At 40.6% G+C, this 72,089-nt stretch overlaps 3 protein-coding genes across 3 annotated transcripts; 2 read left to right on the top strand and 1 right to left on the bottom strand.

Moving 5' to 3' along the window:
* Positions 1–16,833: 16,833 nt before the first annotated feature.
* On the top strand, positions 16,834–19,809 carry LOC104246113 (putative late blight resistance protein homolog R1B-12). Its single transcript, XM_070160481.1, has 2 exons — positions 16,834–18,352; positions 18,443–19,809. Exons 1-2 carry the CDS (start codon positions 17,325–17,327, stop codon positions 19,719–19,721), a joined length of 2,307 nt encoding a protein of 768 aa, XP_070016582.1. The 5' UTR covers positions 16,834–17,324; the 3' UTR covers positions 19,722–19,809.
* An 8,514-nt stretch (positions 19,810–28,323) lies between these two features.
* Positions 28,324–31,072, top strand: LOC104246114 (ubiquinone biosynthesis protein COQ4 homolog, mitochondrial). Its single transcript, XM_009801867.2, has 3 exons — positions 28,324–28,402; positions 28,910–29,104; positions 30,240–31,072. Exons 2-3 carry the CDS (start codon positions 28,922–28,924, stop codon positions 30,759–30,761), a joined length of 705 nt encoding a protein of 234 aa, XP_009800169.1. The 5' UTR covers positions 28,324–28,402; positions 28,910–28,921; the 3' UTR covers positions 30,762–31,072.
* An 848-nt stretch (positions 31,073–31,920) lies between these two features.
* LOC104246115 (protein SPIRAL1-like 1) lies at positions 31,921–35,008 on the bottom strand. The gene is made up of 3 exons (XM_009801868.2): positions 34,879–35,008; positions 33,085–33,381; positions 31,921–32,213 (listed from the first exon to the last, which is right to left on the bottom strand). Exons 2-3 carry the CDS (start codon positions 33,340–33,342, stop codon positions 32,133–32,135), a joined length of 339 nt encoding a protein of 112 aa, XP_009800170.1. The 5' UTR covers positions 33,343–33,381; positions 34,879–35,008; the 3' UTR covers positions 31,921–32,132.
* Positions 35,009–72,089: the final 37,081 nt, after the last annotated feature.

Below are 72,089 nucleotides of genomic sequence, written 5' to 3'. Positions count from 1 at the left end.
TTTATTGTTGGTGTGACTGAACCTCAGGGAGAGGCTGCCTACGTATCCTTTCGGAATCAAGTCAAACGTAGTTCAGGCCTCAATCAATGTTTTGTTTTGTTTGTTTTTGTTTTGTTTTGCTTTTTTTTTTGTAACAGGCTCAAAGGCTTGTAGAGAGAGTTGATAGTGGGAATAAAACTTTCAGCATTTCAAATGTGTCGGGATCGCTGGGGCGTCACTCAGACATAGTACCTTTTTACTGCGTCCGCATTCACTGCTGTTTCGGGATCATTTCCTTCAATGTCACCTAGGTACAATGCTCCTCTTGGCAATATCTTCCTGATGATGTATGGGCCCTTCCAGTTTGGAGCAAATTTCCCTTTTGCTTCATGGTGATGGGGCAGAATGCGCCTCAGTACCAGTTGACCTACTTCGAAGTTCCTAGGTCTGACTTTCTTGTTGTAAGCACGGGCCATTCTTCGTTGGTACAACTGTCCGTGACAAACCGCGGCCATTCGTTTCTCATCAATCAAAGTCAACTGCTCCAATCGAGTCTTAACCCATTCGCTGTCCTCGATTTCTGCTTCAACAATGGTTCGAAGCGAAGGGATTTCTACTTCCGCTGGTATCACAGCCTCGGTCCCATAAACCAAAAGATAAGGAGTTGCTCCTACTGACGTGCGTACCGTAGTGCGATACCCCAATAATGCAAATGGTAACTGCTCATGCCACTGTCGGGAATTCTAGATCGTTTTCCTCAAAATCTTCTTGATGTTTTTGTTTGCCGCTTCTACAGCGCCATTGGCCTTTGGCCGATAAGGAGTAGAATTCCTATGCGTTATTTTGAATTGCTCGCATACATCTCCCATCAAGTGACTGTTCAAGTTTGCTGCGTTATCTGTAATGATAGTCGCAGGAATACCGAAACGACAGATAAGATTTGAGTGTACAAAATCCACTACAGCTTTTTTAGTGACCGACTTGAGAGTGACAGCCTCTACCCATTTTGTGAAGTAGTCTATGGCAACCAGTATAAACCTGTGTCCATTCGAAGCCTTTGGTTCGATTGGTCCAATGACGTCCATGCCCCAGGCGACAAATGGCCAAGGCGCAGACATGGGATGCAGTTCTGTGGGAGGTGCATGAATCAGATCACCGTGCACCTGACACTGATGACACTTCCGAACGAAGCTAAAGCAATCCTTTTCCATGGTTATCCAGTAATAACCTGCTCGAAGGATTTTCTTCGCTAAGACATACCCGTTCATGTGAGGTCCACACACACCTGCGTGTACTTCGTGCATGATCTTCCTCGCCTCCTCGGCGTCGACACATCTTAATAGGTTGAGGTCCGGGGTTCTCTTGTACAACAATTCACCGCTCAGAAAGAAACCACTTGCATGTCGCCTAACGGTCCTCTTTTGATCTCCAGTAGCATGCTCGGGGTATTCTTGCGTTTTCAAGAACCTCTTGATGTCATGGTACCAAGGCTGCGTATTTGATCTCGCCTCGATTACATTGCAGTAACCGTGTCTTTCCCTGATTTGGATTTCCAAAGGATCGACGTGGGCGTTGCCCGGGTAGGGTAGCATTGAAGCCAGAGTAGCGAGTGCGTCTGCCAGTTCATTGTGACACCTCGGGATATACCTGAACTCTATTGATGTAAAGCGCTTGCCGAGGTCCTCCACATGCTGTCGGTAAGGGATAAGTTTGACATCCCGAGTTTCCCATTCGCCTTGGGCTTACCGGATAATCAAGTCAGAATCTCCCATAATCAGTAAGTCTTCGACATCCTGATCGATTGCCTTATGCATGCCCATGATGCAGGCTTCATACTCAGCCGTATTATTCGTGCAAAAGAAACGAAGTCTAGCTGTGGCGGGATAATGCTGACCAGAAGGCGAGATCAAAATTGCCCCAATCCCTACACCTTTGGCATTCACGGCCCCATCAAAGAACATCTTCCAAACATGAGCGTCCTCCGAGACCACTTCTACGGTGTTTACTTCTTCATCTGGAAAGTAGGTACTCAATGGCTGGTATTCCTCATCGACCGGATTTTCGGCCAAATGATCTGCTAGCGCCTGGGCTTTCATTGCCGTGCGAGTGACATAGACTATGTCGAATTCAGTAAGCAAGATTTGCCACTTGGCCAGTCTTCCAGTAGGCATCGGTTTCTGAAATATATACTTTAAATGATCCAACCTGCTTATGAGGAACGTAGTGTGGGCTTGGAGATAATGTCTCAGCTTTTGAGCAACCCACGTGAGAGCGCAACATGTCCTTTCCAACAGTGTGTATTTGGCCTCGTAACCGGTGAATTTCTTGCTCAAGTAGTAGATTGCTTGCTCTTTCTTTCCGGTTATGTCGTGTTGCCCGAGGACGCAACCGAAAGAGTTCTCCAAGACTGTCAGATACAAGAAAAGTGGCCTCCCTGGTTCTGGAGGGACCAAGACTGGGGGATTCGAAAGGTATTCTTTGATTTTATCAAAGGCTTCTTGACACTCAGTAGGTGCCCCAAGGCGTGGTGAAGGCAGTTTTCTCGGCATCCTCTTCATCCATCAGTACCTGATGATACCCAGCGTAACAATCTACGAAAGACTGTATCTCGTGTTTGGCGCAATTATCAACGAGGATGTGGATGTTGGGCAGTGGGAAATTATCTTTGGGACTTGCTCTATTCAAATCTCGGTAATCTACACATACCCGAGTCTTCCCGTCCTTTTTCGGTACTGGAACCACATTTGCCAACCATGTTGTATATTGGACTACCCGAATCACTCCCGTTTTCAGTTGTTTAGTGATCTCCTCTTTAATCTTGTCACTGACCTCAGTTTTGAACTTTCGTTGCTTTTGTTGAACTGGAGGACAATCAGGATGAATCGGCAATTTATGAACCACTAGATCAACACCTAGACCCGGCATGTCATCATATGACCAAGCAAACACGTCTTTAAATTCAAAAAGAAGTTGAATTATCGCCTCTCGCGTTTTCTTGTCCGTGTGAATGCTTATTTTGGTCTCCCAGATTTCTTCAGGAGTTCCTAAATTAACCGGTTCGGTGTCATTCAGATTTGGCTTAGGTTTATTCTCAAAATATTCCAACTCTCGGTTTATTTCCCTAAAAGCTTCTTCCGCATCATATTCTGGTTCTGGGTTCATTAATTCGCAGTTAAATAGCTCATTGTGATCTGGGCGTGAAGTCCGCAAGCATGTCATATTTAAAGCCGCATTATTATAACTGAAAAGAAAGATAAAAGGAAAAATAACAAAAATCAGAACAAAAGAAAGAATGGGAAAGCAATGATGATTTTTTTTTATTTTCTTTGGAAAGTTGGAAGACAACAATGTTTACAACTTAGGAATTCAAAACAACAATTGAAAGGAAGAAAACGTTCAAGTTATGTCCTGGAGATAACTTGTGACACAGGAAAGGTGGCAGGACAGGTCTACCCGGACTTCCGTCTAGTCGGGAATGGCGTGGCCTCCCAGTTTTGAAGTTTGGCGTTCGGCCCCACGTACATCATCTAAGCAGTGCTTGTGCCTTCACCTGGTTGAACCATGTGGACCTCGTAGAGCATCTCTCTCATCGCCCCACATATCTCCTCGATTTCCTCAGCTGTGAAGACCTCATCATCTTCTTCTTCAGCGTACCTTGGCCTGATGAAAGTTGCATATAAATCCGGCAATGGTCGAGGTAACTTCCAACCCTCATTTTTCCTTTTCTTTGCCCACTCTTCGTCTGTTGGAGTAGGTTTGAAGCCTAGTCCAAAAGGTTTCTTGGTGACTGGCAAGGTAATGGGTTCTGTTATTCCCTGAAGGGTTCGTCCAAGCCCTTTCCCTGGCCTAAATCCGTGCCGGATCATCTCTTTGGCCACCATAACCGAGGCGTTAGACAAGAAAGGCTGGGGGCAGGGTATTCCCTCTTCGTGCTGCTCTGCCAGTACAATCTCGAAAGCTTGATAGACCGTATGTTCGCTCCCTTCTCTCGGTTCAAGATATGGGATGGATGGGTCCCGATAGATAGCATGCTCATCTTCTCCATGGAGCACGATCTCTCGGTCTTCGTACTCAAACTTCACCATCTGGTGAAGAGTGGAAGGCACAGCTCCTGCCGCATGGATCCAAGGTCTGCCGAGGAGGAAATTGTAGGATGTGTCCATGTCGAGCACTTGGAAGGTTATTTCAAACTCAACTGGTCCTATGACCAACAACAGGCCTATTTCCCCCATGGTATCTCTCTTGATGTCGTCGAAAGCTCTTACGCAGACATTGTTGGGTCGGATTCTTCCGGTCCCAATTTCCATTCTTTGCAGCGTGGAGAGCGAGCAAATGTCAACACCTGAACCCCTATCCAACATTACCCGCTTGACATAATAGTCTTCGCATTTAACTGTTAGATGCAAAGCCTTGTTGTGTGCCGCTCCTTCCGGGGGTAAATCATTCTTGTTGAAAGAGATTTGGTTGACGGCGAAGAATCTTTCTGTCATCCGCTCTAGTTGTTCAACCGAGGTTTCAACTGGCACATATGCTTCATTCAGGGTCTTCAGTAAGATCTTTTGATGCTCGGCCGACCTCATCAACAATGATAGCATGGACACTTGCTCGGGGTACTTGCGCAGTTGATCTATCACTTCGTAATCCGGCATTTTCATTTGTTGGAAGAACACTTCCGCTTCTTCAATACTTACGGGCTTCTTTGGCGGGAAGCGCCTTTGTGTGGCGTTGTTCAGTTCTTGGGTATTTGAATACCTTCCAATGAAAGTATTTTCTGGAAGTTCTCCCATGACCTCTTTACCTTTGTACATTACCAAAGTCTTTTGATAATTCCACGGCACTGTGGACGGGTTGGTCATTGGCTTTTGTGGCACGCGTCCGATAACCACTGGCTCATTCAGCCGAGGTGGTTGAATCGTCCCCCGGACCACATAGGCCCCTTTTGGCACGTACATAGGTTTTGCCTTTTTGATCCCGAAGTTCTGCGTCTTCTCAGCTCGACCTCGTGGTATGTAAAGAACTCCATCCTTTACCGGTACCACTTTCTTCTCCACCTTCTTTTCAGGCTCGCTCTTTATAGCCTTGGCCTCCTCCCCCTTTTCTGGTTTCTGGTCTGTTTTGGGCCTCTTCCCCGTGTCGACAATGGCAATTATGGCTTTCAGAGCAGGGTCGAACTCTTTGTCTTCACAAATCATTCCGATCAGCGGCCCAGTATTGTGAACAGGTAATGGATTGTTAGTTACATTCGGGATCTCCTCGTCCCTTAGCACTATTTTCCCTTGCTCTATCAAATTTTCGACCACTCTTTTCAACGACCAGCAGTCATTTGTATCATGTCCCTCGGCCCCTGAATGATAGGCGCATCTGACTCCAGCTTTGTAAGAAGGTGACGTCGGGTTTTGCCTTGTTTGAGGGATTGGTTGCAAGAAACTCAACTGGACTAGCTTCGGGAACAAAGTTGAGTATGGTTCACCGATGGGCGTGAAAGTCCGCCTTCGGGGTGGCTCCTGAGGGCGGAAGTTATTCTGCGGGGGTTGTGGGTTATAGTGGTTGCGGTAAGGAGGCTGATTTCTGGGAGGTGGAGCTGGGCCTCGGTTGGCTTGTTGTGGTGGATGGGCGTAAGGCTGGGCATTCATGACCATATAAGGTTGATGAGCGCATGCCAAATTTGAGTGGGGGTAGTAGTGTTGTGGGGTTCTTTCCGGAAAACGGGGCCTGGGATGACGATACTCCCTTGCTTCCGAGGCTGCCATGGTCGTTTCTTCCTTCTTCTTCCCTCTTGTCATTCCTCCGGACCCGCTTTGGACGGCTTGGGAGGTCGCCCTTATGGCTGCTTGACTTAGAATCCTACCTGTTTTCAGACCATTTTCCACCATCTCTCCAATCTTGATCGCTTCCGCGAATGGCTTACCCATGGCTGACATCATGTTTTGGAAATAGTCAGACTCTTGAGCCTGGAGAAAGGTAGTGACCATTTCCACTTCATCCATGGGAGGCTTCACTCTTGACGCCTGTTCACGCCACTTAATAGCATATTCTCTGAAGCTTTCTGAAGGTTTCTTCTTCAAATTCGACAGAGAATTTCGGTCTGGCGCAATGTCGATGTTATACTGGAATTGTTTCACAAAATCTCTGGCGAGATCATCCCATATATGCCATCGAGACATTTCCTGGTCCATATACCATTCTGAGGCTATCCCTACTAGACTTTCCCCAAAATATGCCATTAGCAGTTCTTCTTTTCCGCCGGCTCCCGCAATTGGTTGCAGTATTTCTTAAGATGTGCAATGGGGTCACCGTGCCCATCGTATTTCTCGAACTTTGGGGTCTTGAAACCCGCTGGCAGATGCACGTGAGGGAACATGCATAGGTCAGCGTAAGAGACGCTCTTCTGCCCGCTCAATCCTTGCATGTTTTTCAAACTTTGTTCAAGGCTTCTCATTCTCTTGGCAATCTCATTTTGTTCTGCAATTCTGGGGTTCTGATCCTGCCCGGGTGCAAGCTCGCACTGAGGCGGTGGAGGATTAGTGCTGGTAGCGAACCTAGTTGGTTCCATTGAGAACGATGGTGCTTGGAATGTAAAAGAGTATGAGTTAAAACTCGGCTTGTATGTGGCAGGCTGTGCCGTAATCGGGCAAGGCGGTGAAGTAAAGATGTTCATGCTTGCATCGGTGGCTGACATTCGGGGATGAGGCTCAGAAGACGATCCAGCAGAGAAGGCTGGGTACCCGAATGGGGTAGCAGGATAATTTATGGGGACATTAGAAGTCCCACTTGACCTGGAGAATAATTCAGGGAATCCGGGAATGACACTTGGCGGCTCTTTCCCATTATTCCAGTCGTCCAGCATTTCCAACATGCGGAGCCGTAGGATTCTATTTTCCTCCGCAGTTGCGGATTCAGGTCTGAGGACGGCTGAGATCGAGCTCTCCTCGGAAACAGGGATTGTTTGCAACGGAATTTCTGAAGACATTTCCACACTTCCTTTTGACCTGGTGAAGTAAGCGTGAGTACTGCTTCTGGTCCTAACAACAGGTAGTTGAACACTTCTCCTTGACCTCGTGAAATATGAGTGTGAGGCCAGACTTTCACCAAACCAACCGTCTTTTCCAAAAACCCTGAAAGCTCAACGACAAACGCACGGTTAATTTGAAACAAGATAACAGATAGGCAACCTCACGTTGAGCATGATGCACCTATACAGTTAAGTGAATTCTACATGGTTGCGACGAAAGCATGCGTCATTCCGGCATTCCTTTTTTAGGCTTCCCTTTTCTTATTATTTTCTTTTTTTTCTTTTATGTTTTTATTTTGCGGTAAAAATGCGACCGGATCCGATGAGGATTGCCTACGTATCATGATGCCTACGTGAATCAGATCATTACGTAGTTCGAAACACAAATGAAAGAAACACACCTTTTATTGTCGAAACAGTCTATTACAAAACTACATTTTGCAAAAGAAAGAGCAAACTTTAAAAATAAACCTAGACTCATCCTAGACTAAACAAACTGATGGGAAAAACAAGCAACAGATGCTAAGATACAGACTCGACTTATGAGTACATTATGGTTTTGACAATTTGTGTCCGCGGGGCATCGTTCGGCCTCGCCACGGTCCTAGGTGTGAGATCCTTCTCAAGTTGCTCCAGCTCATGCATGGTCTGCTTGACATAGCTCATTACTGCCGAGAGGACGGTAACGCTGGTCATGTTCTCACATCGTAGGCATCGTCGGGTGATGGCATGTGCAATGGCCTTGATCCTATCTCTGGTTTGCTTCTTCTCTATGAGTAGGCGTTTTATCTGATCGCTACATATCTTGAACACCTGAGCATCCTGTATATGCTGATGTTTTAGTTGCCATACTTCTAACTTCATCTGGGCCAACGAATCGTACCAGTATCTGCTCTCAATTTGGAAATCCTGGGCCTGATTAGCTGCTTTGATCTCAAGTGTAGCCATCTCTCTCTTTATTTTAGCAACAGTTTTCTCGTGATCGCCTTCCAATTGATTCAAGTGTCGGCGATGCTTATCTGCTCTTGTATCCCATTGTGCCCTAAGCTCTGCTATGATGTTTTTAGATTTCTCTAAATCCTCTTGCCATTCCCTGACTTTGCCTTTTAGCCTTTTTATCAACTGCTCATCTGCTCGACGCCTTGGCTGCTTGTCCGCATCTATCCTTGTCTGTTTGATCTGGGCTTTGAGCATTTCGTTTTCCTGAATCAACCTGTTTCGTTCTCCCAGATTGGTAGCAACTTGCACGTTGTGATCATATTTCAGGCTTTCCACTTGTCGCTTCAACCTGCTGATTTCGGCGCAATAGCCTCTTTCTTTTGCTAGCCAATCCCTTTGTTTTTGCGATGTTTCAGCGAAATTCAGGATGTGGGGTCTCTTAGCCGGCCTTTCATGCTCAAGTTCCCTTCTGTACCATGCCAGGTAAGCTGGCGCCGTCTCCCCTTTGGCTCGATCCCGCACACAAGTATCTGATTTCAAATATTGACACTCACTCCAGATTTGGCAAATTTTCGCTTCTGGAAACTGTCCGTTAGGACTAATCTCAACTGCTTGAGTGCTAAGATCTTCCTCATAAGGTACTGTCTGGCATCTTCCGAGCTGTCTCAAAACTCGGCAGGGTGCGTAAGGTTGAATGCTCTTAAGTCCCATCAGTAAGAAATGGGTTTTAGCCGCCGGCATATATATGACCTCGTCAACAGGCAACCATCCCAGTGTCCATTATATTTGGCTGGCAGTAAGAGCTTGAAAGAACGAGGTCCATGCCATGACTCCTTTGGGCAAACTAATCTCTTTGGTTCTCGTGTAAAATTCTTCTATGCGAGTCTTTTCCGGGGAACCATGGCTCAAAATCTCGGAACGATGGCAGAGGTGCTCGGTCATCCACATTTGTAGGAGCAAGTTACAACCTTCGAAGAAATTTCCTCCAGCTTTACAGGCTGTAAGAGCTCGAAAGATGTCAGATACCAACATAGGCACGAGAGTACTGTCACTTTGCGTGAGTAAAGTGCTGACGACCCCGGATATCTTCAAATCAATGTTTCCGTCTTTCCTTGGAAATACCAGAAGGCCCAGGAACATCATCATGAAGGCTACCCGTCTGTGTTTGTCCCACTTCTGACGAATACCTTTGCTGCACAGTTTGTTGATTGGATTATTGAATCCTCCCTCATGACCGTACCTATCATATATGAAGCATGGAGTACAAAAACCGGCAGCCAGATCCGGGTCGTGGACCGTTCTGGGTATCTTCAGTGAATCTAGGAACCGATGTACCGTGACAGTTCTTGGGGCGACCAAGTATTTTTGCCTCAACGGAAGTTCAACATTTTCGATGTACCCAGCCATTTCTTCCAAAGTCGGGGTGAGCTCAAAATCAGAGAAATGGAAAACATTGTGCGCCGGGTCCCAATAGGTAACCAAAGCTCTTATGATATCTCCCCGAGGCTGGATTTCCAACAGACCCACAAGACCTTTCAGATATTTCTTAACCTCATTTTGTCCTTCAACACCTAGATCATTCCACCATAGCCGTAACTTGACAGGGATTTTGGTCATTATTGAAAAATGTTCATTTTGCATCGTGCTCATCCTGCACATTTATTAAGGTGATTTTAACAAAATGACTTGACTCAAAAATATTTTACAAAGGGGATCAAGTTTTGAACACGGCCTTTAAGCACTTTGGGGACGAAGATTTTAAGGCTGTGTGGGTCAACTGGACAAAAATACTAAACAAGACCCAAAGGTGGCTGTTTATGCAAAGTCAGCCTTCCGGCGTCCCTTTCGGGAACATTCGGCTATTTATGACAAACCGCATCACCTGACTTATTTATGACTTTTTTTATAGTTTTTCAAATTAGAAAACTCAAATATTGCCAACACGGCCTTTCAACGCCTCAGTGACAAAGATTTTAAGGCTGTGTGAGTCAACTGGATCAAACCTTGAAAAATGACTCAAAGGTGACCGTTTATGCAAAGTCAGCCTTCCGGCGTCCCTTTCGGGAACATTCGGCTATTTATGACAAAACAGCATCACCTGACTTATTTATGATTTTTTTTTTTAAAATTTGACACGTCTTTTTTTATTTATTTATTTATTGATTTTGGCTATTTTAGCAAAAATGGGGTTGAACCCGACGAGGGTTGCCTACGTATCTCACATCCGGTGAGAATCAAACCGGCGTAGTTCGGCCCATCATGAATAGAGAAAATCAATTAAACCCAGAAAGCAAGAATATTTTTATTATTATTACTTTTTTTTTTTTGAAAAGAGGTAAAGACTAAAGAAAATATTTATTATATATATTATATATATATTTTTTTAAGGAAATATTTGGACTATTAGTCTGAATTTAGAAATGAGGTACTACGAAAGAAATAGCATTTTTTTTTTTTGAATTATGAATTTCCGTTTTTTTTTCTTTTGCTTTTAAATAAATACCCTTTTTTTATTTTGAAAGTGATAAAAAAGGAAAAAAAATTATATGTTTTTTTTAATAAATCAAACTAGAAGAAAATGTTTTTTTAGGAAAACTCCGGTGAGGTTTTGACACTACTTGGGCATTAGTTTTATTTTTCCAAAATAAGTAATTATCTCCCCACACTGCTATTTTCCCCTTTTTTTAGAAACCGGTCAGCATGCGGAATCGAAGCAAATAGATACGTAAAACAAATAGGATGCAGCAGAGTGGTCTTTTCACTTCAGGTTGCCTGTCCTAGACGGACCCAACCCCTGTGTTGAGCCCCCTAAGTCAAATGCAACGTGATGCAAATAAACGTTCCTACTAGGGATCCGGCATGAAGTTTCGTTATACTAGGTTTATACCCTGGGTATTTGTTCTAGACTGTATACCCGAGCGAACAACTCGAGTCGAGGAGAGGGCTACGTACCGGGGACCCGCGAGATCGTCCGGCTTTGTAACTTGTCCGACCTCTTTCTTATTTCAGGTATTGACACTAACAGAATAGGGAGTCTCGACCAGCGAGCTTCTCCCCGGAGGTAAGAAGAGAAAGGTTTCGGCACAGTTTATATACAGTTCAGATAATATCAAAGCGGTAAAAGACAAAATTTAGCACGTTATGCAAAAACATGTAATAAAGATCAGATAATAAAGCCAAATATAACAATTATTCTAAGCTCGAATTCTTGAACCCTGAACCAGTGGTTCTGGGTTAAACTCTCCCCAGCGGAGTCGCCAGGGCTGTCACACCTCCTTTTTGCGCGCCCGCCCCGAAGGATAAATGCGCGAGGGGAGTTTTTCCAATTTAAGTGACAATATTCGAAATGGGATTATTTATTTAATTCAGAGTCGCCACTTGGGAAAGGTTTGGCTTTTGGTGTCCCAAGTCACCGGTTTATCTTGAATCCCAAATCGAGGAAATTTTCGACTTTTCCAAATGAAGTCTGCGAACCAGAAATTCTAAGTAAGGAATTCTGTTGACCCGAGGGAAGGTGTTAGGCACCCTCGAATCCCGTGGTTCTAGCACGGTCGCTTAAATTGTTATAATGGCTAAATATCTGATTTAAATACATGTTGTGACTTATGTGCTTTTATTAAGTTTAAACCGCTTTTATTATTATCATTTATTTTTATAGAATTGCAACGTCGTGAAAATGCATCTCGAACCACGTCACAATCAATGCACCCGTGGTCGTCGACACATTTTGACTCCGTTGAGATTCGGATTTGGGTCACATCAATGTGCACCCGTGTTTAAGAAGGTTAAATTATTAAAGGTGCGCCTAAAGCAAACTAAACGGCCTGTCCTGAATTCTAAATATTTATTATGTTTAGTTGTTGAGGGCCCCGCAATTTCGCATTTTTTATTTGGCGAGGCTCGTCTCTATTTTAGAAAGGATATCCTACCGTGGCTACATTTCTAATGCATTTGTCTTTAAAATGAGAAGGAAAAAAGATACATGCTAATTTAATTATATGCTTTGGCCTAAAACGGATTCTTATTAATTTCTGTTTAATTGTTTACAAAGTGAAGAGGCGTCGTACCTTGTGAAACGTGCGAGATTGACAGAATGCTATACTTGTATCCAAACATTTCTCGAATCGAACTTAACTAGACTTATTTAGGCTAGATTAAGGAAATTGAACGCTAGGCATTATTACTAATGGGGATTCGAATGTGCTCCTATATATTGCCTAGCGGTCCTGATAAAAGAACTAAAATAACACAGAACATTATTGTGTAAGGTGGAAATATTCTATCCTATGCATGTCATTATAGTTAAACGGGAATCCAGTCGAAAATTCTATACCAATTATCCATACATTCTACGTATTGTACCATTACATCTTGTACTAACAAACAACTATAAACTAAGATGCAAGAGGCTAAAACTTGATTAAGTATTAACTAACTAATCTTTCGCTACTGAATTACGCACTAATCAATTTATACAAAAGAAGTCAATATACCATGAGCATTACAAAACAGACATCTAAATTTCTTCAAACTCCTTTCATTTCATGCTTTCGAACTGTTACAGTTAACACCAAAAATGGGACTCGAAATGTGTACCTGAATGCTGAAATGCAAAGAAGAAGTGAAGCAGAAGAGTCAGCGGCAGCAGATAGCAGAATAGCAGCAGCAGCAGCAACAAAACAAAATAATTGGAGTAGAACCAAAATCCCAGCTAGACCAAATCCCAGAGTGAACCAACAAACAACCAGCAAACTCAGTTGGATTTAGAAGAAATCATGTATTGGACAAACAGGTCAAGACCATTGAAATCAAGACAGCAAGAAGAATGCAATTTATAGTTTTGTCTGTCTGTGTTATCAAACAGAGTTCTTTCCAGTTTTCTGCTTTTCAGAACTACAACCCTCAATCTCCAAAACTAAATTTTTCTATGTGTATTCTCTCTTTCTCTGTCTGTGTGTGTGTATCTATGTCTATCTTAAAGTCTGTATGCCTGACTTATGTGTGTATGTGTATATATTTTTGCTCTCCTCCTCTTGGGTCTATCTCTCCCTCTCCCTAATCTTTTTTGTCCCCTCTTATATGCCTAAAATCAAACCCTTAACAGCCTCTTTGGACAATCAGAACACCCTCCCATGTGCTGCCTTTCTTTTCAGTTTCTACTTAATAAATAAAAACAAACCCCCATGATATTCCCTTGGCAGGCTTACCTTTTTAGTAATGTTTATTATTTCTGAAACTTAAAGTAGAATATGGGCAGCAGAATGTAATCTGACAGCATGTGCTGTCAAATTACTTTAGACTTAATAAAAACCTTTATGCAGGACACAGGTTGTGCACAATGCACATGTGGTGCATAAGTGCACATGTTGTGCACAAGTGCACATGCCCTCCAATTCAGAACTGTAACTAAACAAAACAATCCTTTTACATTTTTGATTCAAAATAACAACTATAAGTAAACAAACTCAGTTCCTAATTGATTCAAGCAAATGTGTCCAGAAGCAAATCGATTGGTTATTGTTTAGACAGTTAAAACTAATTGACGACACATGTCGACTCGACTATATTAATCATAACATGTACAATCGTAGCCAAAATCAGACATTTAACAGTATCAAGCATATGATTTGAATTGTACTGACTAAGCAGAATTGTACTCGAGGAATCAGTTAATCAGTTCAAATTTGAAATTCAGCTAATTGCACAACACATACATACATACACATTATCAGAACAAGCAGAAGAAGGACTCAATCAAACACCGAGGTTCAGGCAAGGTGGAAAGGACACAGTCGGCAAAATTCAAAAACACAAATTTCACAAAACATGAACAGCCTTTTAAACAACACATGGACTAAAAAAAAATAAAGAGAAAACAAAACTTACCTTAAAACTTTGAAAGAAGGAACAGAAAATCAGTTTGTGTTTGAACCGACCCTTTTTAAGGTTGAACGGACTTTAATCGAAGGGTTTCTCAGATGAGAAACACTTCGATTAAGGTCCATTAGACCCTAACCTCTTGGCTTAACCGGCACGGATCAGGCTTGGGATTTTTAGGTTTTGTGGAAGGTAGATTTGGAACTTGGGCTTCCATGGTTAGATTCGGACCAAACCAAGCATGGTTTGGTCACGAGGGGGTCCGGGGATTGTCTGGTATGAATCTAGGGCAGATCGGTGTAGATCGAGTTTTTGCTCGAATCTTCAAATGAAGATTCGAGGACCTGGAGGATGATTCGAACTAAACGGTCTACAGGTCCATGTTCAGGGGGGTGAGATGGTCCTATGGTGTTAAGGTGAAGGCCATTGGCATTCATGCCGCCGGATTTCATGGTGAAGAATACAGGGGCGGCTTAGGGTTTGGAGGGGAATGGGATGAGGACGAAGGCGGGGTCTTGGATAGAGGGGCAAGGTATGGTAGGGGGCTTATATATGGAATGGGTGGGTTGATCTCAGCCGTCGGATCAATCAAAATCAATGCCTTGGATCTGAAGGCTTAGGAGAAACGGTGTCGTTTCATCTAAAGGGGGTTTGGGTTGGTCCGGGTGGAAATGGGTCGGGTTCATCATGGGTTATGAGGAAGTGATCTTGGCCGTTGATCAATCTGAGATCAACGGCCCAGATCAGGCAAGGTTAAAATGGCGTCGTTTGGACATTTTTGAAGTAGGCTGGTCTGGACCGGGGCAAGCACAGGTTTTGGGTTGGGTTGTGGGGTTTGGGCCTCAGATTTTGCAATGGGAATTGGCCCAAACTTAACTAGAAACAAGTTTCAAACCCCTCTTTTTTATTTCTAATTTTTTTTTAAACATACAACCTAATTAAACTAAAAACTAAACAACATTAATCAACACTTAATGTATTTATTACACGCATACATAAAAAAAATGTTAAAAGTAGGTAAAATTAAACAAGGCAAACAAATCAGGACAAAAAATGCGTATTTCTATGATTTTCTATTTAACAAACCGGATTACGGTTCAAATTACGCATGACATCTATATTTTTTGTATTTTGTTTTGATAAAAAATAAAAATGGGCAAAAATCATAAATAATTAACAAAGTGTCATGTAAAATCCAAAAATTGCACAGCAGGGCCGTTTGTTATTATTTTATTTCTTTTGGAGCGATTGTCTCGTAAAACAAAAATCACGTGCTCACAAAACTAAAAGAATTTTTTTTATTGCATGTAATACAAAAAATAAATATAAAAAACTTAATAGATTTGGAATATAATAATCAAGGAACTTATATATTAATATTTTATACTAATCAAAGTTTACAACTTAAAGTCAAATATGATATTATTTTGATTACAGGTAAAATATTAGTTAAAAATTTCTTAGTAGGGAAGAGACGGTATAAAGAAAAAAAATAGATATAATGTGAGAATATATTAAATTAATTTAAAATAAAATAAATTAAATAATTGAATAATATTTCAAAATATTATTTATAGATTTAAATAGTAAAATAGTTTCGAGTAAGAGCATAAAAGCGTAAAATATATTAAATTTCAAGAATAAAAAATAATATTTATCGATAATTATTAAAAGGATAATAAGCAAAATATTAAGTCAATTAGTAAACCGAAAAACTCACATGAAAGTATAATAATATTAAATAATAAATAATTTAATAATTATAAGCAAAGAACAAAAAAATTGTGTAAAATTTAAAAGAATAAGACTTATTTAAGCTTTAGACAAAAAAAACTAATACTGAGAATTTTATTAAAATAATATAATTTAATATGTTTAAATGAGACAAATCACCACATGACATAGTTGGTAATTTTTAATATTGATAACGAAACGAAATTCAAGTACTAAAATTAACCTATTGGATTATATAAATATAGAAAAAGAAAACATGTTATCCAATATGAGATTTACGAAATGGTTTCATGTCTTGATTCTTAATTAATATCTAATGATTATCTATAAATTTTATCTGGAAGGTTTATATTTTAAAGTTATTTATACATAATTCAAATAATCTAAATCACAATCCGACATGATTTGAGTTAGCGCATCGCACGGATACTAATACTAGTTTAAACTTTAAAATAGAATATTATGAGTATTATTTTATGAAAGTAAAATGTTTGTATTGTTTCCTAGAACAAATTGATTTCCATCTCCCTTTAACGTGCCATGTGAATATTTAGTCAGTGTGGGCTAGTTGTGGCAAGTAGGAATTTTATTAAAGTTGGTTTTGTAACATCAACAACGGCAGATTCAAAATTTTAAGTTTGTGAGTTTTGCCGCAACCCTTTTTTTGCTTACTAGGTTCTGAGTAAATTAGTTATATATATTAAGCGAATTTCTTAACAAATTCAAGGTGTAAGCCAAATTCTGTTGAACTCATAACAGTCAATTGGACTTATTTGTTGTGCTTGGTAGTTGATGACATGCCAGGACAAGTCAATCCTTTTGTGAGGAAATTTAAAAGAAGTGTATAGATCTAAAGTGCGAAATACTTACCTAATTCTTTATTTTATTTTATTTAAAAAAAAAAAAAGCTTACCTAATTCTTTGTCCCCTTTCAATAATTTACTTATTCTTCCCTAACCTTTACTATTATTTTTCTTCCACTTGTGTCATAGTAACCACAGAGAAAGAGATACATATTGACAACCATCTCAAATTTGTCTCCCCCATTTTGTTGACCAACTTAATGTACATGATTTTTTGTAAACTAATCATATTTTATTGTTTGTGATAGAACAGATCTATATCAATAATTAGCTATGTTACGCTGTTAATCAACATAGTTATTCCACGCTACTTATGTCAACAAAAATAATAAATTGGGATGTAGGACCACGCATAGCATGTGTTTCTTAACTAGTACTCCTATAAAAGGAGCTGTCTTCTGTGAATATACGTTCTTCTTATTCGGGTGTGAACTCTCTCCTTATTAATAATTTTATCTATTGCGTGTGTAGTAAAAGTTTCACCAAACCCTATTTCCAAGTGTGTGTTCACGATGGAATGCATCATCCATAACATAGTTATTCCACGCTACTAATGTCAACAAAAATAATAAATTGGTATGTAGGACCACGCATAGCGTGTGTTTCTTAACTGGTACTCCTATAAAGGAGTTGTCTTCTATGAATACACATACCTCCATAGCAAAAGCAATTCAAAGATATCTCAATCATTTGATTCCCCACAAAATAACTCTAGGTTAGGTACAGATTGAGCCTTTTGTGGGAATAATTTGCTCACTTCATATCTTACATTTTTCTCTCCAACTTTATTATATACCCTCGTTTAACAACCATATATATCGAGCACCACCTGTGCAAGAAGTCTGCAACATTAGCTTCCACACAATCAAGTCAACGTCCAGTTAATTGTGCCAAGAAGAAGCACAGTTTCTGAATCAAGTATGACCACAACTTCAGAAGCAGTTATGGGATTTGAGGATGAGACAGCAGAGCTGATACAACGACTTGTTCGGGGCCCGAAACATTTAGATGTGGTCTCCCTTGTCGGAATGCCTGGAATAGGTAAGACAACTTTGGCGAAGAGATTGTATACTCATAATGATATAATCGATCGCTTTGATGTTTGTTCGTGGTGCACTATTTCTCAAGTATATAATAAGAGAAAGACATTGCTTGAATTATTGGGTAATTTGGTTCCTCCGAATGACAACACAAGGAGCAATAATGAACTAGCAGTTGAGCTGCGAAGACATTTGCTAAGAAAGAAATACTTCATTGTCATTGACGATTTATGGAGCGCTGAAGTATGGGATGACTTAAAAAGTTGTTTTCCAGATGATTACAGCTGCAGTAGAATTATTTTGACAACTAGACTAGACAAAGTGGCTTCTTATACTGAAGTTTTTAGTGCTCCTCATCACGTTCGTTTATTCACAGGTGAAGAAAGTTGGTGCTTATTGCAAAAGAAGGTGTTTGGAGAAGAAAGTTGCGCTCCACAACTTGAGAAGATAGGAGTGAAAATAGCACAAAGCTGCGGAGGGCTTCCACTTGCAATTATTTTGGTAGCTGGTGTTCTTGCAAAACTGAACAACGAAGAAATTCGTTGGGAAGAAGTTGCCAATGGTGTAAGGTCATGTACTGCTGGTGATACACAAAAGTACATGGACATAATTGACTTGAGTTTCAGATATTTACCTTCTCAATTGAAGCGTTGTTTTCTTCACTTTGGAAGATTTTGTGGAGATGAATTCTTGGTCCGAGAGTTGATACAACTTTGGGTTGCTGAAGAATATGCAGTAGGTAATGAATTAAAGAGCGCAGAGGATGAAGCAAAGGGCTACGTGATGGAGTTAATAGAGAATAACCTTGTAATGATTGTCCAAAGGAGCTTCTTTGGTGAGGTGAAAGCAATTCGCATGCATGATCTATTACGTGAGTTTTGCTTGTCTAGAGTTGATTTTCTAAGGAGGTGAGATTTAAATCAAACCAACACAGACTTTATCACTTAAGACTATTAACTCTACTGGTTCTTACTATTTTCTCCCTTTTTTGTACTTAGTTTTCTTACCAGGTCAGATGATTCAAGTTCTGGTGACTCACCATATTACCTTCAAATGAATTATCTCCTTCATCCTGAAAGAGGATCAGATTCCTTACGCTCTGGTAGCCCGCCAGGTCCCCATTCTGCTCATTTACTCCCTTCTGATAATATACTTAACCAGAATATTATTCTCGTCTATGACTGCAACCACCTTTCTCATGATGACTATTATAAATCATTGAGAATATTGGATTTATCATGCATCACATTAAGAAGTACGTCCCCTATTCAAGCTTTGATTAATTTAAGATACCTGGCCCTAAAGGGGAACTTTGAGGCGGATCCTTCATGGTTATCTGAGCTCAAGAGCTTAGAAACAGTGATACTTAAGGAATCACGCAGATTAAATCTATCACATGCAATATGGGGTATGGTAAGCTTAAAACATTTGGAAGTGACTGGTAAACCAGCTGTCATTAGGTGCAATGTCGCAGAGTTTGAGACATACCCACCTTTAAAGAAATTACAATGGCTTTCCTTTGCACACTTACCTGGAGGTGAAGAGTTCCAACAGTTTGTGTCAAAAGTACCCAATTTAGTAAAGCTGAGGTGTTTGGTTGAGGAGCCACAAGGTGATCGGACATGCATTTGGCTTCCAGGTTTAGAATCTCTGAATAAACTTGAATCTCTAAAAGTCTATTTTCTTAAACGTAGTGTAAGGCGATTTGAGGTCAACTTCCCCATGAATCTCAAGAAGTTGACCTTGTCATCATGTCAATTACCATGGAGTGAAATTTCAATCATAGGAAATTTGGAAAATTTGGAGGTGCTCAAGTTGGAGTCTAATGCTTTTGAGGGAGAGCAATGGGATGTTAAAGACGAGGAGTTTCAGAATCTCAAGCTCTTGACATTCTACAACATGAATGTTCCTTCTTGGAACTTTTCTGATATGTCCTTTCCTAATCTCCAGCGTGTGATTTTCAAAAACAGTCGACTGAAAACAAATATTCCGCGCAGCTTTGGAGACTTACTTTTGCTGCAGATGATTGAGCTGTCTTGGTGCAAATGCAGTCGCCGTACCATAAACTCTGCTGAGGAGATTAAGAAAGCTCAAATTGAGGATATGGGAAATCATGAATTCAAGCTCATTATCAAGTCTAGAGAGGAGGATGAAGAAGAACTTAGACTGATGTGGCAAGTTGACTCGGATCTGCGAAATTGGAAATTTCATTTCTGTTTTCTTCTACTTCTTTTCTTGATCATTTTCCAACAATTTTTCGAGTTTCTGAAGAAATGAAGGCAGCTAAATGTTGTGCTCACCCAACTTTAAGGCAAAACCCCTTTTCCTCTGTACTTAATAAGACAACTTGATTATTGATTGCCAACTTTAGTATTTCAATTTGCAATTGTTAATTCACTTTCACTAAAATAACACTAATTCTTAAACAAACACCGCCTAGACGACATGATTATAGTTCAATATATTTGGTGTTTCAAAATTGCTGATTCACATTTGTTAAAGTAATATTAATTCAAAACCAACAACTATTTTGGATCTTTCATTGTTGTTTTTAATTTCTTGATATTAAATTATCCAGAATAGTTGAATTTTTCGTATCTTATAGCTGATCCAAACACCCTTCTTACAGACTCTTCCTTTTCTACTCTTTCTTCATCTCTCTCTATATATATATGCTCAACTTCTCATCGAAACTTAGATGCTTATTTAGATGCTTTAACCCTCACCATCCCAAACAATGATCTTTCCTTTAGAGAGGGAGTACAACTATTAGCACTATTGTTAAATTTTTGTTTGGTATTAGCTTCATTTGTTGAACTAATATTGTTTTGTCCAAATTGAGCAGAATGGATAGTGAATAGTCATATACCTGTCCTCATCTAGCTTTAAATTGAGGTATTGTTGTTAATGTTGTTGTTGTTGTTTGTTTGTTTGTTGTTGTTGTTGTTATTGTTATTTAAGTTATTACTGCCTAATGCAATCATGTTTGTACCGGCTTTTTTGTATTGTAGGTTTCTGTTAGCATCCTTCTTCTGGTACTAGTTACGGGCAGCCCGTGCCCCGTGCTAAAGGCCAACCTAGGTAATTTTCTTTTCCAAGTTGGGTGTAGGCAAACTCCATATATGATTTTTAAAATCAATTTATTCTTGCAATATGAATAATCAGCATATCTGCATTGCGTACAATGGAATAATAGTAATCACAAAACATAGTATGCACCACACTATTCAAATGCAGCTTATTCCTAAATTAATTTGCATATACTTTAATTTATTACATAATATGTTTGTCACCTTGACCACAAGAAAAGATATAAATACAACAAGAAGTAAAATGAGAAACATAAATTGGGAAATTTTTTCTTCTTCAGCCGATTCACAGCCATCTGTGTAAGCATAGTCCCACAGAGAGATTTTTGGGAAAACTGGTTTCATGTTTTCATTGTGTGATCACCTAAGTTGCTCGGACATGGGTGCGGATCTACAGGTCGGATCCTTTGAAATGTATATTCTAAGATTCGAGGATACGGATACAGGTGCGGGGATCCGGCTAAAAATAATTCAAAAAAGAATCATCCGTCGTGTCAAAGTACCCAAAATTATTTGACCAGATCCGGTACGGATCCCATATCCACACCCATACTAGTGTTGTGTCGACACGGGTGCGGTACCTAAACTGATGTGTCAGAGCAACTTAGGTGATCATTTGTTTGCACCCTTCTGATGATGTAATTAACCAGAAAATTTTGTTCTTCGACGGCAATATCTTTTTTCATGAGGTATTCACATCATTGAGAGTGGTGGATTTGGTTTGTGTCACAATAAGTGGTACATTCTGTTGAAGTTTGGCAAAATGCCAAAGTCCCACATTGGTTGGGAGTTAAGTTTGGGGGGATTTTTCCCCTATAAAAGAAGGCCTAATGTTTAGGATTGAAACACACCTCTCATTTGCCTTCTCATCTGTTTAAGGCATTTGTATCTTCTCTCTTTAGTATTATTTCACTTGTATTTTTGGAGTGGAATAAAATATTTGGTTGTGTCCGAGGAGTAGGCAAAATTAGCCGAACCTCGTAAATTCTGGTGTTCCCTTTATTATTGCTTTATTGTCTTATTTATTATTTGGTGGTTGTCATAATTTTTGGTATAGTAGTTGTGACTTATTCACACTCTATACATTTGGCTTCCGCAACAATTGGTATCAGAGCCAAGGTACTGTCTAAGTATGCTCTGTGGTTGCAGCATAGTCTGATCTTCCACATCAGAAAAGATTTATCTTGGTAACTGAGTCAAGGTTCTGTCTGAGTATGCTCTGTGGTTGCAGCTTAGTCTGATCTTCCACACCAGAAAGGAAATAATCTTGATTTGTGTCGTCAGCTATTAAATAATATTTGTGTCAAAGATGGGAGACAATAAACAAGAAGAATCTACATCAAGTGTCAACAATACGTCATCATTGGCATCTTCGCTTATGACAAGAATTGTGTCAAATGCGAAATTTGCGGTCGAAATATTTGACGGGTCCGGACATTTTGGGATGTGGCAAGGCGAGGTTCTAGATGTCCTTTTTCAACAAGGGCTAGATCTGGCCATTGAAGAAAAGAAACCAGATGTTATTGGAGAAGAAGATTGGAGAATTATCAACCGTGTTGCTTGCGGTACCATTCGATCCTACCTTGCTAGAGAGCAGAAATATCCATACACAAAGGAAACTTCTGCAAGTAAATTATGGAAAGCACTGGAGGATAAATTTTTGAAGAAAAACAGTCAAAATAAATTGTACATGAAGAAGAGACTGTTTCACTTCACCTATGTTCCTGGTACCACGATGAATGAACATATCACCAGTTTCAATAAGTTGGTTACAGATTTGCAAAATATGGATACAACTTATGATGATGGTGACTTGGCCTTGATGTTGTTGGCGTCACTTCCTGATGAGTACGAGCACCTTGAAACTACTCTACTCCATGGAAATGACGAAGTTTCTCTCAGAGAAGTTTGTTCGGCTTTGTACAGCTATGAACAAAGAAAGCGAGAAAAACAGAAGGGCGGAGAAGGAGAAGCACTATTTGTGAGGGGTCGTCCTCAAAATCAAACGAGGACAAAGAAGGGAAGATCCAAGTCAAGATCCAGACCCAGCAAAGATGAATGTGCCTTTTGTCGAGAAAAAGGGCACTGGAAGAAAGACTGTCCGAAGTTGAAGAATAAGGCCAAACATAACAATGGAAAGGCCATTATGGATTCAAATGTAGCTGATTGTGATGATTCAGACTTCTCATTAGTTACAACAGAGTCATCAACATCATCAGACATATGGTTGATGGACTCGGCTTGTAGCTATCATATGTGTCCCAACAGGGACTGGTTCATGGAATTTCAAGAAGGAGAATATGGAGTCATCCACACAGCGGATAACAGCCCTCTTACCTCATATGGCATTGGTTCAATACGATTAAGGAACCATGATGGAATGATCAGAACATTGATAGATGTTCGATATGTACCGGATTTGAAGAAGAATCTCATCTCTGTGGGAGCCCTAGAATCAAAAGGGTTCAAAATCATTGCAGAAAATGGAGTGATGAGAGTATGCTCCGGTGCACTAGTGGTAATGAAGGCTAATCGGAAGAATAATAATATGTACCGCTATCGTGGCAGTACAGTTATTGGGACAGCGACAGTAACATCCAGTGACGACAAAGAGGCAGAAGCAACCAAGCTATGGCACATGCGCTTGGGACATGCTGGAGGAAAATCCTTGAAAACTCTATCAGATCAAGGATTGTTAAAAGGAGTAAAGGCTTGCAACTTGGAGTTTTGTGAGCATTGTGTCAAAGGGAAACAGACAAGGGTTAAATTTGGTACAGCGATCCATAATACTAAAGGCATTTTGGATTATGTACACTCTGATGTTTGGGGTCCTTCCAAAACACCTTCATTGGGTGGGAAGCACTATTTTGTAACCTTTGTTGATGATTTTTCTCGAAGAGTGTGGGTGTATACAATGAAAAACAAAGATGAAGTGCTGGGAATTTTTCTCAAATGGAAGACGATGGTGGAGAATCAAACAGGCAGGAGGATCAAGTGTATTCGCACAGACAATGGAGGTGAATACAAAAATGATCATTTCAATAAGGTCTGTGAAAATGATGGCATCGTCCGACACTTCACTGTTAGACATACACCACAACAGAATGGAGTGGCAGAACGTATGAACCGGACCTTGCTGGAGAAGGTACGGTGTATGTTGTCCAATGCTGGCTTGGGCAAAGAATTTTGGGCTGAGGCAATTACATATGCATGTCACCTCATTAATCGTCTACCATCTGCTGCTATTGATGGCAAAACACCATTTGAAAAATGGTACGGAAAACCTGCTGTAGATTATAACTCTTTGCACGTGTTTGGCTCAACTGCATATTATCATGTGACGGAGTCAAAATTGGATCCAAGGGCAAAGAAGGCTATTTTTATGGGAATTACTTCTGGAGTCAAAGGATATCGCTTATGGTGCCCTATGACAAAGAAAGTAATATTCAGCAGAGATGTTACCTTTGATGAATTTGCTATGGTAAATAAGGTAACAGAAGATACCAAACAAAATGAAGGTGCTTCTAAGCAGGTGGAGTTTGAGGGAAAATTTATTTTTCCTACACAAGAAGCAGAGGAGGAAACAAATGAAGATTACCCTCTGGAAGGAGAGCCAGTAGAGGAGATTCCAACTCAGGAATCTCAACAACAACTTGAATCAATAGCAACCAGCAGGCCAAAAAGAACAATAACGAAACCTGTTCGTCTCATAGAGACGGTTGCTTGTGCAACCTCAATTGTAGCTGATGATGTTCCTACTACTTATAAAGACGCTGTCCAAAGTTCAGAAGAAGATAAGTGGAGGATTGCCATGAATGATGAAATACAGTCCCTTCATCAGAATCATACATGGAGATTGGCCAATCTCCCGAAGGGAAAGAAAGCAATTGGGTGCAAATGGGTATTTGCAAAGAAGGAAGGATTTCCTAACCAAGTAGATGTTCGCTACAAAGCAAGATTGGTGGCCAAAGGATATGCTCAAAAGGAGGGAATTGATTACAATGAAGTGTTTTCTCCAGTTGTAAAACATTCCTCCATTAGAATTATGTTGGCTTTGGTAGCACAATTGGATTTGGAACTAGTTCAGATGGATGTAAAAACTGCGTTTTTACATGGAAACTTGGAGGAGGAAATCTACATGACTCAGCCAGAAGGATTCAAAGTTGCTGGAAAAGAAAATATGGTGTGCAAACTTGAAAAATCGTTGTACGGATTGAAACAATCTTCTAGACAATGGTACAAGCGATTTGACGAGTTTATGTTGCGGCAAGGGTACAAGAGAAGCAAATACGATCATTGTGTGTATTTGCACAAGCTTAAAGATGGTTCCTTTGTATATCTTCTCCTATATGTTGATGATATGTTGATAGCTTCCAAGAATTCGGAAGAAATTGATAAGTTGAAGATTCAACTGAAGAAGGAGTTCGAGATGAAGGATTTGGGTGAGGCAAAGAAAATTCTTGGCATGGAGATAATTAGAGATAGACGTTCAAAGAAACTCTGTTTATCTCAAAAGGAATATTTGAAGAGAGTACTTCAACGTTTTGGCATAGATGACAAGACTAAGCCAGTTAGTACTCCACTTGCTTCCCATTTTAAGCTAAGTACTACTATGTCGCCAATGGATGAAGCTGAACGAGAGTATATGTCAAAGGTACCATACGCAAATGTTGTTGGTAGCTTGATGTATGCAATGGTTTGCACAAGGCCTGACATTTCACAAGCTGTTGGAGTTATTAGCAGATATATGCACAATCCAGGGAAGGAGCATTGGCAAGCTGTGAAGTGGATTCTACGGTATATTCATAATACTGTAGATGTCGGGTTAGTTTTTGAGCAGGAAGACAATCAGTTTGTAGTTGGATATTGTGACTCAGATTTTGCGGGTGATATGGACAAACGAAGATCAACTACTGGTTATGTGTTTACTTTTGCAAAGGCACCAGTTAGTTGGAAGTCTACTTTGCAGTCAACAGTTGCTTTGTCTACAACAGAGGCAGAGTACATGGCTATTACAGATGCTGTGAAAGAGGCAATTTGGCTTCAAGGATTGCTAAAGGAGCTTGGTGTTGAACAAAAAGGTATCACAATTTTTTGTGATAGTCAAAGTGCTATTCAATTAGCGAAGAACCAAGTTTATCATGCAAGGACGAAGCACATTGATGTTCGGTATCATTTCGTACGAGAAATCATAGAAGAAGGTGGAGTCACGGTGAAGAAAATTCATACTACAGAGAATCCTGCTGATATGCTGACAAAGGTGGTGACTGCGGTCAAGTTTCAACATTGTTTGGATTTGATCAACATTGTTGAACACTGAAGATTGAAGATGAAGACACAACCAAAATTTGTTATTGAGAGAGAATTGAAAATGTGGAATTTTGCCAAGGTGGAGATTTGTTGAAGTTTGGCAAAATGCCAAAGTCCCACATTGGTTGGGAGTTAAGTTTGGGGGGATTTTTCCCCTATAAAAGAAGGCCTAATGTTTAGGATTGAAACACACCTCTCATTTGCCTTCTCATCTGTTTAAGGCATTTGTATCTTCTCTCTTTAGTATTATTTCACTTGTATTTTTGGAGTGGAATAAAATATTTGGTTGTGTCCGAGGAGTAGGCAAAATTAGCCGAACCTCGTAAATTCTGGTGTTCCCTTTATTATTGCTTTATTGTCTTATTTATTATTTGGTGGTTGTCATAATTTTTGGTATAGTAGTTGTGACTTATTCATACTCTATACATTTGGCTTCCGCAACACATTCCCTATTGCATTTCAATCTCTGTTTCATTTAAGGTACTTAGCCCTTGAAGAGGAATTTTGAAGAATAGCACACTCGTGATTAGTTGAATTTTGATACTTGAGCAATCACGTGATAGTATTGATCCATCAAGTGGAATCTGGGGGATGCTAAGCTTAAAATATCTGCAAGTGACTGGTAAACCAGCTATCATCAGGTGCATGTCCCAGAATTCAAGATGTTCAGCCGTTTAACGAAATTGCAATGTCTTTCTTTTGTTCACTTACCTGGAGGTGAAGAGTTCCAGACGTTTGTGTCAAAAGTATCCAATTTAGTAAAGCTGAGGTGCTTGGTTGATGAGCCACAAGGTGATCATCAGCTATGTTGCTCGAATTCTCCGAAAATGTCGTTAGGTGGTCGAATCCTTCAAAATTAGTGCATTTTTGGAGGATCCGACACAAGTGCGGCAGAATTTTGGAGAGTCCGCATAACATATTCATCAGAGATGCATTTGGCTTCCAGGTGTAGAGTCTCTGCATCTGACTTAAATCACTCGAGCTGTGTACTTTTTCAAAATATTGAGTTGACAGACTTGAGGTTAGCTTTCCTTCGAGCCTTAAGAAACTGACCCTTTCATCAAATTGCTTACCATGGAACGAAGTTTCAGTTATTGGCAGGTTATTCAGCGTTGAAGTGCTGAAGCTGAAATCCCATGCATTTGAGGGAGAACAGTGGGGTGTTAGAGATGGGGAGTTCCGAAACTTGAAGGTCTTGAAGTATGTTGGTGCGATGACAGTCACTCTCTTTACAAATCTTGAATTTAAGCTCATCATCAAGTCTACAGATGAGGAACCAATGCGTTTCGATGAAGGAGAACTCGGGCAGATTCCGAAATTAGTTGACTGGAAATACATTTTCTGTGTTCTTCTTATTCTTTTCTTCATCTTTCCAACGTTTTCTTATTTGAAATAATTGTATGTATTTACCAAATCACCAAATGTTGGTTGGTGAACATGGTCAGTAAGGACTTACTTAGCCGATCCTAACTTGTTAGGGACTGAATCATTGAAGTGTCGGTCAATAATTGTGGGGTTTTCTCATATTTGTTATGTATGACATAGAAGTTATGAATCTATTACTTCGTCGAACTCAATATACCAAGATCTTTTCCATGAGGACTTAAATTACATAACAGTTAAGCAGCATTTTTGTTTTGTTTTGCTGTGATTAACATAATATGGAGTAACATAAGCCAACAATTAAGTTATCTGCTCGTACTTGCTATCTACAACATTTCTATGAAAAAATAACCTGATTATATTAGAAAAAAGTTTTGTTTGTGTTGGTGACATATGTTAATACAGCAGTTTTTATTGAGTTAGCTAAAAAACTATTTTCTTGTCGCAAATTTGAATATTTACTCAAAATTAATTAGTGCAAAATGACATACTTTAGCACACATTATTGGGAATAGACATGAACTCACACTGAAATGTAATTAAACCTGAGATGGTCTCTAACATCTCCATAATTTTGTCAATTCTCTCTTGCTTAACCTCTCTGTTTTGATAATTGATACAAACATCTTTCAAGGCAATAATAACAAAATTTTGCATAATCATAGGCAATTATTGAAATGTAATGCATTTTCTTAGTGGTCAATTTTGGAACTATAGATATTAATGCATTAAGTGGGATTACTAGAGCAGTTTCTATAATTTTTACAAGAACATTTGTCAAGTTGAAGGCGAAAGGATCACTAAGATTCTAAGAATAAAGGAAATCTTGCACTTAAAAAAGAACAATGCAGTGTTTGACAAAGTCAAAAAGTGCTTAAAATAAGTTAAAACTGCTTAAAACAAGCCAAAAGAAATACGCTGGGCAACCCAACTTATTATTTTTTGGCTTAAAAACTATTTAGTGAAAAGCCACTTTTTTTTAAGCCAATCTAAACGGGTTAAAACCTAACTTATTGGGACTAAAATGAAAAAAATGAGAGTTAGGGGACCGACTTAAAGAAAGGGACAAGTATTAAAAGAATTTCTTATTGGGGCGAAAGAGAGAAACAAAACGAAACCAAATTTCAGCGCTTTGGACCGCGGTGCTCTTCATCTCTCTCTCCGTTAAACTAATCGGTACGAACTCTTAAATTTTGCCCTAATGTATAAACAATTATTCAGCGCATTATAACCTTTATTCGTCTTAACTGCGTTCAGTTGATTTGCAATCTCAGCCTTGCCCACAGACTGTTTGTTAAAATGCCCAAACCATGTTTTCATTTATCATTTGGTAAATCATGCTTGTAAGTCAATGTATGTTGGTGGGTCCTTGAAGTTTATGTAATTGGTTCGAGGAAATTAATGATTTTTGTTTCATGGTTCGGTGTTTTTCTAATTAATTTTTTTTCAATGATGGTGGAGTCTGCACCAACTTGTGGCGCACCTTGACTATTCCACCTGGTACATCCCAGTATTGGGATCGGGTAACTCTGCCCACCTAGGTTTAGTCGGATGAGAAAAAATCACCTATTATCTTTTGCCTCCGGGGATTTGAACCTGAGACCTCATGGTTCTCCTCCCATTTCATTGACTACTAAGCCAGACCCTTGGGTGCATTTCATCGTTCAGTTTTTTGTTTTTCAGATTTGGGTGGCAATGATAGAAGGTAGTCGTCTTCGGTTGAAAGGGTGGCAGCAGGCTGCTGTTGCAGTTGGTTCTGCATTTGGGGCGTTGCTAGATCCTCGAAGAGCAGATCTTATTGCTGCTTTAGGTGAAACAACAGGGAAACCAGCTTTTGATAGGGTTCTTGAAAGGATGAAGAAGAGCCCTGAAGGCAGAGTAAGGTCTTTTCCTTTATGTATTTATTTAATTATTTATTTACTTATTTATTTATTTATTTATTTCAATTCATTTTCAGTTGACCGTAATAGGCTTGCTCTTCCCCTATATATTTGATTTGTAATAATTTATATATTATATTTCCTGTAAGGGAAAATCAATGGTTTATAACTTACTGATAAAAACAAATCAAAGGTTCAAAAATCTCTTTGCATCACTCATTCTATGAAATCCAATTTGATTGTGCTTTTCTTAACCATACTCATCATGACTAGTCCTTATTCCATCTTGATATAACGCTACAGAACCATTCTATCACAGTTTTACTGTGATAATGTTTCCTGTTTTCTTTCATGTTAACGAGTACTATGATTTCAGCATCTTTTGCAATCTTTGTATTGTTTACGCCATACACCTAACAGAGAGCAATGTTAGGTGCTGTTCACGGCACGCCCTTTGAGTTGAGGTATAACTAGGTGCATATTTACTGCCTTGATAGGCGCAGTTAGTTCTTACTTATTTGGTGAAAACTAGTACTCATAGCTGTGTCTTTATTCTCTCTTTTCCCCCTAGTTCCTAGTGAGTCTTTTCTGTTTTGTCCTAGCTCCAACAGATAAGACAGTCTCTATTATGCTTCTTGTTGTCTTTCTCATCTTATAAATTTTGGTGTCTCATGCCTGTTATATGCTGGAAACCTGTACCAACTCTGTAAGAGCCAACAGTTATAAGGAAGATAGTACTGAGATACAGCTAGGGCAACTTAAGTGCTAGTCTCAGAAGCAGTGGGGTGGGAGTAAATTGTGTTAAATCTAATGGTTGTCAGGTTACTTTGATCATTCTGAATATTTCAGATGACTGACGTGAAAGCTTGTGATATATTTTCAATTTTTTGCCATTTTGTTGGAGTACTCACTATCTCATTTGGCTCTTTTCATCCTATGCCTTTCTAGGAAACCATTTCCAAAAGTTGTCCCAGATTAGCTTTAAGTATATTTTTGCTTAATGATTGTAGTTTTCAGTGTAGGGGTAAATTCTGCGTACACATTACCCTCCCCAGAATCCACTTTTGTGATTACATTGGGTGGATTTGTTTTTGTTTGTTGTAGTTTTCAATGTATTTACACTTCTATATCAGGAAATACTGTTGGAGCGACCTCGTGTGATTTCTACAAAAGTGGGGCATGCATGGGACCTACCTGATAACACTTTTGGTGCTGCATACGCAAAATTTATGGGATCTAGGAACTTTTCACCTGATGATCGTCCACCAGTGCGATTCATGGAAACTGAAGAGTTGGCATATGTAGCTATGCGTGCTCGCGAGGTGCATGACTTCTGGCACACCCTTTTTGGCCTTCCAACAAACCTGATTGGAGAAACAGCACTAAAGGTGATCGAGTTTGAACAGATGCTACTCCCCATGTGTTTGATGTCTGTGCTAGGGGGTACAGCAAGGTTTACTGACAAGCAAAGGAGCTTGTTCTATCAGCATTACTTCCCATGGGCTCTAAAGGCTGGAGCTCGTTCCACAGATCTCATGTGTGTGTACTATGAAAAACATTTTCATGAAGATTTGGAAGATGTCCGTCGCAGATGGGGGATAATTCCAGCTCCCTCTCCTCCAAGACCAAATTCAACAAATGTTGTACCTCTTTGAAGAGGAATTGAATCGATTACTGACTTCCCATGCAATTTCGTTTTGCTCTATACGAACAAATGTAAATATTTACTCAGGGTGTAGTAAAAGAATGACCTATTGCAGTTGTCTTTGTTGTGTCTGCTGCTTTTTATGTGAAAACTTTTTCGGTTTTTGTGAATTAAATCTGTGTGAGGACTGAACATTCTTCACTTGTCGATCATTTGCTGAGCATAGTTAAGTGTCAAATGTACTGTATGCAAGATATGATGCTGTTCTAGGACATTATTCCTACTTCAATAATGAGCTACTTTCTTTTGTTCTCGTTCCAATTGGTCAAGTTGTTTTTACGTATGAGTTTTAAAGGTGGGATGAAATACTCTCTTTTTATCACACCATTGTCATGGAAGCCAACCAAATGTTTCCATACTTCCTATGAAAAAATCTCGCATAACTCATCAGCTTCGTGAGAGTAGCATAGACATTTTTCCAAGTCGTCATAATGTTGCATATTGAGATTAAATCTCTCTTTTTTCATAGCCAGCAACTATGGTCTAATAGATGTTAACCCTTTTTAGAGATCTTGTTTTCTCAAAATACTTTTGATTATTTTGTCCATGTGACTAAGAGGTCACGGGTCCAAGCCGTGGAAACAGCCTCTCGCAAAAATACAAGATAGGGCTGCACAATAGACCCTTGTGGTCCGGCCCTTCTCTGGACTCCGCGCATAGCGGGAGCTTAGTGCACCTGGCTGCCCTTTACTTTTGATTATTTTGTAAGGTTCATATAAAGCCCTAAAAAACGTAGGAATAGAGAGGAAATTGGTGAAAACATCTCAAATACTTGTTTGGGTTCTGTCTCTAACGATAGGTTACAGTTTTCATGATTCTTGGATGTTCACTTTGAACCAAAAGTTACTACCTTTACCCAGCCAAGCTTCTGAAGGGGCTAAAGAAACCTGCAAACGAGAAGCCCTTTACTCAATATACCATCAATAGAGGTTGTTGAGGCCTTAACTCGTCTAAGTAGTTTATGCTTCCGATTAAGGCGATCAACACGATAAAGTTCATCACTTCATCAAGTATTATTGCGGCTTTGAGAAATGCAGTAACCCAAATCTGATTTGACAATATCAACTATATATAATCAAGAACATATGAAAGTTAGGCAACAAAAGCAGTTAAATCAAATGATCAATCAACAAAAGTCACATATTACATTAGATAGTAGTAACTTTAGTTTCAAAGTGTCAACTGGGACTTTAGATGGAAGTTTATCCAATTAACACTTCACAACAACCTGAAATACTCGCAATTACAATTACAACATAGTCGAAAGACAAAAGGTAAAGAAACAATAAGACAATTATCCAACTGTAGATTGGGGAATTGCTTAGCTGCTGCCATCCCCGAAGAGATATCCCAAAGAAGATCCACCTCCAGGAGCAGCATGGACTTTGGTAGATGGTCGGTCCTGCATCAAGGTAATAGTCCCAGTTAAAACTAGACACGTTTATCTAGAACTCAATGCACTAATATGATTGTACAAGACTAAAGTTAACAAGATCTACTCCGCTATAAGATACAAAAATTATTTCATCAACATAGAGGTTAAATCTGGAGATGAATGCTAGGGATTCACTAATTAGCTGAATTGCATAGGGTTTCAACCGAAATATCCTTAGTCATTTATTTTAGCAAATTCTTGTCAAATATAACAGTTAGTGGTGGACAACTACCCGACATTGATTACAATGGCTACCAGTGACAGATGCGAACACACCACACTAATATCCGAATCAGTAAGTCAAGCAAAAGTCATCTCTGAAAGCGCATGGCAGAGATGGTAGAAGTATGAAAATCGCAAGATCACCCTCGTGGTCGGAAACCATGTCATGTTCCAAAACATCCCTAGATATTTTTTTATAACTAAATCGCTTTGTTGTATCATGTAACTTTCGCATCAGAGACTTAACTGTTTTTCAGCAACCAATAAATGTTACATAACCTAAAAAATTGAAGGATCATTTATGTTGGGCAGCAAATGGATGGTAGGAAAAATTAATGGATCTAATAAATCGATGTATCATTTCTGAATCACGAGACAATAACTATATCCAGTGCAATCAATTGTTTGTGATAATCAGGGAAAGCTAATCTATTTGCAAATTTACTTCAGGCTCTTCTTTTTACTTCAATATTTTTGATGTAGTAGTATTATATGGCATCAAGAAGATGCATGATAACACTGATCTGATCCATCAAGATATTTCTCCAGCAAAGCATGAAAATGAACCAGATAAGCATTTCAAAAGACATCATCCTAATTGACATGAAGGCAATACCGTGATAAAGTTGCCTGTGTTTTGACCATCTCTCCTGAAATGGTTAAATGAATGGGTGCTTTGAATACCAGCAGGAATCTGCTTAGCAGCATCAACTGGAGCAGAAACGGCAGGCTTTGAAGCTGGCTCTTTATTTATTGCCTGCGCTTCACTTTGAACAGCTTGGGCATTTTCCGTGGTTGATTTTGGCGCTTCACCGCCCCCAAATAAGTATCCCAGTGAACTTTGCCCTCCTCCATAGCTGACTCCACGACCCATATCCCCAATTCTCTCTTGTTAAAGAGTTCCCGGAACAGCCTGATTCAAGAAACCAGCAAGATGATAGAAGCAGGCCATATACATTGAAGATAAGAGCAAAACTTTCAAATAAGTCAGTGAAGATGAAATGCATCAAGCTACAACAGAAAATAAGAAGCACGGCAGATAGTCAAACTACACTTTAAGCAATTGGAGACTGTCACCCTTACTAGTCTGTTAATAATTCAGAAAAGAACCAAGAAAAAATTAATAGAACTCGAAGAGTTTTGAGGTCTGCGTTTTCCTTTCCATTTCAACAAGGAAAAATTGGAGAGTGACATCACATTTCAATCACATATCAGAAGAAGAATACAGCTATTTGCCAACACAAGGCATCCTAAGCATGCAGGGGGAACGAAAAGAAACAGCAAGAAACAGAGACATATCTTAGTCACAACCAGAAGAGTAATATTCGCAAGTCACTTGCCAATCATCTTTCCCTCCTCTGAACTAAACCAAAATCATCATTATCTTTGAGGTCTAGAACAAATAAAAGAGCTCTCTTGCCTCTAAATCTAAGACAATTTCAGACTTGTCCTTATAAAAAAAGACAATTTCAGACTTGTACATTCCACCATAATTTGGAGGAAAGGGATATTTCCACTCTCCCTTCTTTATCGCGCTCTTGTTAGTCAATTGAGTTCTCCCTAGGCACCGCATTTTCTCTTTTTCCTTTATGACCTCAGTCGCTTGGTTGTTCTGACCTCGGGGATGTGGTTGATGATCAGTAAAAGTGGCTGGAAAGTGTTGTCTTCTCTTTCTTCCGCTCTTACCTCCAATGGCTAGAGGTGAATGAAGAAACTTGTCGATTCTCCAAGGCTCCACATTTTCTTACCACATTCCCAATTAAAAACAAATGGGGAGCCCCTAGTGCCGACCAAACTAGTCATTACTCCTCAAATCTTTGCCCCCACTAATACATCAACACCTTACCTCAACATACACCAGCCTAAGTTCTCTTCCATCATCAACAACAACAGCAAATTCAGTATAATCCCACATGTGAGGTCTGGAAGAAGTTAATCTTCCAGTCAAACAGATACAACCTCAACCTCAAGTCCTAAGATCCCAAATTTCTTGTCAAAACCTGTAGCATACCCATTACTCACACTCTCCCTTTCTGAATGAGTAATCTTTTACTTGAACAAAAAATCTGAATCAAGCCTTAATCATCCAAGAATTCACACCCAATATTGCTACTTTAGCGAACAGCCGGTTCTCAAATGCTTAAACAAAAAATGAATTGCTTTTTGAAGTGAAACCCCAAATCTCATACAATGACAGAACAATCAAACAACAAATTAACAAGCACATAAAACCCAAATTCAGTTTTATTTCAAATATCAAACTTTTAACAAAAATATCACAACTTTGAATCAAAATTATATACACATACAGAAATACACACAAATAGAGACAAACCCAATATGCATATACATAAATCTGAATGATTTATAAACAGAAGATAGAGATCTGGGTTTAGAAATTGAGGGTTACCTTTGATTCTTTCGGATCAGATCAGCGTTTCTGGAGCTGTAGAAGAGAGACACTTTAATGATGAAAGAAAGAAATGAAAGTAGACTAGTAGTGGAGTTGCCCTTTTTTGTTTTTTCTATAGCCATTTGATATTTATTTGGTATTAACTGATCCAATTAATTTAAATTCCGGCCGCGTCAATATCATTATTAAAAAAAGGGTATTATTATTTTTAGCCAGCATCAGAAATTATTAAAATTTATATAATTTTTGTATATAATATACATAATATATATTTATACAAAAAATATACACAGTATCATTTTCCTTAATAAAAAGTCTAAATCTTTTTTGAGGTTCCTCCATTCTTATGATTCAAGCCCGACACTTTTGTCAATAATTAAATAATCTCGTATATCCAATCATGTCCTTTGATGGTATAGAGTTTGCTTGCTTAGTACTCTCGTAATATTAAATTTTGGTTTTATTTTAAAATATTTTTTTCGTATATTTTTGTCTAGTACATATTTACAAATGATAAAAGTGTCATAAGATATTTTAAAATATATTTAAAAAATGTAATAAGAATTATATTTATTTTTTAAAATAATATTTATGTTGAATAAGAACGAGAGTCTTGGAGCAACGGTAAAGTTGTCTCTCTGTGACTTATAAGTTACGGGTTCGAGTCATGAAAGCTGTCTTTAATACTTGCAATAAGGTGCCGCCTACATCACATTTTTTGAGTGCGGTCTTTCTTTGAACCCTGCATAAAAATGGGATATTTTATGCGCCGTACTGCTATTTATTGTGTTGAATAAAAATGAAAAAAAAAGTGATTTGATGATTAGCACGACATGATTGTTAGGAAAATGAGGATGGAAATGGGATTTTTCGTGTGGGGGAGGTTTAGATGATAGAGATGCTTCTCCTTTACAAAAGGAAATAAAATGAAGAAAAAAACAAATATAAGAAAAGAAAGAAAAGGAATGAGCATCTTTGTTTTGCTTTACTATATTATATTATATTATATTTCTGTTGTTAAATCAAGATAAAATAGTTGGATTCAAAATTGATAGTAGGAGTGTGTTCTTACCTTGGGAATAGGAGCAGCACCATGTAGTGAAATAAATAAGATTATTTTTTAAAACATTTAATCAAGATGTTTCGGCTTCAAAATAAAAATTAAAAAGATCTTGCTAAGAAACGTCTCTAACAGGGTTATACATGACGCGAATTTAAAGTAGCTGAACCAATAGATTTCAAATGCATAATGAGTAAACCGAAAAAAATACATTAAGAAGAAGAAGAAGAATTTTTTGAATTAGAGAAAATTTCAACGTTTGGTTATATATATGTTACTAGGAACTTAATGTTTTCCGTAAGGAAAATAAACCAATTGTTTACTAACGACTTTGCTATTTTCCTCTTCTTCTTTTTTGTGTGTGTGGGGGTAAAGGGGAGTATCGAGCGGCTCAACAAATTTTGTGGCCTAAAGTTAAAATATATAAAAGATCGTTAAATTTATTTTGTAAAATTCATATAATAATGAGATACAAAGCAAACTAGGACTTTGGCCTAGTGGTAAATATACAACACGTGATATGTAAATTAGGTGCACGTCGCGGTTTGGAACTCTATCGTAAATAAAAGTATGACATTAATTAAGTGGAAGAAGATAGAGGGGGCAGGGTAATTATCTGTGATTTTCGGACCTTGTGCCCCATTGCATTTGGGGTTTCTTTTAAAAAGATGAACAAAAAAAAGTTGCTTTAGGATCAATAAAATATGGTGAAAAGAAATAATTATTTAGAGAAACTGAATGCGTACATAGAGGAGAAAAAAATTAGATTTGATAACGAAAGTAAATACATCATTCAATTAAATGAGAGAAAAATTTATCGTTATTTTTCACTCAACCGTATAACTTTAATTAAAAATTATAGAATAATTTATTAATAATATTTACATAAAAAGTATGTGACACATAGTACTTATAATTGGGGCCTTTAATATTTTGGGGGCATACTTCATTTGCCTTGCCCTTAGGCCACTCCTGATCTAGCTAATATAGTTAGATAAATGTTGGATTATTTGTTAACTTATCTATTAATGTCACGATCCGAATTTTTCGTCCTCGGGAGTCGTGATGGCGCCCACTAATGTGAGTTAAGCAAGCCGACTGTTTGAACAAATTACCCTTTTACCCATTTTATATTGACAAAATTACAGAATAATGCACTCCATAAGTTAACCTTACACTATTTTAGCCAAGTTACAAGTTTGCAAATGTGTAGCCAAATATCAATAAGATCTTTTCTTTTCTCATTCACTCTAATTATAACAACCTCATTTATTCCTACCTACTCCTATTGTAGCTCTCTCCTCATTTTTCACACATAAATATTTAATTTAATTAATGAAAAAGAATCATATGCAAACAAAACTGAAAAGAAAAATTAGTTCCCATTCATTCAACACTCATTCGTGCCTTCTTCCATAACCAATACTTCTCCGTTTTTTTTTTAATTTTGTATATCTTCAGGTTTATATATACCTATCACAACTACAAAACGCAAAAACAGACGCGAGAAACCTAAAATCTCATCTTCTTTAATGCTAATCTTGTTAAATTTCGATTATGATTTTGTGAGAAATTTGGAGTGGGTATTGTTTGAACTTATTAGAAATAGTCTAAGTAGGTTGTATACAAAGTTTGAAGTTATTTGCTGGAGATTTGGACTAGTTTTATACAAGAATTGCAAGTGAAAATCATACAAAAATTTCGCCAGCAATGCTTATACACTTTTATACAATGTTATATACTTTTATACAAAGAGGTACAATATGTATATAGTTGTATAAAAGTGTAAAAAATGTATAATCATAGAGTGAAAATATTCTTGATACACTATGTATATAGGTGTATAAGAAGAATGAGAAGAATGAGAAGAAGAAGAAGAAGAAGAAGAAGAAGAAGAAGAAGAAGAAGAAAATGCGAGAAATTCACCAAATACTTGTAAATAATGTATCAACCTTGGATATAATAGTGTATAAGTTGTGTTTATACACTATTATATACTATTTATACAATATTATACATTATTATACATAGAATCCTATCAATGGAGCTTTTACGTGTTCTTCTTCTTCCTTGGACATCCTCTGAATATTAACTCAAATATAGCCTAAAGCTACTCCAAATCACTTAAAATTTAAGTTTTGAACTCATCTTGATGATTCCAATCAATTGCGACAACACCCATTCCAAACAACTAACATATCAGAAAACTCAATTTCTGAAATTTAACTCAAATATAGCCTAAATCTATTCCAAATCACATGAAATTTAAGTTTTGAACTCATCTTGATGATTCCAATCAATTAAGACAACACCCATTTCAAACAACTAACAAATCGGAAAACTCAATTTCTAAAATCGAATCTTCGAAACACCTGTAATGGTGACTTTTATTTTTCAAATCCTTAATTAACCATTGGAATCTGGAAAAGAATTGAAGGAGAATAACAATAGTAGAAAAATTTTGTGGTGCAAAGGCTGACTTGGGAAGGAGAAGAAGAAGGTGGGCTAACTGGAACAAAGAAAAATGGGGAGTGACAAGGGATGTAACTAGAACGAAGAAAAAAGAGGGGAACGAAGAAAAAAGGGGCTAACTAGTGAAAAGTAATTTTCAGGTTATGTACAACCTGAGCTATACTGGGTAAGGATTTCAAACATGGGCCATTTTCTGATGAGTTGTTGGTCCAAGTGACAAAGGATGTAATTCTCCCTTTTATATTCTTTAACAATTATGAAGCAATAACGTGTAGACAGCGGAATTTATAATAAGCGGAAGAAAAGCCATAAACTATCTGAATATGTATCTAATACAACTGTTTGAGCATCGACTACCCAGAACTGGTGTCACAGTTTCACAGAAGGTCTAAGAATAATACATACAAAGTTTGAAAGATAAAAGATGCACTATTTCTGAAATAAGTAAATGAAACAGGATAAAGGGATAGAGAGAGACACCAGGGCCTGCGGACGCCTGCAGGACTACCTTGGATCTCCGTATGGACTGAAGCCAGCCACCCAAGCTACGGTCCAAAAGCTGCTGCTCCGGGATCTGCACACAATGCAAAGTGTAGTATCAGCACAATCGACCCCATGTGCTGGTAAGTTCCTAGCCTAACTTCGGCGAAGTAGTGACGATGCTAGGACCAGATTACCAAATAAACCTGTGCAATTTAACTATATACAGCGGAAAAGAAGAACAGTAATATACAGTCAAGTATGGGAGGGGAAACATATTGCGGGGAACTATCAACTTAGAATAGAAAGACAACGGGTAATTAAAAGGAACAACATATCTCATATATCAACAAAGAATCAGGAATCAATAAGTGCACGACATCACCCTTCGTGCTTTTACTCTCGTCCTCACCAAAGCAATAAAGTAATAAAAAGGTGCACGGCATCACCCTTCGTGCTTTTACTCTCGTCCTCACCATATAATCAATATAATCGGCATGGAATTGTACATCGTGCGGCACGTCATCGCCCTTCGTGTTTTACACTCTTCCTCACAAATCATACACGGCATCACCCTTCGCGCTTTAACACTCTCTCACCAAAATAATGCACGGCATCACCCTTCGTATTTTAACACTCTTCCTCACCCAAACAACAATAGGGCAATGAGATAAATGAAATTACAATAAGAATCCCGGCAAAGGAACAATAATTCAAAGAACATCAACATCCCGGCAAGGGAGATAACATTTAAAAGCAACAGTATCCCGGCAAGGGAGGCAAAATAATGATTCTCTTCTCTTTTTCACTTTTACTTCACAACTCACTTCACAACTTGAGCCAATACTGTGAGCACGTGATTTTTGTTTTGCGCGACAGTCACTCCAAAAGAATAAAATTGGTCCTGTTGTACAATTTTGGATTTCCATGCGGCACTTTGTTGATTTATTAGTGACTTTGGCCCGTTTTTATTTATTTACTTTATTAAAACAAAATTCAAAAAAATGTGTACGTGTCATGCATAATCTGAACCGTAACATGGTTTAAATAGAAAAGCATAAACAAGCATCTTCGTCCGTGATTTTATGTTGTTTGATTTTACCTATTTCGAAATATTTTTAGTGTGTGTGCAAATAATTGTAGTGAGTGTGTATTTAATTTTTATTTTTGATTTTTTTGCTTAGTTTTGTTTTTAAAATAAATAAGGAAAAGAGATGAAAATAATAATAAAAAATAATAAAAGAAAGAAAAGAAAAGACCCCTTCCGGACTTGGGCCAATTTGTTAAAATTGGCCCAACAAACTCAGCCCAAAATCCAGGCCTGCCCGGTCCAACACCACCTGATGCCCAGAGAATCCAAACGACGTCGTTTTGATACAAGTTGATCTGGGCCGTTGATCTTAAATTGATCAACGGCCAAGATCAATTCCCTATAACCCATCAACAAAACCGACCCGTCTCACCCGGACCGACCCTAACCCTTTACCCTTGAAACGACGTCGTTCCCTGATAGTCAAAGGATCCTGGCCCTTCCTCTCATCTCATCCAACGGCCAGGATCCATTTGCTCACTAACTATATAAACTCCTAACACTACCCTGCCCCCCCCCTATCCAAACCCCAGCCTTCGTCTCCCCAAACAAACAGCCCTAAAACCCTAGCCGCCCCTGCGTACTTCCGCCATGGAAGCCGGCGGCATGGATGCCGGTGACCTTCCCCTGAACACCATAGAACCCCCATGCCATCCTGAACCCAAATCTACCAACCCCATGGTTCGAATCACCCCCCAGGTCCTCGAATCTTCATTCGAAGATTCGAGTCAAAACTCGATCTAACCCAACCAACCCCAGTTTCATACCAGACACTCCCCAGACCCCCCTCGTGACCAAACCATACTTGGTTTGGTCCGAATCTGATCAGGGAAGCATGAATCCCAGATCTGAGTTTTGGAATTTGTGGGTTCTTCGTCACTGGTCCATATCCGTTCGAACCGAAGAGGTTAAGGTCTAATGGACTTTAATCCAAGTGTTTCTCGTCTGAGAAACACTTCGTTTAAAGTCCGTTCAGCCTTAAGAAAGGCCTGACCAAGTCCGAGTTAAGGTTTTGATCTTTTTGCGGTTTAAGGTGAGTTTTCTTTCTTTTCTTAGTTGTTTTGGTTTGTTTGATTGTTGTAAGGGTCTGTTCGTTTGCTGTTTATGTCCTTGACCTCTATCAACTGTGCTTCAACCACTTCGCCTGAACCTTTGTTTGTTTGTCTAAATTCCCCCCCCCCCCTATTCTGATAAGGCATTATGTATTTGTTTGTGCAAGTAGCTGATTTTCGAGTTTGGACTGACTAGTTGACTCCTCGAGTGTATTTCTGCTTAGTCAGTATAATGCGAACCATGTATCAATACTGTTTAAATGTCTGATTTTTGGCTACGATTGTGTATGTTAATACTAATATAGTCGAGTCGACATGTGTCGTCAATTAATTTCAACTGTCTGAGCATAGTAAATCGATTTGCTTCTGTTGAACATCTGTTGAAATCAATTCAGAACCAGTTTTGTTTACTTATAGCTGTTGATTTGGATCAGTCAATGTAAAAAGGATTGTTTATGTTTAAATTCTGAATTGGAAGGCATGTGCACTCGTGCACAGCATGTGCATTGGTGCACCTCATGTGCCTTGTGCACAGCCTGTTTTTCTGCATTAAGAAGCTTTTAAGTTTTAAACAATCTGACAGTATATGCTGTCAGATATATTCTACTGCCCATACTTGCTTTTAGATAATAAAATGAAAAGTTAAAGCCTGCCAAGGGAATGTCATGGGATTAATACTTAAATAGCTGAGTGGAAACTGAAAAGAAATGGGCACATGGGAGGGGTATCTGATTAATTTAACAGGCTGTAAAAGGTTTGATGTTGAGGCTTATAAAAGGGAGGGACACACAGAGATATAGAGAGGGACAGAATTGGGGGGATAGACATAGAGGACATCTGATAGGGGGAGAGAGAAAGAGATACACAGAAGAGAGTAAAAGAGAAAAGGATACCACCTGATATTAAAGGGAGGACATACACTGTGAGGATATAAAAGAAAAAGGGAGAGCTGATAGAGATACACAGACAGAGCATACAGAGATAGGGAGAGACACTGAGAGGGAACATCTGAGAGTTCAAATTTTTGGAAAACAGAAAACTGGAAAAGAATTTTTTTGTCTGATAACTCAGACAGACAAAAATTAGAAATTGCTTCCTTTCCTTTGTTTTAATTTCACTAAATCTGGACCTGTTTTGTGCCACACTGATCTCTCCCAACTGAGTCTGCTTGGTTGTTGCTTGTTCTACTCGAGAGTTTGGTTTAGTTGGGGTGTCTGATCTCACTCCAATTGTTTTGAGAGTTGTGGCTGCTACTCTTCTGTTTCCTGTTGCTGCTGCTATCTTGTCCTGCTGTTACTGCTAGTGCTGTTATTGCTGCTGCACTTGATTGTCATTGTTATTCTGCTGATTGCCCTCTTCTTCAATTGTCAAATATTTCCAGGTACACAACCTCTGAACCATGTATTGTTGAAAGTTTGAAGTTGAAGCAGAAATAAAGAAATGAACATCTGTTTATGTTGTAACTTTGGTGTTAAAAATAGGTTGAATGTTAGTTGGGCCTGTATTTGTTTAACTGAAAACTGCAAACATTCTGTATAAATTAACATGTATTCTAAGTTGAGATGAACAAGTAGATAGCATTGGCTTGATAAATCAGATGTGTTTTAAAGCATGCAATCGTTAGCTTTGTTTCAGTTATGATACCAAAAACATAGAACCATAGCAAGCACATGTATGTATTTTTGCCTAGATCTCTGAGCCATCGAATTTGCTACATTCGTTTCTATTTGACTCCAAGATAAGATGTGCCCCCAAACTAATTCTCTTGCAGCGTTACATTAACAAGGTAATAATGTATGCTGACCCTTCTACTGGACTACTCGTTCTCTACATAGTTTCGATATGAGCTTCAATATAGATTCCTCGTTTCGAAATGACGCGACTACTTTTTCTGAGTTTAATCAACAGTGGTTTTCCTAATAAACAACTAATCTCATTTATCAAGACCAAATGGGCTAGTTCTGCAATCCGAACTGGAAGGTCGTTTCTTAATGCAAATTTGGTGTACGATATTAGTTTGCTCGCAATCCCCTTAGCAAATTAATGAACTTGTTCACTCCTTAAAAGCGAAGCATGAAATAGTTCTTACCTCATAAACAACCAATTAGGCGATCAAGCAAAAGTTTGGATTCATCATATATAATAGGGACTTAGTAGGTTAGTTGCTTAAATAAGTAAGTTTAGTATTTTTCTCCTTTATCTTCCTAGAGACAAATGTATTAGAAATGTAGCCGCTTTTAGGATATTCCTTCTAAAATAATGAGACGAGCCTCGCCAAATGAGATGTAAATCGCGGGGCCCTCAATAAATAACCTTGATAATTATCTAGAATTCAGGATGGGCCATTTAATAAATTTCATGGCCTTCTACAAATAATAACGCGCTAGACCCCTTAGGCATCCTTAATGAATTACACTCTTAAACTTGGGTGCACATTGATGTGACCCGAATCCAAATCTCAACGGAGTCGAGATGTGTTAACAACTACGGGTGCATTGATTGTGACGTGGTTCAAGATGCATTTTCACGACGTTGCAATTCTATAAAAATAAATGATAATAATAAAAGCGGTTTAAACTTAATAAAAGCACATAAGTCACAACCTGTATTTAAATCAGATATTTAGCCATTATAACAATTTAAGCGACCGTGCTAGAACCACGGGATTCGAGGGTGCCTAACACCTTCCCTCGGGTCAACAGAATTCCTTACTTAGAATTTCTGGTTCGCAGACTTCATTTGAAAAAGTCGAATATTTTCCTCGATTTGGGATTCAAGATAAACCGGTGACTTGGGACACCAAAAGCCAAACCTTTCCCAAGTGGCGACTCTGAATTAAATAAATAATCTCATTTCGAATATTGTCACTTAAATTGGAAAAACTCCACCCGCGCGTTTAACCCTTCAGGGCGGGCGCGCAAAAGGAGGTGTGACAGCTCTGGCGACTCTGCTGGGGATTGTGACCCAGAACCACTGGTTCAGGGTCCAAGAATTCGAGCTTAGAATAATTGTTATATCTGGCTTATTATCTGATCTTTATTACATGTTTTGCATAAAAGTGCTAAATGTTGTCTTTTACCGCTTTTGATATTATCTGAACTGTATATAAACTGTGCCGAAACCTTTCTTTTCTTACCTCCGGGGAGAAGCTCGCTGGTCGAGACTCCCTATTCTGTTAGTGTCAATACTTGAAATAAGAAAGAGGTCGGACAAGTTACAAAGCCGGACGATCTCGCGGGTCCCCGGTACGTAGCCCCCTCCTCGACTCGAGTTGTCCGCTCGGGTACACAGTCTAGGGCAAATACCAAGGTTTAAACCTAGTATAACGAAACTTCATGCCGGATCCCTAGTAGGAACGCTTATTTGCATCATATGGCATTTGACTTAGGGGACTCAACACAGGGGTTGGGTCCGTCTAGGACAGGCAACCTGAAATGGAAAGACCATCATGCTGCATTCCTATCTGTGTTATGCATTTATTTGCTTCGGTTCCGCATGTCGACCGGTTCTTAAAAAAAGAAGGGAAAATAGCAGCGCAGGGGAGATAATTACTTATTTTTGGAAAATAAAACCAATGTCCAAGTAGTGTCAAAACCTCGCCGGAATTTTTCTAAAAAAAAACTGTTTTGTTTATTGAGAGTTGTTAAAAAAATATATACAAAAATTTTTCTTTTATCACTTTCAAAGATCAAAAAAAAAAGAAAAGGTATTTATTTTAAAAGTAAAAAAAAAATCGAAAATTCATAATTCAAAAAAAAATGAGTTGTTTCTTTCGTAGTACCCCTTTTATGAATTCAGACTAATAGTCCAAATTTTTCTTAAAAAAATAATAATAATATATAAAAAAAATAAAAAAAATATAGTTTCTTTAATCTTTATCTCTTTTCAAAAAAAAAAATGTAAAAAATACGCATTCCTGATTTCTAGGTTTATTCGATTTTTTTTCCTATGTTACGATACCCCGAACTACGCCGGTTTGATTCTCACCGGATGTGAGATACGTAGGCAACCCTCGTCGGGTTCAACCCCCATTTTGCTAAAATAGCCAAAATCAAAAAAAAATATGTTTCAAATTTTTAAAGAGTCATAAATAAGTCAGGTGATGCTGTTTTGACATGAATAGCCGAATGTTCCCGAAAGGGACGCCGGAAGGCTGACTTTGCATAAATAGCCACTTTTGGGTTTTGCTTAGCATTTTTAGACCCACACAGCCTTAAAATCTTCGTCCCCGAAGTGCTTAAAGGCCGTGTTCAAAGCTTGGTCCCCTCTGTAAAATATTTTGAGTCAGTCATTTTTGTTAAAATCACCTTAATAAATGTGCAGGATGAGCACGATGCAAAATGAACATTTTTCAATAATGACCAAAATCCCTATCAAGTTACGGCTATGGTGGAATGATCTAGGTGTTGAAGGGCAAAATGAGGTTAAGAAAAATCTGAAAGGTCTTGTGGGTCTGTTGGAAATCCAGCCTCGGGGAGATATCATAAGAGCTTTGGTTACCTATTGGGACCCGGCGCACAATGTTTTCCATTTCTCTGATTTTGAGCTCACCCCAACTTTGGAAGAAATGGCCGGATACATCGGGAATACTGAACTTCCGTTGAGGGAAAAATACTTGGTCGCCCCAAGAGTCGTCACGGTACATCGGTTCCTGGATTCATTGAAAATACCTAGAACAGTCCACAACCCGGATCTAGCAGCCGGATTCTGTACTCCATGCTTCATATATGATAGATACGGTCACGAGGGGGGATTCAATAATCCAATCAACAAACTGTGCAGCAAAGGAGTTCGTCAGAAGTGGGACGAGCACAGACGGGTGGCGTTCATGATAACGTTTCTGGGTCTTCTGGTATTTCCCAGGAAAGATGGAAACATTGATTTGAAGATATCTGGGGTCGTCAGCACTTTACTCACGCAAAGTGACAGTACTCTCGCGCCTATGGTGGTATCCGACATCTTTCGAGCTCTCACAGCTTGTAAAGCTGGGGGAAATTTCTTCGAAGGTTGTAACATGCTCCTGCAGATATGGATGACCGAACACCTTTGCCATCATTCCGAGATTTTGAGCCATGGTTCCCCGGAAAAGACCCGCATAGAAGAATCTTACGCGAGAGCCAAAGAGATCAGTTTGCCCGAAGGAGTCCTGGCTTGGACCTCGTTCTTTCAAGCTCTTACTGCCAGCCAAATACAATGGAAGTTGGGATGGTTGCCCGTTGATGAGGTCTTATATATGTCAGCGGCTAAAACTCATTTCTTGCTGATGGGGCTTAAGAGCATTCAACCTTACGCACCCTGCCGAGTTTTAAGACAGTTCGGAAGATGCCAGACAGTACCTCATGAGGAAGATCTAAGCACTCAAGCAATTGAGATAAGTCCTAACGGACAGTTCCCAGAAGCAAAGATTCGCCAAATCTGGAATGAGGGTCAATATTTGAAATCAGATACTTGCGTGCGGGATCAAGCCAAAGGAGAAACGGCGCCAGGTTACCTTGCATGGTACAGAAGGGAACTCGAGCATGAAAGGCCAGCTAAGAGACCCCACATCCGGAATTTTACCGAATCATCACAAAAGCAGTGGGATTGGTTAGCAAAAGAAAGAGGCTATTGCACCGAAATCAGCAGGTTAAAGCAACAAGTGGAAAAATTGAAATATGAACACAACGTGCAAGTTGCTACCGATCTGGGAGAGCGGAACAGGTTGATTCAAGAAAATGAAATGCTCAGAGCCCAGATCAAACAGATAAGGTTGGATGCAGATAGACAACCAAGGCGTCGATCGGACGAGCAGCTGATAAAAGGGCTAAAAGGTGAAATCAGGGAATGGCGAGATGGTTTGGAGAAATCTGAAAACATCATAGCAGAGCTCAAAGCACAGTGGGATACAAGAACGGATAAGCATCGCAGGTACCTGAATCGATTGAAAAGCGACCATGAGAAGACTGTTGCTAAGATAAAGAGAGAGATGGCTGCACTTGAGATCAAAGCAGCTAATCAGGCCAAGGATTTCCAAATTGAGAGCAGATACTGGTATGACTCAATAGCCCAGATGAAGTTGGAAGTACGACGACTGAAGCATCAGCATGTACAAGATGCTCAAGTTTTCAAGATATGCAGCGATCAGACAAAACGCCTGCTCGTAGAGAAGAAGCAAACCAGAGATAGGATCAAGGCCATTGCCCATGCCATCACCAGACGATGCCTACGATGTGAGAACATGTCCAGCGCTACCGTCCTCTCGGCAGTAATGGGTTATGTCAAGCAGACTATGCACGAGCTAGAGCAACTTGAGAGGGATCTCACGCCTAGGACCGCGGCGAGGCCGAACGACGCCCCGCGGAAACCAATTTTTAAAACCATAATGCATTCATAGGTCAAATCTGTATCTTAGCATCTTCTGCCTGTTTTTTCATCAGGGTGATTTTTAGTCTATTTTTGAGTCTAGGTTTATTTTCAAAGTTTGCTTTTTCTTTTGCAAAATGTAGTTTGTAATAGACTGCTTCAATAATAAAGAGTTTGCTTCTTTCACGCTCATTTGTGTTTTCGAACTACGTAATGATCTGATTCACGTGAGTATCGTGATACGTAGGCAATCCTCATCGGATCCGATCGCATTTTATTTTGCTAAAAAAAAATATATAAAAGAAAAATAAATGTAAATAAAATAAAAGGAAAACAAAATAAAAGAAAAAAAAGGGGAAATAAGAGGAAAAGTACCGGAATGACGCATGCTCTCGTAGCAGACATATAGTAATCCACTTAACTGTATAGGTGCATCATGCCCAACGTGAGATTAACTATCTATTATTGGCTGCAGAATTAACCGTGCGTTTGTCATTGAGCATTTTTTTTCCAGGGTTTTTGGAAAGACGGTTGGTTTGGTGAAAGTCTGGCCTCGCACTCATACTTCACGAGGTCAAGGAGAGGTGTTCAACTACCTGTTGCTAGGACCAGAAGCAGTACTCACACTTACTTCACCAGGTCAAAAGGAAGTGTGGAAATGTCTTCAGAAATTCCATTGCAAACAGTCCCCGTCTCTGAGGAGAGCTCAATCTCAGCCGTCCTCACGCCTGAATCCGCAACTGCGGAAGAAAATAGAATCCTACGGCTCCGCATGTTGGAAATGCTGGATGACTGGAACAATGGGAAAGAGCCGCCAAGTGTCGTCCCCGGATTCCCTGAATTATTCTCCAGGTCAGGTGGGACTTCTAATGTCCCCATAAATTACCCTGCTACCCCATTCGGGTACCCAGCCAACTCCGCTTTCTCCGCAGGATCACCTTCTGAGCCTCATCCCCGAATGTCGGCCACTGATGCAAGCATGAACATCTTTACTGCATCGCCTTGCCCAGCTACGGCACAGCCTGCCACATACAAGCCAAGCTTTGACTCATCCTCTTTTACATTCCAAGCACCATCGTTCTCAATGGAACCAACCAGGTTCGCTACCAACAATAATCCTCTACCGCCTCAGTGCGAACTCGCACCGGGACAGGATCAGAACCCCAGGATTGCAGAACAAAATGAGATTGCTAAGAGAATGAGAAGCCTTGAACAAAGTTTGAAGAATATGCAAGGTTTGAGCGGGCAAAAGAGCGTCTCTTACGCCGACCTGTGCATGTTCCCTCACGTGCACCTGCCGACGGGTTTCAAGACCCCCAAGTTCGAGAAATACGATGGGCACGGTGACCCCATTGCACATCTTAAGAAATACTGCAACCAATTGCGGGGAGCCGGCGGAAAAGAAGAACTGCTAATGGCGTATTTTGGGGAAAGCTTAGTAGGGATAGCTTCGGAATGGTATATGGATCAGGAAATGTCCCGATGGCATATATGGGATGATCTCGCCAGAGATTTTGTAAAGCAATTCCAGTATAACATCGACATTGCGCCAGACCGAAACTCTCTGTCGAATTTGAAGAAGAAGCCTTCGGAAAGCTTTAGAGAGTACGCTATTAAATGGCGTGAACAGGCGTCGAGGGTGAAGCCCCCCATGGATGAAGTGGAAATGGTCACCACCTTTCTCCAAGCTCAAGAGTCTGACTATTTCCAAAACATGATGTCGGCCATGGGTAAGCCATTCGCAGAAGCGATCAAGATAGGAGAGATGGTAGAGAATGGGTTGAAAACGGGAAGGATTTTGAGTCAAGCAGCCATAAGGGCAACCTCTCAGGCCGTCCAAAGCGGGTCGGGAGGAACGACAAGGGGGAAGAAGAAGGAAGAAACGGCTATGGCAGCCTCTGAAGCAAGGGAGTATCGTCATCCCAGGCCCCATTTTCCGGAAAGGGCCCCACAACACTACTACCCCCACTCAAATGTGGCATATGCTCATCAACCTTATATGGTCATGAATGCCCAACCTTATAACCATCCACCACAACAAGTCAACCGAGGCCCAGCTCCACCTCCCAGAAATCAGCCTCCTTACCGCAACCACTATAACCCACAACCCCCGCAGAATAACTACCGCCCCCAGGAGCCACCTCGACGGCGGACTTTCACGCCCATCGGTGAACAATACTCTACATTGTTCCCTAAGCTAGTCCAGTTGGGTTTCTTGCAACCAATTCCCCAAACGAGGCAAAACCCGACATCTCCTTCTTACAAAGCCGGAGTCAGATGCGCCTATCATTCAGGGGCCGAAGGACATGATACAAACGACTGCTGGTCATTGAAAAGAGTGGTCGAAAATTTGATAGAGCAGGGGAAGATAGTGCTAAGGGACGAAGAGATCCCAAATGTAACTAACAATCCATTGCCCGCTCACAATAATGGGCCGCTGATCGGCATGATTTGTGAAGACAAAGAGTTCGACCCTGCCTTGAAAGCCATAATTGCCATTGTCGACACAGGGAGGAGGCCTGAAATAGACCAGAAATCAGAAAGGGGGGAGGAGGCCAAGGCTGCAGAAAGCAAGCCTGAAAAGAAGGTGGAGAAGAAAGTAGTACCAGCAAAGGGTGGAGTTCTTTACATACCGCGAGGTCAAGCCAAGAAGACGCAGAACTTCGGGATCAAAAAGACAAAACCTATGTATGTGCCAAAAGGGGCCTATGTGGTCCGGGGGACGATTCAACCACCTCGGCTGAATGAGCCAGTGGTTATCGGACGCGTGCCACAAAAGCCAATGACCAACCCGTCCACAGTGCCGTGGAATTATCAAAAGACTTTGGTAACATACAAAGGTAAGGAGGTCATGGAAGAACTTCCAGAAAATACTTTCGTTGGAGGGTACTCAAATACCCAAGAACTGAACAACGCCACACAAAGGCGCTTCCCTCCAAAGGAGCCCGTGAGTGTTGAAGAAGCGGAAGTGTTCTTCCAACAAATGAAGATGCCGGATTACGAAGTGATAGATCAGTTGCGCAAGCACCCTGAGCAGGTGTCCATGCTATCATTATTGACAAGATCGGCCGAGCATCAAAAGATCTTACTGAAGACCCTGAATGAGGCATATGTGCCGGTTGAAACCTCGGTGGAGCAATTAGAGCGGATGACAGAAAGATTCTTCGCCGTCAACCAAATCTCCTTCAGCAAGAACGATCTACCCCCGGAAGGAGCAGCACACAACAAGGCATTGCATTTAACAGTCAAATGTGAGGACTACTATGTCAAGCGGGTGATGCTGGATGGGGGATCAGGTGTTGACATTTGCCCGCTCTCCACGCTGCAAAGAATGGAAATTGAGACCGGAAGAATCCGACCCAACAACGTCTGCGTAAGAGCTTTCGATGGTATCAAGAGAGACACCATGGGAGAAATAGACCTGCTGCTGGTCATAGGACCAGTCGAATTTCGAGTCACTTTCCAAGTGATCGACATGGACACATCTTACAATTTCCTCCTTGGCAGGCCTTGGATCCATGCGGCAGGAGCCGTGCCTTCTACTCTTCACCAGATGGTGAAGTTCGAGTATGAAGACCAAGAGATCGTGGTCCATGGAGAAGATGAACATGCCATTTATCGGGACCCATCTATCCCGTATCTTGAACCAAGAGAAGGGAGCGAGCATACGGTCTATCAAGCTTTCGAGGTGGTATTGGCAGAGCAGCACGAAGAGGGAGTACCTTGCCCCCAGCCCTTCTTGTCTAACGCTTCGGTTATGGTGGCCAAAGAGATGATCCGACACGGATTTAGGCCAGGGAAGGGGCTTGGACGAACCCTTCAGGGAATGACGGAACCCATTACTTTACCAGTCATCAAGAAACCTTTTGGACTAGGTTTCAAACCTACTCCAGCAGACGAAAAATGGGCAAAGAAAAGGAGAAATGAGGGCTGGAAGTTGCCTCAACCACTGCCGGATTTACATGCGACTTTTGTCAGGCCAAGGTACACTGAAGAAGAAGAAGATGAGGTCTTCACAGTTGAGGAAATCGAGGAAATATGTGGGGCAATGAGGGAAATGCTCTACGAGGTCCACATGGTTCAACCAGGCGAAGGCACGAGCACTGCTGAGATGATGTACATGGGGCCAAACGCCAAGCTCCAAAACTGGGAGATCACGCCATTCCCAACTAGACGGAAGTCCGGGTAGACCTGTCCTGCCACCTTTCCTGTATCACAAGTTATCTCCGGGACATAACTTGAACGTTTTCTTCTTTTCAATTGTTGTTCCGAATTCCTAGTTGTAAACGTTGTTGTCTTCCAATTTTCCAAAGAAAAAAAAAATCATCATTGCTTTCCTATTCTTTCTTTCGTTCTGATTTTATTACTTTTCCTCTTATCTTCCTTTTCAGTCCTAATAATGCGGCTTTAAATATGACATGCTTGCGGACTTCACGCCCAGGTCACAATGAGCTATTTAACTGCGAATTAATGAACCCAGAACCAGAATATGATGCGGAAGAGGCTTTTAGGGAGATAAACCGAGAGTTGGAATATTTCGAGAATAAACCTAAGCCAAATCTGAATGACACTGAACCGGTAAATTTAGGAACCCCGGAAGAAATCCGGGAGACCAAGATAAGCATTCACACGGACAAGAAAACGCGAGAGGCGATAATTCAACTTCTTCTTGAATTTAAAGACGTGTTTGCTTGGTCATATGATGACATGCCGGGACTAGGTGTCGATCTAGTGGTTCACAAATTGCCGATTCATCCTGATTGTCCTCCGGTTCAACAAAAGCAACGAAAGTTCAAAACCGAGGTCAGTGACAAAATTAAAGAGGAGATCACCAAGCAACTGAAAACAGGAGTGATCCGGGTAGTCCAATATACAACATGGTTGGCGAATGTGGTTCCAGTACCGAAAAAGGACGGGAAAACTCGGGTATGTGTAGATTACCGAGATCTGAACAGAGCAAGTCCTAAAGATAATTTCCCGCTGCCCAACATCCACATCCTCGTTGATAATTGCGCCAAGCACGAGATACAGTCTTTCGTAGATTGTTACGCTGGGTATCATCAGGTATTGATGGATGAAGAGGATGCCGAGAAAACTGCTTTCACCACGCCTTGGGGCACCTACTGTTATCGGGTCATGCCATTTGGTCTAAAGAATGCTGGGGATACTTACATGAGGGCCATGACCGCCATTTTCCATGACATGATGCATCAGGAAATAGAGGTGTACGTGGACGATGTGATAGTCAAGTCCAGGACGCAGGATAACCACATCCAAGACTTGAGGAAATTCTTCGAGAGGCTAAGGAAGTATGACTTGAAGCTAAATCCAGCCAAATGCGCTTTCGGAGTTCCGTCGGGCAAACTTTTGGGTTTCATCGTAAGCAGGAGAGGTATCGAGCTAGATCCAACTAAGATAAAATCCATCAGAGATTTGCCTCCTCCAAGAACAAAGAAAGACGTGATGAGTCTGTTGGGCAGGTTGAACTACATCAGTCGGTTTATTGCCCAGCTCACAAGCACGTGTGAGCCCATATTCAAGCTGTTAAGGAAAGATGCGGCGATTAAGTGGACAACAGAGTGTCAAGAAGCCTTTGATAAAGTCAAAGAATACCTTTCGAATCCCCCAGTCTTGGTCCCTCCAGAACCAGGGAGGCCACTTTTCTTGTATCTGACAGTCTTGGAGAACTCTTTCGGTTGCGTCCTCGGGCAACACGACATAACTGGAAAGAAGGAGCAAGCAATCTACTACCTGAGCAAGAAATTCACCGGTTACGAGGCCAAATACACACTGTTGGAAAGGACATGTTGCGCTCTCACATGGGTTGCACAAAAGCTGAGACATTATCTCCAAGCCCACACTACATTCCTCATAAGCAGGTTGGATCCTTTGAAGTATATATTTCAGAAGCCAATGCCTACTGGGAGACTGGCTAAGTGGCAAATCTTGCTTACGGAATTCGACATAGTTTATGTCACTCGCACGGCAATGAAAGCCCAGGCGTTAGCAGATCATTTGGCCGAAAATCCGATCGATGAGGAATACCAGCCATTGGATACCTACTTCCCAGATGAAGAAGTAAACACCGTAGAAATAATCTCGGAGGAAGCTCACGTTTGGAAGATGTTCTTTGACGGAGCCGTGAACGCCAAGGGTGTAGGGATTGGGGCAATCTTGATCTCGCCTTCTGGTCAGCATTATCCCGCCACAGCTAGACTGCGTTTCTTTTGCACAAACAATACAGCTGAGTATGAAGCCTGCATTATGGGCATGCATATGGCAATCGATCAGGATGTCGAAGACTTACTGATTATGGGAGATTCTGACCTGATCATCCGACAAGTTCAAGGCGAATGGGAAACTCGGGATGTCAAACTTATCCCATACCGACAACATGTGGAGGACCTCAGCAAGCGCTTTACCTCAATAGAGTTCAGGTATATTCCAAGGTGTCACAATGAATTGGCAGATGCACTTGCTACTCTGGCTTCTATGTTACCCTACCCGGGCAACGCCCACGTCGATCCTTTGGAAATCCAAATCAAGGAAAGACACGGTTACTGCAGTGTAATCGAGGCGGGATCAAATACGCAGCCTTGGTACCATGACATCAAGAAATTCCTGAAGACACAAGAATACCCCGAGCACGCTACTGGAGATCAAAAGAGGACCATTAGGCGACATGCAAGTGGTTTCTTTTTGAGCGGTGATTTGTTATATAAGAGGACTCCGGACCTCAATCTCTTAAGATGTGTCGATATCGAGGAAGCGAGAAAGATCATGCACGAAGTACACGCAGGTGTGTGTGGACCTCACATGAACGGGTATGTCTTGGCAAAGAAAATCCTTCGAGCAGGTTATTACTGGATGACCATGGAAAAGGATTGCTTTAGTTTCGTTCGGAAGTGTCATCAGTGTCAGGTGCACGGTAATTTGATTCATGCACCTCCCACGGAACTGCATCCCATGTCCGCACCTTGGCCATTTGTCGCTTGGGGCATGGACGTCATTGGACCAATTGAACCAAAGGCTTCGAATGGACACAGGTTTATACTGGTTGCCATCGATTACTTCACAAAATGGGTAGAGGCTGTCACTCTCAAGTCGGTCACCAAGAAAGCTGTAGTGGATTTTGTACACTCAAATCTTATCTGTCGCTTCGGTATTCCTGCGACTATCATTACAGATAATGCAGCAAACTTGAACAGTCACTTGATGGGAGATGTGTGCGAGCAATTCAAGATAACACACAGGAATTCCACTCCTTATCGGCCAAAAGCCAATGGTGCTGTGGAAGCTGCAAATAAAAACATCAAGAAGATTTTGAGGAAAACAATACAAAGTTCCCGACAGTGGCATGAGCAGTTACCTTTTGCATTATTGGGGTACCGCACTACGGTACGCACATCGGTGGGAGCGACTCCTTATCTTTTGGTTTATGGGACCGAGGCCGTAATACCGGCAGAGGTAGAGATTCCTTCACTTCGAATCATTGTCGAAGCAGAAATCGAGGACAGCGAGTGGGTTAAGACTCGACTGGAGCAATTGACGTTGATTGATGAAAAGCGGATGGCTGCAGTTTGTCATGGACAGTTATACCAGCGAAGGATGGCCCGCGCCTACAACAAGAAAGTCCGACCTCGGAATTTCGAAGTAGGACAATTGGTATTGAGGCGTATTCTGCCGCATCATGAAGAAGCAAAAGGAAAGTTTGCCCCAAATTGGAAAGGCCCATACATCGTAAGGAAAATATTGCCAAGAGGAGCATTGTATTTAGGTGATATCGAAGGAAATGACCCTGACACAGCGGTGAATGCAGATGCAGTCAAGAGGTACTACGTCTAGATCATACTCCAAGTGGTCCTGACACGTTGAAAATGGCGAAGGTGTTTATTCCCCACTGCTCCCCAAACACTACCCAATTCTCTCTACCAACTTTTGAGCCGCTTACAAAAAAAAAAAAAAAAAAAAAAACAAAACATTGATTGAGGCCTGAACTACGTTTGACTTGATTCCGAAAGGATACGTAGGCAGCCTCTCCCTGAGGTTCAGTCACACCAACAACAAAATCCCATCCACCCTGAAATTGAAAACCGGGGCATGTCGGACACTTGAGAAGTTTAGTATCAGCTACCTCTCTTTACCAAGTACAAGCCTTCAAATCAATTACCAAAGATAGTGGGAAACCAATAAGCATCACAAATGGAAACCGGCACACCCTGAGTTGAGAGAAATAAAATGAGAGAGTCTCGGCGGTGAAAACCTTCGGGCACCACGAGGCGACGGGAGTAGAGAAACCAAAATGAGAGAGCTTGTTTAGTAAAAACTCGCAAAGAGTGCTATCAAGCGATGACAGGAAGAGAAATGAGAGAGGTCAGCCAGTGAAAACCCGCAAAGGGCGCTGTTGGCCGAAAAGGAATGACGCCACCCCAAGAAGGTCTCGGCAAAGTTCCACCGGTTTTGGAATCACAGATCTGTTCTGGTTCAGGAAAACGCAAGTTCATGGAAGGTCGGACGTCCAGTCCAAAGAGCATGTCATGTCATTTAAAGCCAGCGTTATCTTCCTCAGATAAGTCTTTCTCGTCCCGAAAAGGGTATTCCTTTTCTGATTTGTTTTCCCCTGCTTTGTTTCTTTTCGAATCCCTTTTGCATTTTAACCCCGAGTTCAGGACACACCGGAAAGAGTAGGTGGCATGGTTTGTTTGCACGGAATCCCGTCTCATGAAGGAAAGCACCTCATCTCGTTGATATGATTACCCAAGCATGATGAATCATGACGTTTGATGGTGTTCCGGAGTAAAGGAAAAAGAGAGAAATCTTGAAATCTTCCCCAGCAAGTCCACCTTCGGACAAATCCCCACAGAGTCTCCCCCTGTACAAATCCCAACAGAGTCTTGTACAATCTCCCACAGAATCTCCTCAATAGAAAAAAAAAAAAAAAAAATTGGAATCTCCCTAGCACATCCCAGCGAGTCCTTTTGTAAACATTCCCCAACAAGCTTACCCCAACAAATCCTAGAAATCCCACTTTGAAATAAATCCCCAGCATGCCCATTGTACAAAAATCCACACAAAGAATCCACTTTGTAAATATTCCCCACAGAGCTTCCCTTTTGTACAAATCCCCACAAAATACCTCCAATAAAATCCCCGTTGAGAACCTCCAAGCAAAACGGGACACAAAAAAAAAAGAGAAAAGGAAAAAGAGCCTTACGAGGCAAATCATCACAGAATCTGGAAATACAAGCCTGAGCGGTCTAAAGGGTTTCGGCATATGAATCAAATCAATGGCGGGACTTCACAACAGAAATGAAGACGCAACAAAGCAACCGGGAACGATCAAGGTCACCGAACCAACCGTCATTTTCGAACTAACAATTGTTCTTTAAGTCGAAACAGGTATTAATCCAAGACAATCGTGCAAGAAGCAGGTGTCGCCCAAAGAAGAAGGTACACGGGTACAAGAAACATTTTGGCAATTAGGAATTCACTCAAAAGGTAAGTTCCCGCAAAACTCCCTCTTATTTTTCTATTAAAACAAGAAAACTCAGAAAAATGATCGTATAGCATTCTAGAGCTCTATCCCCAGCCAATCAGCATTAGGGTTTTAAACCCTAAACTGAATTTCCCTTTAGTCAGCATTAGGGTTTTAAACCCTAAACTGAACTTTTTCCTTTCAGCCAGCATTAGAGTTTTAAACTCTAAACTGAGCTTGTCCATGCAATCAGCATTAGGGTTTTAAACCCTAAACTGAATTTTCCTTTTAGTCAGCATTAGGGTTTTAAACCCTAAACTGAACTTTTTCCTTTCAGCCAGCATTAGAGTTTTAAACTCTAAACTGAGCTTTTCCATGCAATCAGCATTAGGGTTTTAAACCCTAAACTGAATTTTCCTTTTAGTCAGCATTAGGGTTTTAAACCCTAAACTGAGCTTTTCCATGCAATCAGCATTAGGGTTTTAAACCCTAAACTGAATTTTCCTTTAGTCAGCATTGGGGTTTTAAACCCTAAACTGAACTTTTTCCTTTTAGCCAGCATTAGAGTTTTAAACCCTAAACTGAACTTTTCCTTTCAGCCAGCATTAGAGTTTTAAACTCTAAACTGAGCTTTTCCATGCAATCAGCATTAGGGTTTTAAACCCTAAACTGAATTTTCCTTTTAGTCAGCATTAGGGTTTTAAACCCTAAACTGAACTTTTTCCTTTTGGCCAGCAATAGAGTTTTAAACTCTAAACTGAGCTTTTTCATGCAATCAGCATTAGGGTTTTAAACCCTAAACTGAACTTTTTCCTTTCAGCCAGCATTAGAGTTTTAAACTCTAAACTGAGCTTTTCCATGCAATCAGCATTAGGGTTTTAAACCCTAAACTGAATTTTCCTTTTAGTCAGCATTAGGGTTTTAAACCCTAAACTGAACTTTTTCCTTTTGGCCAGCAATAGAGTTTTAAACTCTAAACTGAGCTTTTTCATGCAATCAGCATTAGGGTTTTAAACCCTAAACTGAACTTTTCCTTTCAGCCAGCATTAGAGTTTTAAACTCTAAACTGAGCTTTTCCATGCAATCAGCATTAGGGTTTTAAACCCTAAACTGAATTTTCCTTTAGTCAGCATTAGGGTTTTAAACCCTAAACTGAACTTTTTCCTTTTGGCCAGCATTAGAGTTTTAAACTCTAAACTGAGCTTTTCCATGCAATCAGCATTAGGGTTTTAAACCCTAAACTGAATTTTCCTTTTAGTCAGCATTAGGGTTTTAAACCCTAAACTGAACTTTTTCCTTTTGGCCAGCAATAGAGTTTTAAACTCTAAACTGAGCTTTTTCATGCAATCAGCATTAGGGTTTTAAACCCTAAACTGAACTTTTCCTTTCAGCCAGCATTAGAGTTTTAAACTCTAAACTGAGCTTTTCTATGCAATCAGCATTAGGGTTTTAAACCCTAAACTGAATTTTCCTTTAGTCAGCATTAGGGTTTTAAACCCTAAACTGAACTTTTTCCTTTTAGCCAGCATTAGAGTTTTAAACTCTAAACTGAGCTTTTTCATGCAATCAGCATTAGGGTTTTAAACCCTAAACTGAATTTTCCTTTAGTCAGCATTAGGGTTTTAAACCCTAAACTGAACTTTTTCCTTTTAGCCAGCATTAGAGTTTTAAACTCTAAACTGAGCTTCTCCATGCAATCAGCATTAGATTTTTAAACCCTAAAACTGAATTTTCCTTTTAGCCAGCATTAGAGTTTTAAACTCTAAACTGAGCTTTTCCATGCAATCAGCATTAGGGTTTTAAACCCTAAACTGAATTTTCCTTTTAGTCAGCATTAGGGTTTTAAACCCTAAACTGAACTTTTTCCTTTTAGCCAGCATTAGAGTTTTAAACTCTAAACTGAGCTTTTCCATGCAATCAGCATTAGGGTTTTAAACCCTAAAACTGAATTTTCCTTTGTTTGGCGTTAGGGTCTTTAACCCCAAACCGAACCTCTCCCCAGCTAGCCGATGTTAGGACTCCAACCCTGAACTGAGCATGCATATCCTCTTTCATCAATTTTATGAACTTCCTGGTGAATAATTAACGAAATTTTCCTAGTGAAACTGGGGCAGAAAATTTCGTTCGTTTGTTTGTTTTCTCCCGCAGGTCTGACCTCGAGCCACATGGATCGAAATGACCCACGAGATAAATTCCAGTTTGGATTCAAAAGAAGAAAAAGACAAAAGAAGATGTCCCGAGATATCAGAGTAAAGGAAAAGCAGATCGACTCCTACATTTGACTAAGGTCCCGAACTCTGCCAGTCACATTTTATTCGGTATCCCGGAGATTAAACCAGTCGCCGCAACTCGCAAGCATCAAGATTCAGATCAGAGTCTACAAGCAGAATCAGCTAAGACCCAAGATCAAGTCGTGAAAGAATCATAGATAGGAATCTTGTAACTAGCAGTTGACATACGTATAAGTAGTTAGTTCAGTTTCTAATTTTCGTTTGGTTGTAATAAGGCGGCCAGTAACGTAGCAGTGACAACAGCAGCAGCAGTAGCAGCAAGCATTGCAATCCCATGGTAGTCCCAGCTACCAAAACTTCCCGAACTACATTGACCTGATTCCTGTTTAGCCCAGGATATGTAGGAAATCTTTGAAGCAAGATTCGGTCAGATCTTTCAAAAAATGCTTCATACGGAGTGGTCTATAGGCAAAAATCGCTCATACACGCTCACTTTATCTTTGCACGAAAACCCTTCATGTTTCCGAACAAAGAGGGGCAGCTGTGAGCACGTGATTTTTGTTTTGCGCGACAGTCACTCCAAAAGAATAAAATTGGTCCTGTTGTACAATTTTGGATTTCCATGCGGCACTTTGTTGATTTATTAGTGACTTTGGCCCGTTTTTATTTATTTACTTTATTAAAACAAAAATTCAAAAAAATGTGTACGTGTCATGCATAATCTGAACCGTAACATGGTTTAAATAGAAAAGCATAAACAAGCATCTTCGTCCGTGATTTTATGTTGTTTGATTTTACCTATTTCGAAATATTTTTAGTGTGTGTGCAAATAATTGTAGTGAGTGTGTATTTAATTTTTATTTTTGATTTTTTTGCTTAGTTTTGTTTTTAAAATAAATAAGGAAAAGAGATGAAAATAATAATAAAAAATAATAAAAGAAAGAAAAGAAAAGACCCCTTCCGGACTTGGGCCAATTTGTTAAAATTGGCCCAACAAACTCAGCCCAAAATCCAGGCCTGCCCGGTCCAACACCACCTGATGCCCAGAGAATCCAAACGACGTCGTTTTGATACAAGTTGATCTGGGCCGTTGATCTTAAATTGATCAACGGCCAAGATCAATTCCCTATAACCCATCAACAAAACCGACCCGTCTCACCCGGACCGACCCTAACCCTTTACCCTTGAAACGACGTCGTTCCCTGATAGTCAAAGGATCCTGGCCCTTCCTCTCATCTCATCCAACGGCCAGGATCCATTTGCTCACTAACTATATAAACTCCTAACACTACCCTGCCCCCCCTATCCAAACCCCAGCCTTCGTCTCCCCAAACAAACAGCCCTAAAACCCTAGCCGCCCCTGCGTACTTCCGCCATGGAAGCTGGCGGCATGGATGCCGGTGACCTTCCCCTGAACACCATAGAACCCCCATGCCATCCTGAACCCAAATCTACCAACCCCATGGTTCGAATCACCCCCCAGGTCCTCGAATTTTCATTCGAAGATTCGAGTCAAAACTCGATCTAACCCAACCAACCCCAGTTTCATACCAGACACTCCCCAGACCCCCCTCATGACCAAACCATACTTGGTTTGGTCCGAATCTGATCAGGGAAGCATGAATCCCAGATCTGAGTTTTGGAATTTGTGGGTTCTTCGTCACTGGTCCATATCCGTTCGAACCGAAGAGGTTAAGGTCTAATGGACTTTAATCCAAGTGTTTCTCGTCTGAGAAACACTTCGTTTAAAGTCCGTTCAGCCTTAAGAAAGGCCTGACCAAGTCCGAGTTAAGGTTTTGATCTTTTTGCGGTTTAAGGTGAGTTTTCTTTCTTTTCTTAGTTGTTTTGGTTTGTTTGATTGTTGTAAGGGTCTGTTCGTTTGCTGTTTATGTCCTTGACCTCTATCAACTGTGCTTCAACCACTTCGCCTGAACCTCTGTTTGTTTGTCTAAATTCCCCCCCTATTCTGATAAGGCATTATGTATTTGTTTGTGCAAGTAGCTGATTTTCGAGTTTGGACTGACTAGTTGACTCCTCGAGTGTATTTCTGCTTAGTCAGTATAATGCGAACCATGTATCAATACTGTTTAAATGTCTGATTTTTGGCTACGATTGTGTATGTTAATACTAATATAGTCGAGTCGACATGTGTCGTCAATTAATTTCAACTGTCTGAGCATAGTAAATCGATTTGCTTCTGTTGAACATCTGTTGAAATCAATTCAGAACCAGTTTTGTTTACTTATAGCTGTTGATTTGGATCAGTCAATGTAAAAAGGATTGTTTATGTTTAAATTCTGAATTGGAAGGCATGTGCACTCGTGCACAGCATGTGCATTGGTGCACCTCATGTGCCTTGTGCACAGCCTGTTTTTCTGCATTAAGAAGCTTTTAAGTTTTAAACAATCTGACAGTATATGCTGTCAGATATATTCTACTGCCCATACTTGCTTTTAGATAATAAAATGAAAAGTTAAAGCCTGCCAAGGGAATGTCATGGGATTAATACTTAAATAGCTGAGTGGAAACTGAAAAGAAATGGGCACATGGGAGGGGTATCTGATTAATTTAACAGGCTGTAAAAGGTTTGATGTTGAGGCTTATAAAAGGGAGGGACACACAGAGATATAGAGAGGGACAGAATTGGGGGGACAGACATAGAGGACATCTGATAGGGGGAGAGAGAAAGAGATACACAGAAGAGAGTAAAAGAGAAAAGGATACCACCTGATATTAAAGGGAGGACATACACTGTGAGGATATAAAAGAAAAAGGGAGAGCTGATAGAGATACACAGACAGAGCATACAGAGATAGGGAGAGACACTGAGAGGGAACATCTGAGAGTTCAAATTTTTGGAAAACAGAAAACTGGAAAAGAATTTTTTTGTCTGATAACTCAGACAGACAAAAATTAGAAATTGCTTCCTTTCCTTTGTTTTAATTTCACTAAATCTGGACCTGTTTTGTGCCACACTGATCTCTCCCAACTGAGTCTGCTTGGTTGTTGCTTGTTCTACTCGAGAGTTTGGTTTAGTTGGGGTGTCTGATCTCACTCCAATTGTTTTGAGAGTTGTGGCTGCTACTCTTCTGTTTCCTGTTGCTGCTGCTATCTTGTCCTGCTGTTACTGCTAGTGCTGTTATTGCTGCTGCACTTGATTGTCATTGTTATTCTGCTGATTGCCCTCTTCTTCAATTGTCAAATATTTCCAGGTACACAACCTCTGAACCATGTATTGTTGAAAGTTTGAAGTTGAAGCAGAAATAAAGAAATGAACATCTGTTTATGTTGTAACTTTGGTGTTAAAAATAGGTTGAATGTTAGTTGGGCCTGTATTTGTTTAACTGAAAACTGCAAACATTCTGTATAAATTAACATGTATTCTAAGTTGAGATGAACAAGTAGATAGCATTGGCTTGATAAATCAGATGTGTTTTAAAGCATGCAATCGTTAGCTTTGTTTCAGTTATGATACCAAAAACATAGAACCATAGCAAGCACATGTATGTATTTTTGCCTAGATCTCTGAGCCATCGAATTTGCTACATTCGTTTCTATTTGACTCCAAGATAAGATGTGCCCCCAAACTAATTCTCTTGCAGCGTTACATTAACAAGGTAATAATGTATGCTGACCCTTCTACTGGACTACTCGTTCTCTACATAGTTTCGATATGAGCTTCAATATAGATTCCTCGTTTCGAAATGACGCGACTACTTTTTCTGAGTTTAATCAACAGTGGTTTTCCTAATAAACAACTAATCTCATTTATCAAGACCAAATGGGCTAGTTCTGCAATCCGAACTGGAAGGTCGTTTCTTAATGCAAATTTGGTGTACGATATTAGTTTGCTCGCAATCCCCTTAGCAAATTAATGAACTTGTTCACTCCTTAAAAGCGAAGCATGAAATAGTTCTTACCTCATAAACAACCAATTAGGCGATCAAGCAAAAGTTTGGATTCATCATATATAATAGGGACTTAGTAGGTTAGTTGCTTAAATAAGTAAGTTTAGTATTTTTCTCCTTTATCTTCCTAGAGACAAATGTATTAGAAATGTAGCCGCTTTTAGGATATTCCTTCTAAAATAATGAGACGAGCCTCGCCAAATGAGATGTAAATCGCGGGGCCCTCAATAAATAACCTTGATAATTATCTAGAATTCAGGATGGGCCATTTAATAAATTTCATGGCCTTCTACAAATAATAACGCGCTAGACCCCTTAGGCATCCTTAATGAATTACACTCTTAAACTTGGGTGCACATTGATGTGACCCGAATCCAAATCTCAACGGAGTCGAGATGTGTTAACAACTACGGGTGCATTGATTGTGACGTGGTTCAAGATGCATTTTCACGACGTTGCAATTCTATAAAAATAAATGATAATAATAAAAGCGGTTTAAACTTAATAAAAGCACATAAGTCACAACCTGTATTTAAATCAGATATTTAGCCATTATAACAATTTAAGCGACCGTGCTAGAACCACGGGATTCGAGGGTGCCTAACACCTTCCCTCGGGTCAACAGAATTCCTTACTTAGAATTTCTGGTTCGCAGACTTCATTTGAAAAAGTCGAATATTTTCCTCGATTTGGGATTCAAGATAAACCGGTGACTTGGGACACCAAAAGCCAAACCTTTCCCAAGTGGCGACTCTGAATTAAATAAATAATCCCATTTCGAATATTGTCACTTAAATTGGAAAAACTCCACCCGCGCGTTTAACCCTTCAGGGCGGGCGCGCAAAAGGAGGTGTGACAAATGCTCTAAAAGGTTCAATTACAACTTATACGTTCACATCTCATTATACAACTTGAGCCAACGCTCCTCAAAGTTCAAACGTCACAATTACTTCCACAAACTTTGCCCAACAATAGAAATCAACACCAAGGCATGAATAATACAACGAAGTCATAATAATCACAATATAAGACTTACAGGCATGCTTGACACCAACGTATAAATACTCGTCACCATGCCTATACGTCGTACTCAACAAATACCACATAGCAAATAAGACTCGACTCCTAATCCCTCAAGCTAAGGTTAGACCAAACACTTACCTCGATGCCACGAACACAATTCAAGTCTCAAAAATCGCTTTACCCCTTGATTCCACTACCAATTCTCTCGTATCCAGCCATAAGTTACTTAATTACATCAATAAATGCTAATTGAATCATTTCTAATGCATGAAAATAAATTTTCCAAAGTTTTACCCAAAAAGTCAAAAATCGCCCCCGGACCCACATGGTAAAAACCCGAGGTTCGAACCAAAACCCGACTACCCATTCCCCCACGAACCCAAATATATAATTTGTTTTGAAATCGGACCTCAAAACGATGTCCAAATCCCCAAAAATTTGAAAAACATAGGTCTGCCCAAAACACCCAATTTCCTCCATGAAAACTATTGATTTTGAGTTGAAATCATATGAAAAGATGTTAAAGATTGAAGAAAACTAGTTAGAAATCACTTACAATTAATTTGGATAAGAAGTTGCCTTTGAAAAATCACCCTAGGGTGTTTTGGTTTTGAAAGAGTGAAAATGGTTGAAATGCATCTAAGTTATGAATTTACAGGTTGCAGGTATTGCAATTGCGACCAGGGTTCGCAATTGCGAACCCAGACTTCTGCTAAGCTCGCATTTGCGAAGTGACCCTCGCATTTGCGAGGTCGTTTTTGCGATAAAAAAGTTGCATTTGCAACGACTGGGCTACAACTGGAGGATCACATTTGCGATAAATTCCTCGCAATTGCGAGATAGGCTGGCCTGGGCTATTTTCGCATTTAAGACATAGCCTTCGCATTTGCAAGCCAGGCTTCACAAATGCGAAGCTTGCAGACCTGCAATAGAACAACTGAAACCTGCAATTTTCCCAAGTCCAATTCTACTCTGTGGCCTATCTAAAACTCACCCCGAGCCCTCGAGGCTCCAAACCAAACATGCACACCAACCTAAAAACATCATACGGACTTGCTCGTGCATTCAAATCACTCAAATAACATCAACAACTATGAATTTAGTATCAAAATCATGAAATTTCTTAAGAACATCAAATTTCCCAATTTTCTCAAATAAGGTTCGATTCATATCATTTCAAGTCCGTTTCTTACCAAATTTCACAGACTCGACTTAAACCACATATAAGACCTGTACCGGGCTCCGAAACCATAATACGGGCCCGATACCATCAACTTTTAAACACATTTCATTTCCAAAACTCATAAATAATTCCAAAACATAATTTTTCTTTAAAAGTTTATTTCTCGGGCTTGGGACCTCGAAATTCGATTCTGGGCATACGCCCAAGTTCCATATTTTCCTACGGACCCTGCAGGACCGTCAAATCACGGGTCTGGATCCGTTTATCCAAAATATTGACCGAAGTCAACTTAAATTCATTTTAAAGTCAAAATTCATCATTTTTCATAGATTTTCACATAATGGCTTTCCGGCTACGCGTCCAAACTGTGCACGCAAATCGAGGTGATGCTGAAAGTGGTTAGGCCTAGGAACGCAGAATTTATTTTTAAAACAAGTAATGACCTTTTGGGTCATCACATTCTCCACCTCTAAAACAACTGTTCATCCTCGAACGGACAGAAGAAGGAAGTACCTGAGTCGGGGAAAAGATGGGGATAACGGCTCTACATATCGGACTCGGACTTCCAGGTTGATGCCTCAGCAGGCTGACCTCTCCACTGAACACGAACAGAAGGAAAACTCTTCGATCTCAACTGACGAACCTGCCGATCTAGAATAGCTACCGGCTCTTCCTCATAAGATAAGTCCTTGTCCAACTGGACAGTGTTGAAATCTAACACGTGGGATGGATCGTCGTGATACTTCAGAAGCATGGACACATGAAACACTGGATGCACGACTGATAAGCTCGGCAAAAATGCAAGTCTGTAAGTCACCTCTCCCACTCGATCAAGAATCTCAAACGGGCCAATGAACCTAGGGCTAAGCTTGCCCTTCTTCCCAAATCTCATCACGCCCTTCATAGGCGACACCCGAAGCAATACTCGCTCACCGACCATGAATGCCAAATCTCGAACCTTACGATCGGCATAACTCTTTTTCCTGGACTGAGCTGTACAAAGCCTATCCTGAATGATCCTAACCTTGTCTAGGCATCCTGTACTAGATCCGTACCCAACAACCGAGCCTCTCCTGGCTCAAACCATCCAACCGGCGACCGACACCGCCGACCATACAAAGCCTCATAAGGAGCCATCTGGATACTCGACTGGTAGCTGTTGTTGTAGGCAAACTCTGCTAAAGGCAAAAACTGATCCCACGAGCCTCCAAAGTCAATGACACAAGCTCAGAGCATATCCTCCAAAATCTGAATAGTACGCTAGGACTGCCCGTTCGTCTAAGGATGAAATGTTATGCTCAACTCAACCTGTGTACCCAACTCTCGCTGAACTGCCCTCCAGAAATGTGAGGTAAACTGTATACCTCGGTCCGAAATGATAGATATGGGAACACCATGAAGACGAACAATCTCCCAGATATAGATCTCAGCTAACCTCTCGGACGAATATGAGACTGCCACAGGAATGAAATGTGTTGACTTAGTCAGCCTATCAACAATAACCCACACTGCATCGAACTTCCTCTGAGTCCGTGGGAGTCCAACAATGAAGTCCATAGTGATACGCTCTCACTTCCACTCAGGAATCTCAATCTTCTGGAACAAATCACCAGGCCTCTAATGCTCGTACTTAACCTGCTGACAATTCAAACACCGAGCCACATATGCAATGATATCCTTCTTAATTCTCCTCCGCCAATAATGCTGCCGCAAATCCTGATACATCTTAGCGGCGCCCGGATGAATAGAGTACCGGGAGATATGGGCCTCCTCTAGAATCAACTCTCGAAGCCCATCCACATTAGGCACACAAACTCGACCCTGCAATCTCAAGACTCCATCATATCCTAAGGTAACCTACTTGGCACCTCTGTGCTGCACCGTGTCTCTAAGGACACACAGATAAGGATCATCATACTGTCGATCTCGGATACGCTCCAATAAAGAAGAACGGGTGACTGTGCAAACTAACATACGGCCGGGCTCAGAAACATCCAACCTCACGAACTGATTGGCCAAAGCCTGAACATCCAAAGCAAGCAGTCTCTTACCGACCGGAATATAAGCAAGACTGCCTATACTGGCTGACTTCCTACTCAAAGCATCGGCCACCACATTGGCCTTTCCCGGATGATATAAGATGGTGATATCATAGTCCTTTAATAGCTCCAACCACCTCTTCTGCCTCAAATTTAGCTCCTTCTGCTTGAACAAATATTGCAGACCCTTGTGATACGCGAATACCAAAAATGCCACGCCATACAGATAATGCCTCCAAATCTTCAATACGTGAACAATGGCTGCTAACTCCAAATCATAAAACGGATAGTTCTTCTCATGAATCTTCAATTGCCACGAAGCATAGACAATGACCTTGCCATCCTACATCAACACCGCACCAAGTCTAATACGAGATGCATAACAATAAATTGTATAAGGCCCTGAACCTATAGGCAAAACCAACACCGGTGTCGTAGTCCGAGTTGTCTTGAGCTTCTGAAAGCTTGCCTCACACTCATCTTACCATCTGAACTGGGCATCCTTCTAGGTCAACCTAGTCATCGGGGCTGCAATAGACGAAAACCCCTCCACAAACCGACGATAATAGCCTGCCAATCCCAAGAAACTCCGGATCTCTGTAGCTGATGCTGGTCTAGGCCAGTTCTTGACTGCCTCAATCTTCTTCGGATCAACCTGAATACCCTCTGCTAATACAACATGACCTAGGAATGTAACTGAACTCAACCTGAACTCGCACTTCAAAAACTTGGCATACAACTGACTGTCCTTCAAAGTCTGAAGAACCACTCTAAGATGTTGCTCGTGCTCCTTCCGGTTGTGGGAATAGATCAAAATATCATCAATGAAGACTATCATGAATGAATCCAAGTAAGGCCTGAACACTCGGTTCATCAAATCCATAAAAGCTGCTGGGGCATTTGTCAACCTGAATGACATCACCAAGAACTCATAATGCCCGTACCGAGTGTGGAAAGCTGTCTTAGGGACATCGGATGCCCTAATCCTCAACTGATGGTAGCTAGATCTCAAGTCAATCTTCGAAAATACCTTGTCACCCTGAAGCTGATCAAACAAATCATCAATCCTCGGCAATGGATACTTATTCTTGATTGTAACCTTGTTCAACTGCCGGTAATCAATACACATTCTCATCGATCCGTCCTTCTTCTTAACAAACAACACCGGCGCACCCCAAGGCGAGACACTAGGTCTAATGAAGCCTTTTTCAAGCAAGCCTTGCAACTGCTCCTTCAACTCTTTCAACTCAGGCGGAGCCATATGATACGGCGGAATAGAAATAGGCTGGGTGCCCGGAGCCAAATCAATGCAGAAGTCAATATCGCTGTCGGGTGGCATACCCGATAGGTCTAAAGGAAATACCTCAGGAAACTCACGAACAACAGGCACAGAATCAATAGAAGGAACGTCAGCACTAGAATCATGAACATAGGCCAAATAGGCCAAACACTCTTCTCGACCATACGCCGAGCCTTCATATACGAGATCACACTACAGGTAGAATAACCATGAGTCCCTCTCCACTCTAAACGAGGTAAACCCGGCAAGGCTAATATCACAGTCTTGGCATGACAATCCAAGATAGCGTGATAAGGTGATAACCAGTCCATCCCCAATATGACATCGAAATCAACCATGTCCAGAAGAAGCAAATCTATACGAGTCTCAAGACCCCCAATCACAACTATACATGAACGATGGACTCGATTTACCATAATAGACTCACCCACCGGTGTAGACACATAAACAGGAGCACTCAAAGAATCACTAGGCATGACCAGATACGGTGTAAAAAAAGATGACACATAGGAGTATGTAGGCCTTGGATAAAATAAAACTGAAGCATCTCTGCTACAAACCAGAACAGTACCTGTGATAACTGCATCGAAAGCCTCAGCCTCGAGCCTGACTGGAAGAGCATAACATCGGTGTTGGGCCCCACCACCCTGAACTACATCTCTAGGACAGCCTGCTGTTGGCTGGTTTCCACCTCTAGTGACCTGAGCTCGACCTCTAATACCTCTACCTACACCTCTACCCCCAACTCTAGCTTGCTGGGCAGGTTATGGAACACTCGGTGCCTGAACCATGGCACGAGAACCCTGATGCTGAGAGTTTCTCGATGCTCGAGGGTAAAACCTAGCAATGTGGCCCATATTACCACAAGTGTAACAAGCCCCTGGCTGCTGAGACTGCTAACCCTGACGACCTGAATGACCACCCCGAAAACTCTGGAGTGGCGGTGCATTGATAGGAGCCGGTGGTGCACTATAGGACTGCTGATCAAAATACTGCATAGGGGAACCACTACCACCTGAAGCACCATGAGAAACCTGAAGTGCTGACTGACAAGACCTAGGAGGATGGCCTCTGCCATACGAATCTCTGCCTCCAAACAAGGTACCACTGAATCGGCCTGAATGACGAGGCCTCTTATCAGACCCCTGACCACCTCTCTGCGATATAACCATCTCAACTCTCCTGGCCACATTGGCTGCCTCCTGAAAAGAAATTTCACTTCCCGTCTCCTTGGCCATCTGAAGTCGAATAGGCCGGATAAGTCCCTCAATGAACCTCTTCACCTCTCTCTCTCTCTCTCTATCTCTCTCTCTCTCTCTCTCTCTCGGTAGGGAGTATAATAAGAGCATAACGAGCCAAGTCGATAAATTTGGTCTCGTACTGAGTAACAGTCATAGAACCCTATTGGAGACACTCAACCTATCTCCGGTAGATCTCTCTCTGCGTGATAGGGAGAAACTTCTCCCAAAATATCTGAGTAAAATGCTCCCAAGTCAAAGCTGGAGATCCGGCTGGTCTAGCCAAACAATAATCTCCCCACCAAGTCTTGGCGGAACCAGACAAGCGAAAAGTAGCAAAATCGACCCCATTAGTCTCCACTATCCCCATGTTCTTGAGAACCTCATGACACTTGTCTAGATAATCCTGGGGATCCTCAGAAGATGCACCGCTGAAAGTAGTAGTGAAGAGCTTGGTGAACCTGTCCAATCTCCACAAAGCATCGGCAGACATAGCTGCTCCATCACCGGTCTGGGATACCACACCCGGCTGAACTGCTCCAACTGGCTGAGCTGCTAGAGTCTGAAACTAGGGAGCCATCTGCTCCGGAGTGCGGGTAGCATGAGTCTGGGCTCCTCCTCCAGCCTGAGAGATGGCTGGTGCTACAGGAAGCAAGTCTGCCCCGGTGACGCCCTCTATAAGTCCCACTAGACGGACCAGAGCATCCTGGAGTACTGGGGTAGCAATAAACCCTCTAGGACCTGAGCTGGGACCACTGGGACTGTCGGGGCTGGAACCTCATCATCAAAGTCAACCTGAGGCTCCGCCGCTGGTGCTGCTGCTCTGGGCTGAGCTCTGCCCCTACCTCAGCCTCTAGCACAATCTCGGCCTCTACCCCTCGTGGGAGCTGCTGCTGGGGGCTCGGGTTGCTAGTCAGCGGATGAGGAAGCACGTGTTCTCGCCATCTATGAAAGAACAGAGTAGAAATTCAATTAGCTTTGAGAATTCAAACCGCACGACAGGAAAGAATAAATGTGAGCTTCTTCCTAACTCTGTAGCCTTTGGGGGATAAATACAGACGTCTCCGTACCAATCCCTCAGATAAATGAAATTACAATAAGAATCCCCGCAAGTGAACAATAATTCAACGAACATCAACATCCCGGCAAGTGAGATAACATTTGAATGCAACAGTATCCCGACAAGGGAGGCAAAATAATGATTCTCTTCTCTTTTTCACTTTTACTTCACAACTCACTTCACAACTTGAGACAATGCTCTAAAATATTCAATTACCACTTATACTTTTACATCTCATTATACAACTTGAGCTAACGCTCCTCAAAGTTCAAACATCACAATTACTTTCACAAACTTTGCCCAGCAATAGAAATCATCACCAAGGCATGAATAATACAACAAGGTCATAATAATCACAATATAAGACTTACGGGCATGCTTGACACCAACGTATAAATACTCGTCACCATGCCTATACGTCGTACTCAACAAATACCACATAGCAAATAAGACTCGACTCTTAATCCCTCAAGCTAAGGTTAGACCAAACACTTACCTCGATGCCACTAACACAATTCAAGTCTCAACTATTGCTTTACCCCTTAATTCTACCACCAATTCACTCGTATCTAGCCACAAGTTACTTAATTACAGCAATAAATGCTAATTGAATCAATAAAAATAAGCTTTCCAAAGTTTTACCCAAAAAGTCAAAAATTGCCCCCGGACCCACATGGTCAAAACCCGAGGTTCGAACCAAAACTTGATTACCCATTCCCCTACGAACCCAAATATATAATTTGTTTTGAAATCGGACCTCAAATCGAGGTTCAAATCCCCCAAATTTTGAAAAATCTAGGTTCTACCCAAAACACCCAATTTCCCTCATGAAAACTATTGATTTTGAGTTGAAATCATATGAAAAGATATTAAGGATTGAAGAAAACTAGTTAGAAATCACTTACAATTGATTTGGAGAAGAAGTTGCCTATAAAAAATCGCCCTAGGGTGTTTTGGTTTTGAAAGAGTGTGAAAAATGGTTGAAATGCGTCTAAGTTATGAATTTATAGGTTGCAGGTATCGCAATTGCGACCAGGGTTCGCAATTGCAAACCCAGACTTCTGCTAAGCTCGCATTGGCGAAGTGACCCTCGCATTTGCGAGGGCACTTTTGCGATAAAACAGTTGCATTTGCGACGACTGGGCTACAATTGGAGGATCGCATTTGCGATAAACTCTTCGCAATTGCGAGATTGGCTGGCCTGGGCTGTTTTTGCATTTGCGAACTCGCATTTGCGAGCCAGGCTTCGCAAATG

This window comes from Nicotiana sylvestris, chromosome 10 (assembly GCF_000393655.2).
Source record: "Nicotiana sylvestris chromosome 10, ASM39365v2, whole genome shotgun sequence".
NCBI lineage: Eukaryota > Viridiplantae > Streptophyta > Magnoliopsida > Solanales > Solanaceae > Nicotiana > Nicotiana sylvestris.
This window is presented reverse-complemented; position numbering and strand designations above follow the sequence as displayed.

Excerpts from the sequence above, each read along its gene's own strand:
- LOC104246113 (XM_070160481.1), top strand. The coding sequence starts at position 17,325 with ATGACCACAACTTCAGAAGCAGTTATGGGATTTGAGGATGAGACAGCA. Across the intron at positions 18,353-18,442 it reads AGAGTTGATTTTCTAAGGAG|TTTTCTTACCAGGTCAGATG; the intron begins GTGAGATTTAAA and ends TTTTGTACTTAG.
- LOC104246114 (XM_009801867.2), top strand. The coding sequence starts at position 28,922 with ATGATAGAAGGTAGTCGTCTTCGGTTGAAAGGGTGGCAGCAGGCTGCT. Across the intron at positions 29,105-30,239 it reads AGAAGAGCCCTGAAGGCAGA|GAAATACTGTTGGAGCGACC; the intron begins GTAAGGTCTTTT and ends CTTCTATATCAG.
- LOC104246115 (XM_009801868.2), bottom strand. The coding sequence starts at position 33,342 with ATGGGTCGTGGAGTCAGCTATGGAGGAGGGCAAAGTTCACTGGGATAC. Across the intron at positions 32,214-33,084 it reads ACACAGGCAACTTTATCACG|GACCGACCATCTACCAAAGT; the intron begins GTATTGCCTTCA and ends ACCTTGATGCAG.